General features: G+C 41.4%; 2 protein-coding genes across 3 annotated transcripts; one reads left to right on the top strand and one right to left on the bottom strand.

Annotated features, from left to right (window-relative positions):
• The first annotated feature begins 1588 nt into the window (after positions 1-1588).
• Positions 1589-8550, top strand: serpinf1 (serpin peptidase inhibitor, clade F (alpha-2 antiplasmin, pigment epithelium derived factor), member 1). The gene is made up of 8 exons (XM_004556875.6): positions 1589-1732; positions 3905-3965; positions 4782-4977; positions 5365-5520; positions 6226-6429; positions 6865-7004; positions 7691-7901; positions 8077-8550. Exons 2-8 carry the CDS (start codon positions 3906-3908, stop codon positions 8322-8324), a joined length of 1215 nt encoding a protein of 404 aa, XP_004556932.3. The 5' UTR covers positions 1589-1732; position 3905; the 3' UTR covers positions 8325-8550.
• A 16828-nt stretch (positions 8551-25378) lies between these two features.
• Positions 25379-55953, bottom strand: slco2b1 (solute carrier organic anion transporter family, member 2B1). 2 transcript variants are annotated; one of them, XM_014413193.4, is made up of 15 exons: positions 55800-55953; positions 53341-53445; positions 52178-52315; positions 51739-51901; positions 51108-51332; positions 49099-49197; positions 43615-43745; positions 36918-37014; positions 36529-36693; positions 36239-36428; positions 34406-34550; positions 29994-30154; positions 29575-29639; positions 28903-29023; positions 25379-28503 (listed from the first exon to the last, which is right to left on the bottom strand). In XM_014413193.4, the coding sequence occupies exons 2-15, from the start codon at positions 53404-53406 to the stop codon at positions 28344-28346; spliced, it is 1926 nt and encodes a 641-aa protein (XP_014268679.1). In that variant the 5' UTR covers positions 53407-53445; positions 55800-55953; the 3' UTR covers positions 25379-28343. The 2 variants fall into 2 exon arrangements, with proteins under 2 accessions (XP_014268679.1, XP_014268680.1); XM_014413194.3 differs by having other exon boundaries at positions 55727-55938.
• Between the last annotated feature and the right edge of the window lie 14351 nt (positions 55954-70304).

Below are 70304 nucleotides of genomic sequence, written 5' to 3'. Positions count from 1 at the left end.
AGAAATTTAACTTAATCAACATCCAGTGTGAGTGACAGAACAAAGGAGAAGGAATGTAGCAGGCTCACAGTTTAGCGGAGGCAGTTAGTCACACACTGTACAGTTTTTATAGATCATTAGTTTCCCTATCAATGCTAGCGAGAGCATTCTCATTCTCAATGCGTAACATACCGATGATTTGTCACAGAGGTACCCTTCTGCATCCTTATGAGACGCTCCGGATCCTCTTTTGAATCCAACAGAATGCCGCTCACGGCTCTAACACGCGCTTGAGCAGAGTTTCCAGTCCTCCAATCCAGCCCTAACCATAACCATAACTTTAACTGTATCAGTGTTTTGCAAAGGGATTCGGGATCAGAATGTAAAACACTTTTACATGTATGGATCCATTGGCTCTCATGCCTTTGGACATGTAACATACCTACGATTTGTCACATAGCATCAGTATGTTATATGTTGTGGTGCTAGCAGCCACATTAGCCACACTAACAGGGTTTTCTTATTGCTGTCATTGACTCGCTGCATTGTCAGGTCACAGAAGTGCAAAGTCAAGACTCTGTATAACAAACAGGCCGCAATGATTTGATATCAGATGTTGAAAGAGAGACATTGCATGAAAAATATTATCGACACTAAAAGTTGGGATGGTGGCAAAAAATAAATAAATAAATGAAAGATGCTGGAAAAGAAACAAAAGTAACAAGTAAAGAAATGGATGGATGGGCAGCCAATCAGGTTCATTTTCAGTAGGTCAGTAGACAGTCCATTAATCTACAAAAAACTGCATCTAAACATCTACAAATACAGCTACAGAGTAGTGCTCATCAACGTTAACAGTGAAAACTGAACATCTGATCAGAGTATATTATATCATCGAAAGATTTGAACAATCTGGAGAAATCTCTTTACGCACAGGATGAGGCTGAAAATCACTGGCTGCCCATGACCTTCAGGCGCTCAGCAGCACTGTGCAGAAACAATGAATTTAATAAACCAAAATAAAACAACAGTGGGACATGTAGTAGAATAAAGACAGCCAGATCAGTCACAGGTCAAGAAGGTGCTTTAACCAAAGTTTGAGGGTTTGATCAGGAACAGATGACAGATTTTTATCTGCTAGCAGGACCTCACATCTCCAAATAAAGTTCCCACGTGTGGGATTAATAAAGGTTATCTTATCTTAACTTAAAAACAGTGGTGGAGATATGTCACATCCTGGACGACAGCAGTGTTCAGATAATATAACTGACAGTTTTCATTCTTTTGATTCAAATGCACTCTGGGTAAAAGGGGCGGAGCATGAACACCTCCAGGTTTTTTTTATGTAGATGCAAACTTTGTGTTTGAACAGCACTTGGACCACAAACAGGCACAAGAACGTGCACAGAGACGTGTGGAGGCCAGAAACCATCGGGTGGTGTCACATGATCACATACATCTTTCATCTACAGTCTTTGCTTCGCGTCAGCTGATTTCTCTGAAACACTCCTGAGCTGTTGTTTCTTTGTGTTCTCTCAAAACTTCAGTTATTTTTATATAAGGTGCTTACACTTTTTATTAAATACCAGAATTTTTTAAGCTTCGTTTTTTTCTGGATCTGTGCGCGCTCCCGCTGCCTCTGCTGGCAGCAGCTGGATGCGCGCTGCTGAGGGTGCCGAGACAAGAGGCGTCAGCGGGGTGGAAGACTCACTTTCTGAGCTGGCAGGGACGCTGATCGACGTGGAGCAGAGAGGTGAGTGACTCTCGCTGCACTAGATGCATTTCTGCGCTTTTTACGCACACATTTGAACTTTTTTTTTTTTTTGCATCGTTTTATTTGCGCCAGCTGGAATAAAAAGTGTAAAACTTGGACGTATTCGTAGCAGTGCAGCTCAGACATGAAGCACAGGGAGGTTTTCTGCAGAATTCAAAGCGCTTTGATTCAGACTTTGTGAAAAACTTGCTGTTTCTCAGACACGCTGCGTTTTTCCTCCTGTTCAGCAGCCAGTCTGGGCTTTTCCACTCAGCAGGTTATATAAGAGCAGCAGGTCAGAGTCACTAAAACCAAGTAAACGATCATCAGCTTCGGTCTGTAAGGACATTTTTAATTTTTCTAAATTCTCATTGTTCGGATAAAACGGATGATTTTTAATAAGTTTGCAGGTTTGAAGATATTTGGGGTTGTAAAGAATTTCGTGCCAAGAAAAACATTTCACTGTGGAATATATTCAGGTTAGTGACCTGGACTTTAAAAATCCCTGATGTGATATCAAAGAGTTCACAAACAGCCAATGAAGAAACTTTCCAGTGAGGACCGGAGACAAGTCAGTGCAGGAACGGGAGCGCGCTGAGTCAGCTGGTCTGCAGGGGCGGGGGGATTAGCGCGCGAGCACACACACACACACACACACACACACACACACACACACACACACACACACACACACACACACACACACACACACAGTAGTCCAGGATGAGACGTCAACGACGTCACCTCTCTGCACTCGTTTACACTGACGTGTGTCGTTCTGCAGAAACACTGTTGTGTATCTCGGGGCGCGTGCGCAGGTATTCTTATCCACGCACTAAAGGGACAAATCATTAGGTACAGCTCACCCAGCCCTCAGTGCTGCTGCATTTTGATGCATCTCAATCATCCAGGAAAGTAAATCTCCAAAAGTTGATTCTTCATCTGGACGTAGCGCTTTGTGGGAGATCTTATACACAGGACATTTGCATGATGACTGAAACCAGCCCTGACCTCACAGGTTATGTAACAAACTCTGACCTGACCTCCTTCAGTGGGCTGGTTTCAGTCATCATGCAAATGTCCTGTGTATAAGATCTCCCACAAAGCGCTACGTCCAGATGAAGAATCAACTTTTGGAGATCTCTGCTGCAGTTTTCATTAACCCTGACCTCGGACTCACGGGCTCGAGCTTCCTGTCACTCCCTGTCTCACATCTCCAAGAAACCAGTTTGAGATGATCTGAAAGATTTTTTTATTTCTCTCATAAACGTTTAAACGATCTAACTGACGACATGTTATCTCTGAGTTTATGAAGCTGTAGGAAAGAAAAGATGAGACACACTGCGACGATCAGGAGGTTAAAGAAGAAGAAAGCATCTGGGTTTTCCATCAGGCCTGTGGTTTGTGGGTGTGTGTGTGTGTATGTGTGTGGTTTTAGGTTCAAATGACAGACCTCTGTTTATGTAAAAGCTCGAGCACCAGGTCCAGATGTGTGTGGAACAAAGCAGGCCGTGTGTGTGTGTGTTCCTGTCTAGCTATCTTTGTGAGGACCAAAATCTGCATCCTACTATACTTGTGAGAACCAACAGTCACTTGTGAGGACACGCACACACCGGTCCTCACAAGTTTGAAGCCTTTTTGAGGCTCAAAATGTGGTTTTAGTGTCAGGGTTACAATTAGGTTATGGTCAGGTTTAGGGTCAGGGGCTAGAGAAAGCATTATGTCACTGAAGGTCCTCACTAAGACAGCTGAACGGGGTTGTGTGTGTCAGACTTACTCTTTCATGAACGCTGAGCTCAGACCTGAGATCATGATTTGTGTCCCGATGAGCAGCTCAGAGTTTGTTACATAACCTGCTATAAACTTCACAGAGTTTCCACAGCTCGGAGGTTTTCTGGCTCTGACTCTAATCTTTGTCTTTGAATTGTGTCTTTGTTTTGGATAATTTCGTCTCTGTAGCCTCTGTGGCGGCTGAACTTGTTTTCTGTACTCGTCCTCTGGACTTGGTTTGGCTCAGCCTTTCTTTGCACTTATGGAGAAATTAGGGGCGTTTGGTTTGGCGCAGAGGGTATCCCTGCCTGAGGAACAACAGCTGTGTGATGAAATATGGTTCATTTCCTTCACTGTTTGAGGAAATGTGTGAAAACTTGTTTCCTTTTGTTTGGATTTCAGGATGAAGGGAACGACTTTCCTGCTGCTGTTTGGAGTCGTGCTGAGCTTCTGTGACGCTCAGGTATCAACATCTGCCATCTGCACATATTTTCTATTCTTCTGCTTCCTCAGTTATGTAATTTACATCCCCAGAGCCAAAACGCTGGAGCCACAGACAGTAAAAAAGATGGATGTATCCAACGTCACCCCACCCACTGGTTTGATTTATGAAGCCTCGAGGTGAGCGTCTTCGCTCTCTCCTATTCTCACTGTAAAGCCGCACACTGATTGGCTAACTAATCTAAACCACGAGACAGACTTAAAATGAGCGAACGCGCCCATAAAGTGTCAGACGTCTCTGCAGCGCAGTCCCTCTGCAGACAGTCGCCCCCTGGTGGCCTTTAGAAAGAGCGCAGATTTCAGATACCTTTACTGGAAGCTACATCCATCTTTAATCAGTCTGTGGCTCGGACTTTGAATTTTAAAACATGTTTGAATTTGATGGCAGCAACATGCCTTAAAAAGCTGCGACATCAACAACACGAAGATGAAACATTGGTGGAAAATCTCAGAGCTGATGAGGTAATTTAGTGATGTGACTGTGTGTAAAAATACCACCTCACCATGCCCTCAAGGACGAGCTTTGACGCTTCAGGGTAGATCAATGAAGACGTGGTTTGACAAACATTAGAATGGTTTCTGGGTTTTTCCAGAGGTGGCTGCACAGGCTGAGACCACCCTCAGTTCAAAAAGAGCTTCACGGGTTTATGAGCAACATTTGCTGCCATCCACATGATGTTTGCTTCAGAGGAGCCCTGTCTGTCTGAGAGTTATCGGTGGCACGAAGTTTTAAAAGTTCAGTTAATCATGAAATCTTTCCATCATTGGTCCGTTGCAGTCTGACACCGGCGGCGAGGAGGCAGCCGGAGAGGAGGAACACATGGAGCTCTTCACGACTCCGACTACAAAGATGGGTGCTGCCACCTCCGACTTCGGTTACAACCTTTTCCGCATCCTGGCGAGCCGCGACGCTTCCACCAACGTCTTCCTGTCCCCGCTCAGCGTGTCCGAGGCGCTGACTCAGCTGTCCATGGGTGAAGACACAAACACACAAACTTAGTCCAAACCTGAGCTTCGGCTTTAGTGTTGGTACGAGCTCAGAGGCCAGACTGGCTCAAGGTCATTCTGTTTGCTGCTCCCAAAAACACCGTCAGTGTCACGGGACCAGTTTTGTTTTTTCTACTTCTGTCTGTTTTCGTACTTCCACAATTAGTTTTCCTCTGTTCACTTTCAACTAAGCTAAGATTGTACAACAGCGCCACCGTGTGGAGGAGGTGGACACAAGGGCCTTAGTGGAGAATATTAATTTAAAAACAGAGACATTCTTACAGTAAAAGTGATGCCCACGTCTGCTTCTCTAGTGAATAAAACAGTTGTGTCAGAGGTTTGTGACCTTAACACAAGCCCTCCTGTCCCTCTAGGAGGATCTGAGCATGCTCAGAGGCAGCTGTACAGGGCCCTGAGGTACCACACCCTGCAGGACCCTCAGCTCCACAACACCCTGAAGGACATGCTGGCCTCAGTCAGGACGGCGGGGAAAGGCCTGAGTACCGCTGCACGCCTGTACCTGGCGAGACGTGAGTTCACGTTGGGGTTGAGATGGAGTCTAAACATCAGCTGTGACTTTGCAGCTAAACCAAAACAACAGAACACAAATTCAGCTCATTTCTTTTCTATGTCCTGCGTCAAGTTTTCATTCCTACTCCTCCGAAGGAGCTTAGCATGATTTATAAAAACAAAAGGTCTTATTTATTTGATGTGTTACACAGAAACTTCAAAAAGGCCAATGAAAGGTGCAGTTGTAGTCCTGTACTGCCTCTTTAGGGACCTTATCCATTAAACCCAACATTTCTGGTTGGCTTTCTTCTGGAAGCCCGCTGAGGGGCAGCGTCTGGTGCGTGAGCCGGACCCGATGACCATAGAAAAAAAATGTGTTTGGCTCAGTTGTGTTTCAACCTTCTGGTAGAAATGTGAGGAGAAAAAGTCAACGTGAGCAATAAAACCATCAGAAGCCTAAAAAGGATTTTGGTGTTTAGTTGTTAAGAAGACATTGCAGTTTCATCAGATGCAGCCAAGTGAGCTAAGCACCTTCACCTTATCTTACACCGTAATTTAATGTTTGAAATGTTTGGACTGAAATTTGTGACTGAGACAATAAACTCTTCATGAACTTGTTTACAGAGGTGAGCTGGAGTAAAGGAGCCAGGTGGAACTGGTGGTTGCTCGCTGTCTCTGTGTTTGAGTCTTTACTGTGAGATCCTAATGTTCTCTCATGTTGTCAGGACTTCGTTTGAAGCAGGAGTTCTTTGGTCTTGTGGAGCAGCAGTATGGAGTTCGCCCCAAGGCGCTGCTGGGAGGATCCAAAGATGTGAAAGAAATCAACGATTGGGTGTCTCAGCAGACGGGCGGGAAGGTACAGCGCTTTCTGACCAAGCCCCTCCCTCGTGCCGCCGGCATGAGCATTGTGAGCGCCGCCTACTTTAAAGGTACGTCTTCAGCTCTGCAGACACAGATATCTACGAATTAGTTAGAATTATCATATAAATAAAATCCATACGGTGATTCAGTGATCAATATTACTTATCAGATAACTGTAAGAGTTTTTTCCAAAATGCTCGTGTATGGGTTTATGTGTAGGTGAAGTGATCGGCTCACATGTTCAACGCACCTGAACTTTGGGGCACCTGACTAAAGTTTTTAGGAATGAGACTAACTCAGAGAGCTGACTATAGACCGATCGCTGCTACAAAGTGACCTTTATCTGTTTAGCGAATCTTGGAAAAGATGAAACAAATTCAAAGTGTATGGTTGTGTATCCATGTCCTCTGCCACTGAAACCATGAACAGGTTCTGACAAGTGACTGATCCTCAAAGTAAGTTTCAGCCATGATGAATAATGGGTTAGTTTCCTGTCCTAACAGGGAAGTGGACGACTCGGTTCGCTCAGAGTGGAGGGCTGGAAAACTTTCAGGTGGATGGCGCAGCACCTGTGCGCGTTCCCATGATGCAACAGGATAACTACCCAGTGAAGATGGGGGTTGACTCGGACTTAGGCTGCACGGTGAGCGTGATGAATAGCTTTAAACGGAAGCAGGTTATTATCCAGTTTCATTTAAATGGTAAATGGCCTGTATTTATATAGCGCTTTACATAGCCAGTCATCCACCCAGTCACACACACATTCACACACTGGTGATGGCAGCTACATTGTAGCCACAGCCACCCTGGGGCGCACTGACAGAGGCGAGGCTGCCGGACACTGGCGCCACCGGGCCCTCTGACCACCACCAGTAGGCAACGGGTGAAGTGTCTTGCCCAAGGACATTTATACAAATTTAAATGGACTTTACTGATAATGCAAAAGAATCCCATTTTTTACGAAGGAAAAAATGATACAGGGTTGATATTTATTACTAAAAACAAAGGCAGAGAGGAAAACGCTGCTGAGCTTCCGATGATGGCAGAGCAGATCTAACAGATCCATTCTACTTCCTTTCATTCATCCCATTGTACAAAAATAGTTCTGCAGTTCAGCCGTAGATGCAGTAGGGGGCACTAATGAGCTTATACTTAATGAATAGAAGTGGATAGAGCTAAATGACTAAAATAGTTTTATCAGGTCTTTGACAGACATTTCTTATTAAGTTTAAAAATAAAATCAAACAAGAATTCACGGCAGCTGTCTCCGAACGATGGCTACAGTAGCGTAACTGCAGCACATTTCTTCATGTTTTTCTCCTCGTTCAGATCGCTCAGATCCAGATGCAGGACGATGTCAGCATGTTCATCTTCTTGCCCGAGGATGTGACCTCCAACATGACCCTTGTGGAGGAGAGTCTGACCTCTGAGTTTGTCCAGGACCTCTCCATGACGCTACTTCCTGCCAAAGTGTCCATTACTCTGCCCGTCCTGAAGCTCAGCTACTCCACAGACCTGCTGCCGCTGCTCGGCGACCTTGGTCAGTTTCATCCACCACGTTTTTTACTCGAGGGTTCTAATATAGGAGCATACTAGTATTTATATATCAATGCCGAACTGTCCATTCAGGGAAAAAAACCACTCATGAAGCTGTAGTAGTGTAGGCTTTTTCTGCTGATTGATTAACATGGTCGTCCTCCTCTCCCTCTCGGCAGGTCTCTCTGAATGGCTAGACAACCCGGAGCTGGAGAAAATCTCCACTCAGGCTGCCAAACTTATTTCTGTCAATCACAAGGTCACGATGGAGACGGCGCCGGAGGGGAATCAGTACCCGAGCGACACAACGCCAAGCCACCTGACATACCGAGTGGACCGCCCCTTCCTCTACCTGATCCGGGATGAAACCTCAGGGGCGCTGCTCTTTATCGGCCGGGTGGTCAACCCCAAAAGCCTGTCGATATAAAGTGCACACACACTTTTGCACACCTGTCTTCACGGGGACCGCCATTGGCAGACTGTTTCAGAACTTATGTCCAAAACCTAGACTTAACTCTGAAACAGCCCTTTAAAAGTTTGAAAACGCCCTCACTCTAAAGACCTAAAACTCACATTGGTCCCCACAGAGGCAGCTGTGCGCGCACACACACACACACACACACAGACACAGATATACACACACACAGACGCACACACACAGACGCACACACACACACACAGACGCACACACACACACAGACGCACACACACACACAGACGCGCGCACACACACACAGACGCACACACACACACACAGACACACACACACAGACGCACGCACACACACAGACGCGCACACACACACACACACACAGACATACACACACAGACGCACGCACACACACAGACGCGCACACACACACACACACACACACACACACACACACAGACGCACACACACACACACACAGACGCACGCACACACACACACACACACACACAGACGCACACACACACACACACAGACGCACACACACACACACACACAGACGCGCACACACACACACACACACACACACACACACACACACACACACACAGACGCACACACACACACACACAGACGCACACACACACACACACAGACACAGACGCACACACACACACACACAGACGCACACACACACACACACACACACACACACAGACGCGCACACACACACACACACACAGACGCACACGCACACACAGACGCGCACACACACACACACACACACACACACACACAGACGCGCACACACACACACACAGACGCACACACACACACAGACGCGCACACACACACACACACACACACACACACACACGCACACACACAGACATACACACACAGACGCGCACACACACACAGACGCGCACACACACACACACACGCACACACACACACAGACGCGCACACACACACAGACGCACACACAGACGCGCACACACACACAGACGCGCACACACACACAGACGCGCACAGACATACACACACAGACGCACGCACACACACACACACACACGCACACACACACACGCACAGACGCACGCACACACACACACAGATATACACACACAGACGCACACACACACACACAGACGCACGCACACACAGAGATATACACACACAGACGCACACACACACACACAGACGCACACACACACACGCACAGACGCACGCACACACACACACACAGATATACACACACAGACGCACACACACACACACAGACGCACACACACACACAGACAGACGCACGCACACACACAGATATACACACACAGACGCACACACACACACACACAGACGCACGCACACACACAGATATACACACACAGACGCACACACACACACACACAGACGCACACACACACACACACAGACGCACGCACACACACAGATATACACACACAGACGCACACACACACACACGCACAGACGCACGCACACACACAGACGCACACACACACACACAGACGCACGCACACACAGATATACACACACAGACGCACACACACACACACACACACACACACGCACAGACGCACGCACACACACAGATATACACACACAGACGCACACACACACGCACAGACGCACGCACACACACACAGACGCACGCACACGCACAGACGCACGCACACACACACACACGCACACACACACACGCACAGACGCACGCACACACACAGATATACACACACAGACGCACACACACACACACAGACACACACACACACACACACGCACAGACGCACGCATGCACACACACACACACACACGCACGCACACGCACAGACGCACGCACACACACACACACGCACAGACGCACGCACACACACAGACATACACACACAGACGCACACACACACACACACACACACACACACACACACACACACACACACACACACACACACACACACTCTTAGCAGGTCCTAGGAGGGACTTCAGGTGTTTGGCAGATGTCTGATTCTGATTATTTTTCATGTTGAAACATGATCACGTTGATCTCGGCGGATACACAAACACACCCAAGATATTCAAAAGATTCTTTTTTTATAAAATCAAATATTGTCATTTCTGTTAAAAAGAAGTAAACACGACAATGAACCTGAGCACGTGTGTTTTGTTTGTTTCTCATTTACAACATCTCATTTTGGCTCCAAATGAGATCACGATTCACTGACTAAACTTAGCTGAGATCATGTTTACTGCTATACTAATAAAAGTCTCAAAGGTCGAGCAAGCAGCAGGCTCATTTACTCGCAGACACCAGGACAAGAGGAGACGCCCTCTACTGGCCACATTTTTCAGCACCGACCTCACTTTGCAGACCATGAAGCTCTGGCCTGGTGTTCATAGCACAAGAAAAGTGCTGCAAATAGACAAGACTTTGTTCTGTTTTGTGTCTGTCACCATTCAATATTAGTTTGCTGGTTTTTGCGCTTTTGCATTCAGTCATCAATATAAAGACAGAGACGATGATTTTATCACAGATTTATCATCAGAATCAAAGCTGGAGTCTCTGTAACTCTGAGAGTCTGTGGGCAGTGATGCTGTCAGACTGTCGGTCAGTCTATGAACATTCGCTGCACGTTACTGCACAATCAGCTTAAATCAGCCTGATCAGTGTAAAGCTTTAAACAGAGCATGCCGATCATTCATCAGTCACAGTAATGAAAATTGTGTTTCACAGTTGGCTCTTGGAGATGATGTAAATATCTGAGTGAAGATGAGGCTGAAATCACTCGTAAACTGAACAAAATAATAAATAAATAAATAAATAAATAAATAAATAAATAAAGGTGCCAACTGGAACCAAAAGTGGTTCTTTAGACTGATGCCATAGAACAGGGGTGCCCAATCCCGGTCCTCGAGAGCTACCGTCCTGCAGCTTTTAGATGCATCCTTGTTCCCACACACCTGAATCACATGAATGGCTTGTTATCAGGCCTTTGCCAAACATGATGGCATGCTGTAGAGATCAAACCATTTGATTCAGCTGTGTCGGAGTAGGGATGCATCTAAAAGCTGCAGGATAGTAGCTCTCGAGGACCGGGATTGGGCACCCCTGCCATAGAAGAACCTTTTTTGGTGCCACAAAGAACCTTTCAAACAATGGTTCTTTGAAGAACCATTTCTTTCAGTATTTCATTGAAAAACCATTAAAGGTGCCCCAAAGAACCATCAAGAAATGATTCTTTGGGGCACCTTTAATGGTTTTTCAATGAACCTTTTTTAAAAAACCATTTTAAATCTTTCAAAATAAAATGCATCATAAATTGAATTTTAGTAGGGTAAAATAAATACGAGCACATAGACATATATTAATGGTTTATTGTCATTTTGTAGTTACCAAAAGACAAAAAGGCATTTTAACCCTCAGCACAGCATCACTACTAATACATGTCACATTAGTGTTTTAAACAGTAATACCGTATTTCCCGGACTACAGAGCGCACCTGAATATTAGCCGCACAAGCTAAAATCAGGGGAAAATCCTGTTTTGTACATACATTAGCAGCACCTGACTAAAAGCCGCAGGTGTTTCAATGTTGACTTATCATATGTAAGAGAATGTGCACAAATCGAATTGTCAGGAAAGAGATGGCTGTTTGGAGACACACCCCTTTTATTATTATTTTGAAAAACAAGTTATGGGTACATATTTGCACAACTTTTTAGGTATATGTACAAGTAGTGGTAATTACAAGTACGAAACATGTACTGTGCTTCATAAATGAGTAACAAATGTAGTACATAACAATAACCTACAGCACACCAGAAAAATAGATTCGGACTACCTTTTAGGCTCAGGTGCAGTGACACAGCTTTAACAAGAAGAAAAGTCAGTCATTCACCATCTTTCTCTTCTTCCTGCCACTAAAACCACCAAAGTCCTCTTCTCCAGTGTCGGACACGAACAGGTTCAGGATGGCTTCGTCATCCACTCTCAGCTCCTTTCCTTCGTTGTCACTTTCAAAACCAAAGAAATCCTCGTTGTCAGTGTCAGAGTCGAACACCCTCAGAAGGGCCGTGGCGGTGTCCTCCTCTCCATCATGCAGCAGTCCAGCCCTTCAAAATCCGTTGGTGATCGTGGATGTTTTCACACTTTTCCACGCTGTCAGAATCCACTGGTGGAGTTGAGCATAACTTGCTGAAGGTGTAGCGCTACTTTGAAGTTTGTTTTTCGCGCTACTTGTACGGCACTATGTTGCCTGGCGGATGGACATGTGACCAACATACCACTCTTGAACCCCGATACTGTGTGTCTGATCACATGCCCTTCCGCCAGGCAACGTAGTGCCGTACAACAGCGGAACAAACAAAACAAATCGTCTTACGATATCACAAAAATCACGGACAATCCATAGAAAAGCCGCACCTGACTAAAAGCCGCAGGGTTCAAAGCTTGTGCAAAAAGTAGCGGCTTATAGCCCGACAATTACGGTAATTAAATATATTTGCTATACTATAAATAAATATATATAAATACTATATCTACAGATAACACAGCAATTAATACATGTATTGTTTAATTAATAAAACATCAGAAAGTGATAAAACACATTAGAAATAGCTTCATAACAGACCATTAAATCAACACATTTTCATCAGCAGATGTTTGCATGTTCAGTAAAAATATTTCAACAACAAGTTTATGATTAAAATGATCAATGAACTTCAGCCTTACGCTCTGTAATGTACGTTTCATGTTGGACTCATGGTCCTTTGTTAGTCCAGTTTAGGATAATGTCTCTGACGTATGTATATCAAACATATGTCATATCAAAACAAGCCCACACCTGCAGTTGTTTCAGTTTTTCACAGGTGTTTCCTGTCAGCTGGTCAACCTCACTCAGGCGGACATCCATATCATCCAACCAAACGACAAGTTCCTCCCTTTGTGCTTCAAATCCCTCCCACTCTGAGACAAGGAGCTGAAAGAGAGAGAAAAGAGTCAATTATAAAGAAGAGAGAAAAGTGAAACCCTCCTCAGAAGGTCTGACTCGCATACCTGCAGTTGACCTGTGATGGACTCCAGTTTGGCGTTCACGTCATCCCTCATCGATGCCAACAGCCGAGTCTGCAGGGTGCCCTGGAAGAGCCGAGTTAATGTTCGACTCCTCCTGGTCAGGCTCTCCAGCTGGATGAGCCGAGGTCTCCCCTCTCGCCGCCGCCTCTGAACACAGAAACACAAATTGCATCTGAAGCAGGAGGAGCAGTTTTTTTTTCCTATTCTTTTCTAAATCCATGCTTCATCACGTGGAGGTATTTGGAAAACTTTTTTGGCCAGCGGACGACTGTTGTCTCGCAGAAAGTCAAATCGAATGTATGCGATACACAAGCAATTCACAAGAACACATTATAAAAAACAATGCTATATTGTGCTATATGCCATATTTGCTAATATATATAATAATCTCAAAAGTAATGCCTTGAAGCAGAAAATAGTAATACTTTATTAAAATTTAAAACAGAACAGTGTTTGGATGTGTGCATTGTGTCTACTGTTTGTTAACTCACAACATTCATAAATGTCTTAATAATAAATTCCATATTCTGTCACCACATTATTTGTGATCAGTGGGTTTGCGGGGTTAGGGGTGTTGGGGTTAGGGTCTTTAGGCTTTGGCCCCCACCCCTGCCACCAGTATATTTTTAAGTATTTCTAACTTTTATTTGAATATTCAGTTTCCTACCATCTGCTCTTGAAGGGTAATCACCAGGTAACCCGCCCTCCCCCTTCGCACACACATGCACACAAACAAAACACACAGTATAATTCACAGCCTCATTATAGTGAATAAATATTTATGCCATTTACACCATCAAACTTAGACAGCTAAGGATGAAGAACCTTTTGTTCTTTAAAGAACCATTTGTAATAGCTGAAGAACCATCCACAAAATAAAAAGGTTCTATGACGTATGATGGTTCTTTAAAGAACCATGAAGACATCTGAAGAACCATTTAAGAACCATCGTTTTTCTGAGAGTGGGACCAGAGTCACTAAGAAAACAATTGGTAACACGCTACGCCGTGAAGGACTGAAATCCTGCAGTGCCTGCAAGGTCCATCTGCACATGTACAGGCCTGTCTGAACTCGCCATGTTTGGAGGAGGAATGCTACCTATGACTGCAAGAACACCATCCCCACCGTCAACAAGGAAACATTATGCATTGGGGGTGTTTTTCTGCCAAGGGGACAGGACAGCTGCACTGCATCAAAGAGGAATTGATGGGGGCCATGTATCGTCAAATCGTGGGTGAGAACCTCCTTCCCTCAGTCAGAGCATTGAAAATGGGTCGTGGGTGTGTATTCAAGCACGACAATGATCCAAAACACACGGCCAACACAATAAAGTATTGGCTCAAGAAGAAGCATGTTCATTTATTTATTTTTCTGGCAGACTTACAAAATCATCAGGGGTTCAAATCATGTTTCCCTTACTGTATATTTATTGAAAACAAAACACCCTGACAATGTTTGGGGACCAAGTGGGAAATGTTATATATTTGGATCAGTCAGTGTCAGTCTGAATAGATTTGTACTTTATTCAACAACCAGATTTTCACATGCTCATTTTCAGTTTTTCAGTTTGTTAAGTAATGCAGTCTAAGAAGCCTGCTTCCTCAATCATTCACCAGCACCTGTAGGTGTGATCCTGTGGCTCTGCACTGTGTGAGGTGGCTGATGAGGATACCAACGCTCATGGTAGCTTTAGCAGAATGCGAGTTTATTCATTTAAATTTTTACAGTTACAGAAGCATATTTATGGTTCATTGTATCCCTTTGTTGTTGGACGTAGCGTTTTGCGTTTTGGGATGATTAGGAGTTTCTAGTTTGCATTTTTGATAATCTTGTATTTTGGTCATTTATTCTGTATAGTTATTTCACCTTCTGGTTATGGTGTTATGCTTTCCTGGTGCTTATTATTCAATGTCTTTACTTCCCTGACTGCTTTTGTTAACAGATGGATTAATCCTGTTGTATTTCCATTCCTTTGCTCTGTCTTGTTTACCTTTTTGTCTTCTGTGGCTTGTGTGTCCTGAGCCCAAATCTGCACTGGCTACACTGCCATCACATTTCACATGACCAGCAGATTCCACGCAGCCCGTGCCATGTTATAAAAAGCTCGAGTTAGGAGATGACGCTTATACAGCACATGTCTGGGGACAGTATGGAGAAAGTGAAAGAGCAGATCAAAGACCTACAGAAGGCCAATGAAGGTAGAGTATGATGCCAGGTGAGGGACGTACCAGCAACAGGAAGCCTCCTTCAGGTTAAATTATTTCCAGAACAGAAATGAGAAACGAACACTATTCATGGTGATGTTTTTGTTTGTTTATTTATTTATTGACAATTATTTTTAATATTACTTCTTCTCTATTTAATGTCACTTCTCAGCTATGTTGATGTCAGGCTGATGTTCCAGATGTTCTAACAGCTGATTTTCCATTTAACAAAAACAAATGTCCCACAGGTATTTTTACTGCACCAGTGAGAGGAGCCTACCACTTTGACTGTGTTGTACAAGAGTGGAAAGAAGATTTTCATTGCATATGAACACCTGCGATCTGGGGCTGGAAGTTCCTCTAAGTTTGCCTCACTACTTCTGGAGGTTGGAGATCAGGTGTTTTTGCGTCTCATTGCTGACACAAGAGTGTTATCATATTAAAGAAAGATGCCCAACGGATTTACTTTCCATCATAAAAACCATCAGACTACCTTCAGTGGTCATCTGCTTTTCACCATGTGAGAGGTGTGACAGCTGCAACACGTCCTGTTTAGGTTGTTTGGAGCTTTGCATTTTCTATGAATAAAACAGGAAGTAAATCAGTCTGGGATGTTGGAATGACTTGTTTTATTTGGTCATTTTAATTTTCTACTTCTCCTCTGATAACACTCAGTCAGAGCATAATACCCACACAGGTAATGATCTTTTTATGGATGCTGCACAAACATTTCATTATGTGTAGACTTGTTTTACAAAGTTGAACTGTGGACAGATGCTATCAGGGAAAGTTTGATGAATACAAAGTGGAATTGGTCAGTTTACATTTGTTGTTCAATAAAGCTTTATGAAGCTGAAGTGGCATTTGGTTCACACGAGACAGTCTGAAGAATTAAAAAGTATTATTTCTGTAAAATTGCAGTAGCTGACTGACATACCAACAGCTGTGTGATCAAGACCTGTGGCAGCACATCACTGTGCTAAGGTGAATTTCAGGTTCCTACAAAATGAGCTAGAGCATCATCAAAATCCACATACAGTAAATATAGTGATAACAGAGGCCCCTACGGTGCCAGCAAGAGAGCATCGAGGTCATATTCATCAAACTAACAGTTGGTTTTAAACCGCACGATAAAATTTCATTGTGAATCTGAAGCTCGAGAACAGTTCAATTTAATTCAATTCAATTATATTCATATAGCGCCAAATCACAACAAGAGTCGCCTCAAAGCGCTTCATAGATACAGAGAAAAGCCCAACAATCATATGACCCCCTATGAGCAGCACTTTGGCGACAGTGGGAAGGAAAAACTGATTTGAGCTGATTGTTGGAATTTGGTGCTCTGTAAATAAAACTGAATTGAATTGCATTCATGTTCTGCTGTCAATATGTTGATATTTCTTTTGAATTATGAATTATTCATTGGTGCCTGGCTTCATTTGCATCTGTTCCAGGTTTTCCAGATGACAAACGTTCGGCTTCTTCCAGCTCTCAGACCTCTCTCCAGTTCTTTAGTCTGCATTTCATTGGAACTTCAGCAGAGTGAGAAGAGGGAACCGTGAGACAGAGAGCTCAGTTTGTATTCGCAATGTGTGTGTGTTATGAACACCACTGAACTATAACTTTATTAGTATTGTCATACATGAACAACAGGTGACCCCAGTTTCAGGAAAACACTGGAGATCACATCATAAATTAACAATAAAGCAACAACAACATATAAGCGTGTGGGACAGCAGGAGGCTGAAAAACTCCTAAGTTGACTTCTATAACTAGCCTTGTGAGGGCGCTACTGGCAACATGTTTTAATAGGTTACAGAGATACCTGAAGGTGCTTTTGTCATACGACACACGGCAGCTGCAGTCCTGACCCACTGAAACTAATCAAGTGAATCATTAGAAGTTGACGTAATCACACTTTTCTGAAACATTTAATAGAATGTAAGCAGAGGTGGAAAGCATTCTCAGACGGGCGATTATAATGTTCACAGGGAGGTGTGGGTCACACATCAGTGTGGTGCACACATGTGGTCTCAATTACCCCGTCTGAGATTCCTGAAACACTTCCCAGACGGAGGGAAAAGGACAGAAAGTTTGTGAGCAAAGCTTGAAGAAGTCCTCGTTGTGTGTGATGTCCTTGTTGTTCTGGACTAAAGTTTCTGAGGCTACGTCCACACTAATGCGTTTTCCTTTGAGGTTGCAGGTTGAATCGTCTTGTGTTTCACGCATGCGCAGGACTGGAACGTAAGTGTTTGAATGTGGATGTGCAACTCTGTGAAAACGACTGAAAATGCTAGTGTGGACGTGGAGTTTTCAAATCTATCCGAGCTAGTGTGGACGTAGCCTTAAAGCTGCAGGATGCTGAGGAGAAACACTGACATGACTCCATCAGCTCAGTTCACAACATTTTAAATGCAGTAAGGTAAATGAGTACATTTGTACTTTAATGAAATGCTGATAATTACTCTGCAGTCCAGACTCACCAGCCAACACCTCTGAGTGTCCATCAGAGGGCGACAAACACTCAGTGATATCCGCCAGAGGCAGCAGAGGAACTTCAGCTCACATGTGGTGTAACAGCAAAGCGCACACGATCACTTTAAATGCAGCTGCAGACGGTCTAATTGTAATCTGATTACATATCATGTTGAAATTCAGATTGGTGTCAAACAACATTTTAAATGTTTACATTCTGAGCCTCAATATTTTTCTACTGAAAATCAGCTAAATCAGTCTCAGTGGGTGGACCCAGAACCAGATCCCCTGAAGGAATCCGAGGCTCTGTAACAGGGCAGTTCCCAGATGGATCAAGGATTCACACTGGATCCGGTTTAGCGTGACTCATTTTCCAGATTACCCCGGATAAACCCCCGTATCATAGCTGCTGATTTTGTCCACAGTCTAAAATTAAACTGAAATATCTCAAATCTATCTGTCCAACACACAGACAGCTCTATAGTTCAATGTTTATTTTAACATGTTTGCTTTTACTTAAGTCTTGAAAAAAATTCTGCTTCTTTCTTCCATCAGTGTGAAACGGTCACTATCATTGGCCTGGTGTGTCCGTATCAGTGAAGACTGAGATTAGATTAAAGATGAAATCAGATTTATCTTCTAAATCTTACTAATTGTTTCCATAATGGCAGAAATAACAGAGTGCGATAAAAAAAAGAAGACGACCTTTTTGCAGTTCATCATTTCTCCCCTCCTAGTATCACGAGCATATTCATATTCCTCAATCCAGTGGATTAAAATGGACGTTCTGGCCTTTACTTATCTGTTGCCATGGTGAGTCATGCTCTTCTGATGATGGCTAATTGTCAAACTAACTCTGACCGAACTAAAAACACTGACTTGGCGATCTCGGATATAATAAACTTGAGTTTGTGAACCTGCTTCCTGGAGCAGAGCCCTGATTATTCTGTCAGTTTGCTTCATTTTGAAATGATTGTCTGTCCTTTTGTGTGTATTTAACTCTCAATTGTCATTTTTTCCAAATGTAAAATTAAAAGAATTTAATGTTTCACCTCTCATCCGAGAAGCTTCTTCAGTTCTAAGGTCAAATGGTGGAGAGTCCCAGATATAAACCTAGTGGGAGTATCTTCAAGCAACTTATAGAAGTCCAGACGCTTTTCTTTGTAAGCTCCTTTGACTACGATGACCTGGATGACTGAGAACCTTCACAGACTCTCTCAGAAACAGTTCATAACTTCCCTTCAACTCATTCATGTCACCTAAAAGGTAAACCTGTTTCTCCATCACCTGTTCAGCTCTGATGATCCAGTAAGGACATCTCCTGGTTTCATCTTCATGTTTCCCTCTCACCACATATACAAACCAACATCATGACCAGCAGCTTTACAGCTGTGGCTCCAGCAAACATCAGCTGATACTAGAAATTAATATTAAATAAATTCTAACAACAGCTGATCAAGTTTAAAGGCGCTTCTGCTGTTTAACGCGACCTCCGCTAGTTTCCTCTTTCTGGCGCAAAGCGGTTCATCATTTCTCCCCTCCTAGTATCACGAGCATATTCATATTCCTCAATCCAGTGGATTAAAATGGACGTTCTGGCCTTTACTTATCTGTTGCCATGGTGAGTCATGCTCTTCTGATGATGGCTAATTGTCAAACTAACTCTGACCGAACTAAAAACACTGACTTGGCGATCTCGGATATAATAAACTTGAGTTTGTGAACCTGCTTCCTGGAGCAGAGCCCTGATTATTCTGTCAGTTTGCTTCATTTTGAAATGATTGTCTGTCCTTTTGTGTGTATTTAACTCTCAATTGTCATTTTTTCCAAATGTAAAATTAAAAGAATTTAATGTTTTTCAATGATATTTTCTGTAAATTGAAAGTAAAAATTCAGCACAAGACAGAAGTAACCAGAGTCCTTCATGAGACTGATGAATGAAGCGATTGCTTAAACGAAGGCTGTGACAGAGAACGACGTCGGATTAATGTTACATACTGTTTACTCAGGAAGTCAAAGGGAGCCGACGCGTTACAACATCAGCGTGAGAACAGAACAGGCGCTTTGGCAAAGCACACGGCAGGTGGATGTACCCACAAGCTGATTGCAGGCGAGGGTTCAGGTCTGCTGACACCTGGGATCTAGATAGATATCAGATAATGTGGGAAAAGACGTGGCAGTGAAATTAATTTGTGTTGTTAAAACATGTTGGACACGAAGATCCAACATGTTTTTTTTTTTTGGTAAATCCTGATATCCTGAAAAGTTTTTTTATGATAGAAACCTTGAATTTTGTTGTCCTTTGTTACGGCCCTAACAGGGCCTCTCTCTCCTGAGGGTGCCTGTGTGGGCGTGTCCCACTACCTCCTACCTGAGATGCCACCTTTCCCTCCGGCGCAGCTGACTACCATCAGCAATTAAGGGTATTTAAGCCCAGAGCAGGGTGAGCTCTGGGCCAGAGTGCCATTTGTGTGAGTACAGCTAGTGAGCTGAGTGTCTTGTGGTGTTTCCAGCTAGTGAGCTGCGTTTTCCTTTTGACATTTTGCATTACTGACCAACGCCTGAGTTTTGTTTGTGTTACCTTTATGGTGATAGTGGCTTGTCAGTCTCTTTTAGTTGAATTACTTCAATAAAACTGTTTTATTTAACTGCTTCGCCTCCCTGACTCCTTTTTCTGACCCGGTCACTTTTGTTACTTCCCCCTCCCTGCCTAGACCCCCCCAGGGGAACGTAACACCTTCTCCATCTGACAAACAGTCTTTGGGAGTCTTTGCAGCCTTTGAACCCATCTGTCACTTTCTGTGAATTTAAGCTGTCGCTCGTGTTTTGGTTCAAAGACCTCATGGAAGAATTCAGGAGGAAACGACACCTGACAGGAAATCTGCTGAAGAAGGAGGTTGGAGGTCATGTTTATACTCGAGTGAAAGCTGCCATGCTTTTTTTATTGCTAAGGGACAAAAGTTCAGATGGAGGGGTAGATTGTCTTTTCTACAACCAGGAAGCTGCAGCTGTGACATTCCCGATACTGGCATAAAACTATAATAAGCAGCTGTGCCTCCTGTCTCGACCCCTTCTTCCTTTAAAAGGCTCCGTTTATTCCAAAAAGTGGGAATGCTCAACTATAAGTTAAGTATATAAATAAATAATCAGAAAAAAGTCAAAACAACTGGAGAAAAGCAAAGGTACTCATGGTGAAGGTAGCAGAGCATCCCAGGATTAGAAGAACCCAAAGATCCGACAGAGACAGAGAAATACTGAACCCAAAAGTAAAACAAACAGTATTAAAATGCTACAAAGTCCCCGATCAGTGAAAATGAAAATAAAAGCCTTTAAAATAGTTTCATTTAAAAACAAAAAAGTTAGATTTCACATGAACAAACTGAAAATGAAAAAGGTATTAAGATTTTAAATTCAAATTTAATTTGACCCCAAAACAAAAGAAAAAAAATCAACTGCCGAATAAATTCTTTACAAATCCTACCATGTGGATTCATGGATTTTTTTTTCACATTCTGTCTCTCACAGTTGAAGTGTACCTCTGGTGCAAATTACTGACCTCTGTCATCATTTTAAGTGGGGGAACTTGCACAATCGGTGGCTGACTAAATACTTTTTTGCCCCACTGTAACAACCTGTTGTGTAAAGAATATAAGGAGGTTCACATAACACAAATCAAAAATGCTGATCCAGCAGTTTGAAATCATCACTGTTCAAAAAGTTTGTATTTCTTTTTTTAGCGTGTGGTGAGCACGTTCTGCTGAGCCTTCATGAATGTCTACGATATGAACCGTGGTTCAAATTACAATTTGCTTTCTCAAAATCTACAAAAGCAACAGAGCCCAGATGAAGATGGAGTTTTTTGGAGCTGTCGGTGCAGTTTTGTGGTGGTGCTTTGGCTCTGACAGCACAATGTCTGTAGGAGAAAGCTCACTTCCTCCTCTGTGTCACAACATCATGATGAAACAGACCTTTAGCCTGAAAAACTGTTTCCTTTTTGTACAGCGCTACAATGTAAGAGGATGAAAGCATGCTGCATCAGTTTAAAAGACAAAAGAGTCACTCTTTAGGTTTGGCATCGTGGCTCTGTTCTGGGACCCGTCTGTGCTCTAACTCGTCATTAGGAGTGAGAACGTGTTGGTCTGTGCTTCACATCTAAGCCTAGAGCAATAAGACGAGCAGCGAGACCCCCCACAGGCCAGGCCCACCACATTTCTACTTTACTGATGATATTCATGGAGATTAAGCAGGAGAGATGTTCTCCTCTTGTTTTTCATACTTCCCACACAGAACTGGGGCCCACAGACTGACTTTGAGTTTTTACATTTGAAAGAGTTGAGATGTTACCAGTTAGTCGGCGCTATAAAAAAAACCATATATTTTGCTATTGATGTAAAGGATGTCTCATCAGATCTGTGATGGCTCTGCAACTTCATTAGCATTAGAAAAATACTACCTACTAACAAAACTAGCTAATAATGATGACGTGTGTTTAGTTCAGTGACAGCATGGAAGGAGGAGCTAGGGTAGAGGGGGGTTGCAAAGGGGCTTGCAGATGTAAAAAAGCTGAAGAAGTTTAAATATGGAGGAGATTTTATACTGCTGCTGAGGTCTATCAGCTGAAACACTACAGAAGACTGTTAACATATGAATACAGCCTGGACTTCACTGTTGGGCTTTTTCTCCTTCTTTGGTTTCTTTTCTTGAGCTCACTGTTGGTCACACAGATGAAACTTGGATGGATTTTTTCAACATGCTTTTTTCTGGTGCTGAACCAAGTTTGCCTTTGAAAGTATGAATCACATTGCACTTCCTGGAGAGCCCTACATTGAAATGGGAGCTATCACAGAGCTTTGATTGTTCCTGTTTCCAGGAGTATGTCTGTGTAGGTTCTCAGGTATCCAGGTCATAGTAACCTAAGGAACTTGGAAAGGAAAGCGACTGAAACTTAATTTTCTTGAAGACGTTTCATCTGAGAAGCGTCTTCAGTTCTAAGATGAAATGGTGGAGAGTCCCAGATATTAAAGCCTGGTGGGAGTTGCCACTTAAAATGGTTGTTGATCCACCATTGATCATAGAATAGAATAGGATAGAATAGCCCTTTATTGTTAATGTACATGTACAACACAATTATGCGTGCCCCAGGCAAACTCTGCAGGAGTAAAAAGCAGAATATAAATAATAAAGACATCAGGAATAAATTGCAAAAAGAAGAGAGATGTACAGTCAAGACGAATACATACAAAACAAGAGAAAGGCACACAATGGAGAACAAAGTGTTTGGAAGCAGTGCAAAAAGACCTGAGTTCAGAGTCAGTGTGTGGTGGCCTGAGTGACAAGGGTTACTCAGACCATGGCTCAGATAGTGTGGGACCTGATTGATCTGCGGTGCTGTCCAGAGGGCAGCGGCTCAAACGAGTGGCGGCCGAGGTGCGAGGGGTCACCTGCGATGGCCCTGGTTTACCTGAGACAGGAGGATCTGGCGATGGCCTTCAGGGGTGGCAGAGGGCAGCCATTGAATTTTTAGGTGGTGTTAATGACCCTCTGCCCGGCCTTACTGTTCTCAGTCATGGCCCCTGAGTACCAAAACCCATGCAGGAGGAGCACGCTCTTCACTGAGGAGCTGTAGAAGGCCAGCAGCAGTTCCTGGTCCAGGTTCTTCTTCCTCAGAGGTCTGGGCATTCCTCGCTGCACTGTACAGCAGACACCACATTGTTAAGTTTGTGTTTAGGAGTTTTGTCTTTGGGATGAACCAGTTTTTGTCTGAGTGTGTGGCTGGATCTAAAGTACACTGTGATGTTGTGCTTGGAGAAGACTCTCCTGGGTTTGTCTGACAAACTTGCTGCATAAGGGATAACAGTGTTGTTCACTTTGTCCTTCTTTTTTGCTGCTCTTTGTCTCGTTGTGTTTTTGTGGTTTTCTTGCTTATTCATGTTTCTTTTCTTATTTTTCTCTTATGGGATATTTTCGCCCGTTTAGCCATTTTCGATCTCCTTTTGTTGAATTTGTATCGTGTTGTTCTGGCTTTGCATCTCTTTCTTAATGTTTTTTTTTCAGGTTTATATGTTTTTCTGTGGTCGGGTGACTCACCAGCTATGTTCAGGCCAAACTGTTGCAGGCATTTTAGATAAACTTAGAAACATGCCGCAGAGTCTGCATTTCTTCTCTGTTGTTTTTGGACTTTTTGTATATTTTTAGTATCTTTTCTTGGTTTTCTTCATGAATTTCTTCACAGCTGTTTTTAGTCATTTCTCACGTCTCAGTTAGTGTTCATGTTTCTTTGAGTTTATTGACATTTCGATGTGAAATATTTACCCTGTATTGTGAATTGCTGCACTGAAGTGTGATACCGCATGCTACGCCTTTGCACATACCTGTTGTGTGTTGAAGTAGGAGCAGCACACATGTTTGAGCCTGCAGCAGATACACCATCAGTGCTCCAACTGTCACAGACTTTCAGCCAATGACATCTTAAAGCTTCTGCCTGAACTTGCCTGTTTGTGCAGGTGGTCCGACCTCAAAGCTGGAATGTTTTATGAAAACTTGATGAGGAGCTCGATAAATCTGTCAGTTGGAAAGAATGCCTGTTTAGGCTTCAGGAAATTTGGTCACAGTTTGACAGATCTGCTAATGTGTGTGTGCGCGCGAGCGACATTTTTGTTTTAATCTGAATTTCAGATCACCTCCTGTGTTTAATGGTGGCATCTGTGGTGCAGTGATCTGGATCCAAACACTGAAAATGCTGAAAGCATTAATGTGAAATGTTTTAACCGAGTTTTCATATATACATTACATATAGATACCACATTTAGTTTGATTTTCTTTTCTCTATAACACTGTCTTCATGTCTTCAACATATTTTTTTTAATATGGAAGAAGCTGAGTGCGGGTATTTTACTTCTTTTCTATGAATCTAAAAAAATAAAAGGTGGCACTAATATTAAGATCTTCTGTTTAATTTACTGAAATTATGCTGTTACTCCCAATGCTGTCACATATAAAATATAATGAAAACTACAGTTATTCACAAATATTTCTAACAAACGAGCTACATAAAAAATCCCCAAGGTGTTAGGACATTAAAAACAAAAAAATCAATAAATTTTGAAACTTTAAAGTGGATTTAAAAATGGAAGAAACAAAAACAAATCAAAAGTAAATGCTCAGAAAAACCGAGTTGCTTTTTATTTGCCAATTTATCTTTTACACAAAAAGCAGTAAACAATGTACACATGTGCACAAATCACATGTGGAAAAATAAACACAATAAACACACTTCAACATTAAATGTGTCAATTAGTTTTATTTAAAAACATACAAAAAAAATTATGAATTTTGATGATATTTTATGATATGTTGTCCATCACATTTCGATTAGTGCTTTAGTGATACTGCTCCACTTTATTCTAAAATGTTATATATTTCATATATTTTTTATAAAGCTGGTGTCCTTTATTCACTGTTCAATTGGATATAAATATTTACAGAACAGCGTTTCGAGTATGAAAGGTTATCATACAAACACTTAAACATTCAGCACAATATAATTTTATCAAACTTGTAGAAAACAGTTTATAAAAAAGTGACAAAACACTGAAGACATCTCGCTGGATTAAATTCATCCAAACTCGGAAAATGTCCACGGGATCTGTTTGTGCCGGAAGAATTAAGTTCATGAATTCACATTTTCATATAAAAAGAGTGTTGTGGTGCCTTTTTGTACTTTCTGTTTGTTTGCCATCCTTCTCTCTTTTTTAGTTTCCCTTCTTTAATCTCTTTGAAGTCTTTTCGTGACTCCAGAATCCTGTCACAGTGTTCTGGTAAAGTTGTAGTTCCCCCATATAGAAAACCTTTTCTGCTCAATATAGCTCCATATTTTTTTTCTTGAGCTCCACTAGAGTAGCATTGCATGGTTCATAGTTGGCAATAATTGTTATCTACCTCATCCTGGGCTCTGGTTCAGCCCTCAGTCCACCCTCTGTCTGAAACAAGCTGGCCTAGCTGCTTTCTCTCTTCAAGATCACAGCATAAATACATTCACTGTACACAGGGATGTTTCTCTTTTATTTCATTTCCAGTGAAAATGATGGTACACTAAAAATATTCAGTGATGAAAGCTGTTGGCTTCCTCATTAGTGTGATGTTGAAATAAGAATTCTTTTGACACATTTAAATGTGAAAGTAAAAGTGAACATGAGATTTAAAGGAATCTGTGCTGGATGTAATTTAACTGATGTACAGGAAATGATATAATGACCACATTTTTCACACCTGAAACTTGTTCCTATAGTGATGCTTTTGCAGATGTATTATCTTTAAGACCACAATCACATTGATCTGTCAGAGGTAACAACTGTATTCCAATTGTGTGCACGATTCACAGTTCAAAATAAACTTTCGTTGTCTCATACTCGGTTGTCGTGCAGCCACCTTACTGAGCTGTTTTAGCTCCTCCCCCTTTAAGACAGCTTCAACTGCTCCTTGTAAACAGAAAGTTTGACTAGCAGGTAGGCGGAGCTTAAGTGCCTGAGATGACCATGTTAGGGATATCGCCTAATGGCGATGTCACACAGATCCAAGAGTAGAAAAAACTGTAATAAAGTGAGTATTTAGAGCAGTGTACAGCCTGAGCATTAGAGTCACAGGGATCACTGTGAGTACACTGATCTCATTATTAGAGCGTTTACAGGTACAGGTACTTTTGATAATTGCATCTAAAAAATGTAACTAAGCCTTCCACCACCAGAGGCACCATTTTACCAGTGGGTCTATAACATGTCTTTGGAAGTCTGCTGTGCTTTTAATGTTTAATTTTCCTTGTTATGCCTTTGCTTTTTGTAAGCCACTATTTTAACCAAGGCTGTGTTCTTAATGGTTAAATAAAGCATGTGTTTGCGAGACAGTTTTTTGTATATCAGGCAGGTGCACATATACTGCAAAGGTCTACTTTTACAATGTGAGTATTTTTAAGCAGCACCTGAGGGTGTCAGTAACTTACTTCACCCCAGCCCCACAGGCCTAAAGACTGCTTGGCAACTGCCTGGCAACCACCGTTTGGCTGTGATTCATTGCTGGAGTTTGCTAGCAGTCAGTGAAATTTTTCACAAACAGGTGTAGTGTGCTGTAGTAAAACGTTCGTTGCAGTAGCAAGGGTTGTATGAAATTTCTATGAAAGGTGCCGACTTGTTTGCAAACACTCTGCAGCTACTCACTAAGTGTTTGTTAAGCAGTGACATGTGTGAAGAAACTGGAAACTGATGTTCACGTTAATGTGAACATTAACGTGAACATTCTCTTTCTCTTAGTGAAAGGACGCTGACTAAATCCAGATGATCTTCATTCCGCACTGCAGTCTTGCTATATCTAAAACTACAAATTATGAGCTTCCTGTCTGACCTTATGCTAACATGGAAAATTTCTGCTTGGAACTAACAGTTCTTTGACATATTGGTAAAGATTTATGGGTTTGATTAGATAAGTCATCTCAAAACAGGAAATATTATACATGCAGAAGGAGTGGAATTTGGTACAGTGGTGTCCCACAGTGTAGTGCTAAACATATTGTTACATGTTGCCAATGGCAACTCATGTGTCTCCCTATAACGTGATATTTTTTCCTTATTTTCATGCCAGGCAAGTGTTACTTTAATTAAATTTCTATAGCAAGAAAACATTATATTTTGATCATTTACCTATATATATGGATGTGCTTAAGTATATGATTGCATATATATGTGCATCCTCACTTCTGGCTACAAAAACCCAACAAGGGGGAGGCCAAAACACTAAAGTTGGATAGTCAAAATGTCAGGGGTGACGTCACAGTAGTTAGGGCGACCTTTTTATGTAGTTTATGACTTCATCAAAGACAAATAAAAAAAATCTTGAAAAACAGAGTCCCGTGTTACTCAGGTTATTAGTTTTGGCACGCAGTTTGGGACTGATATACTGCTCAATGGCCAAAAACTAAACATCGTAAGTGAAACTTTACATAAGTATACACTGTCAGTCACATTAAGAAGTTCTATCTAAAAACAAGAAAACCATTCTGAAATGTTAGCCATGATGTATAAACAAAACAGTGATAAAAAAATTATTTTTGCCTTATAATGCAAGCACATTGCTCCGTTATAAGTGAAGCATCCACCACACCGAGTAATTCACTGCTTAGTGGCAGTGTCCTTTCAACCAGCATAGAAAAAAGCTACCTATGCAGTCTCAGTGAAAAGTGTTTTCTCAGAATCCACTTCATGTTATCAGTTCTTTTTCTTTGCCATTCTCTGATATTTTCTGATTCACCATCTGGTAATCACTTTCCTGATACCTGTCTCTTTTCCGCAGGACGACGATTGTCAGCAGGTAGCAGAGCAACCCTCCACACACAAAGACCACCTGCAGCCCTAGAAACCTGAATACACAAACAGGTGGTTATGGTTTTTTTATGGTTGTTTTTATGGTTGGGGGCTAGTCCGGGATGCAATCAGATGACAGAACGCTTTACAAAGCAAGAAATCTCTACTGAGAATGAGAAAAGTGTGATTCTGTGCTGGCAGTGAAATTTTTAGCCTTTATAACTGCAGAAAATGTGTTCATTTCAGTTGTTGTTTTTATAAGGATTATGAAATTGTTTTACTCTTTTAAAAAGAATTTACAGCCTGTCTCACAAAATGCATCACAATATTTATATAAATGACAATTTAATCTTTCCTACTATGAGAAGGAATGATTGCTGCATTCATTTCAATAGTCAAATAAACTTAATGACCACTTTTTGTATTTTGTTAGTATCTTTAAATGTTCCTTTTACCTGCTTCTGAAGCGCTCTAAGTTGTAGTATTGACAGGACGTCTGCTTGCCACATTTCTTGCCCCATAAGATGCAGGTGGTGTCGATGACACTGCCGTACAACACTGGACCGGGCATGAATGCTGTAAATAGACCAAGATGAATACTCAGTTAAAATCATAATTTTGGCCCCAAATTATTATTATTTTTTAAATAATTCATTCATTTGGATTTATTTATGTCAAAAAGTAAACAGTGCAGCCTCTATGACTGGTGGATGGTGACACAGGTGGCTGTAGCTGTTAGCTGTCTGCTTGGCTTCACTTTGGCTAACTGGAGTCCGTGACCATGTTTGTGCTGTTGGAGCCGTTTTTAATTTATCTGACCAGTAAAATGGCCACTGTGGTAATTGTACGAAGAGCTTGTCCAGTAGGTCTCAGCACTAGTTTTGGTGGCTGAAGTTTGAGGATTTTTATCTGAATGTTTCTTTGCACTGCTGTCTTGTGCAAATATAATCATATCTGGCTCCAAAAAATAAAAAATAAATAAGATGGTAAAACTGATTCTTAACATTGCCAGAAACCAGTGTATGAAACTGCATCTAAGCATATAAGCATCAAAGAAAATGCCTTCAGCAGGTCTTTGAGTTTAAACACAGACCTCGTGTCACTGGAGAACGTATGTGATGACTTACCGAGGACTCTGAACAGCATGTACTGAACTCCCACTGCGAAAGACTTATCCTCTGGAGGTACCTCCCTGCAGCAGAGACATCACATTCATGATAACGAAAAACAGGCTTCCAGTAGCTGTTATTTAATGGAGTAGGCAATCTGCAGAGAAATCTCTAGATTCTTCACATGTTTAGAAAAGAAAGTAGTACCTGACTGGAATGTGAAAATATTTGTCTAAAGGCTAAAGATTGTGTTAAAACAACAACAATTTGTCATGTGACTCTGTAGGGAATGAAAGGCAGCTTTACAAGTTTTTCTTTTTTTTTCATAAAACTTTTGTTTTGGTGTCCTTCCTTTAAATTACTTAAAACTGTTGCTAATGAAAAGACTCCGACTTAAGCATTCCCCATTATTTGACATTATATTATCTTTTCCATACCTGAGTATCATCATGCATGATGGTGTCTGGGAAAAGGCGGCGATGAAGGCAGTGAGACCCAGCAGAATCACGAAGGGTAGGAGGAGATGCTCACACCCACTGCCACAGCTCCGAGGTAAGGCGAAGCTGAGACCACCGACACACCGGCACTCAGTGTATTTCTACAGAAACGCACATGCAAATAGATCTGTTATTTGTACAGCTTTTTTTTTAAGTAAACCTGTTTGCATTTTATTTCCTCTCTTGTACAAAGTAATTCTTAAATAATGAAGTCGGTCTATTGCCGGTGCCAGTTTCATCATAAAGTCAGAAACGGTGCTTGGAGTGGTGCCAAACTTCTGTTTCTCTCGGCGATCGTTGGAACCTGTCTGTGCCTGGCTGGTACCTGTCATCGGCCTAGATGGGATGTCCCGAAAACCCTGCTCTCCTCGCCCCCGCCGACGTGGTGTGAATCTGCGGAACCTGCGGCCTCTGTGTTGGGCTTCTAGGACGGCTAGCGACGGGGATCCGCTGCTTACCGCCAGGATTGGCCTGGTAAATGCTAGGTCCCTAGCGAACAAAACGTTTATCCTGAAGGATTTTTTCACATCCCGAGGACTGGATTTTCTTTGTGTGTGCGAGACATGGCTGAGCGCCGGTGAGTGCAGCATCTTCTCGGATCTTCTACCCGGCGATTGCTGCTATTTTAATTCCCCACGTATGTTGGGCCGAGGAGGAGGAATAGCTACGATCTTTAAAAGTCATTTTAAATGTAAGCAGCTATCAACCCCGTCATTCACCAGCTTTGAACTGTCTGTGTTTGAGCTGGGCTGCTCTCACACAGTGTTGTGTGCGGTGGTTTACCGGCCTCCAAAATACAATAAGGACTTTGTGAGTGACTTTGCTGACTTCTTGGCTGAATTCATGCCAAAATATGATCGTGTTCTTATTGCTGGGGATTTTAATATTCACGTGTGTTGTCCTGACATGCCCATGGCGAAGGGCTTTTTAAACCTTATTGATTCGTTTAATCTGGTGCAATGTGTGACAGGTCCCACACATGAACGTGGACACACGCTTGATCTTGTTTTATCTCATGGTTTTTCTGTTTTTAACATAGAGATTTGTCATGCTGTGTTTTCTGACCACAGTCCTGTGTTGTTTGAAGTTCCTCTTGCCTGTGCCTCAGTTAAAACTCGCGCTGCTGCTCAGCGCTGTTGTGTTTTTAACTCCTCCACTGCTGAACACTTTTCAACAGTCTTTGACCAGATCTGTAAGATCCCGGATTTTTTATGCAGCCAGACTGAGGAACTGAGCTCATGGTTTTATTCTACCTGTCGGACTGCTTTGGACACTGTGGCTCCATTAAAATCCAGACTGCCTAAAACTAAATCTGAGCCCTGGCTGAACGACTTGACCCGAGCTGTCAGACGCGACTGCCGTCGAGCTGAGCGCAAGTGGAAAAAGGACAAACTACAAGTGTCATTCCAGATGCTGAAGGACTGTTGGCGTCGATATCAAAGAACTGTAAAAGATGCCAAAAGAAAACACTTATCTGACATTATTTTGTCAAACTGCCACAACCCACGTGTTTTATTTAATACTATTAACTCTGTTCTTAATGCACCATATACTGACTGTATCGAGCCCTCATCAGAAGCCTGTGAAAATTTTTTACACTTTTTATCGAGGTCTCCTCCACAAGGGCTCAAATCTCTCCTCATGCTCACGACCTCTCAGTCTCTGTTTCCTGCTCTGCTGTCTTTGACAGGTTTGAGCCTGTGACTCTATCCTTTTTAAAGGAGACTGTTGGTCATCTTAAGCCTGCAGGGTCTCCAAATGATGCTGTCCCTCCTCGACTTTTAAAAGAGGTGTTACCTACAGTTGGTCCTTTGGTGCTTGAGCTGGTAAACCATAGTCTGATGTCAGGTGTTGTCCCTAAAGATTTTAAACATGCAGTAGTCAAACCCCTGATTAAAAAACCTGCTCTTGATCCTATGGTTCTTGCAAATTACAGGCCTATCTCCAAACTACCTTTTCTTTCCAAAATTCTTGAAAAGGTAGTTTACAGCCAAATAATGGCCTTCCTGGAAAAGCAAAATGTTTTAGAGGTTTTCCAATCTGGTTTTAAACCCTTTCATAGCACTGAATCAGCCCTTTTAAAAGTTTTTAATGACATATTTTTAGCGACTGATGCTGGGGACTGTGTTGTTCTTGTGCTTTTAGATTTGACAGCTGCGTTTGATACCGTGGATCATGCCATTTTATTCTCTCGTTTGGAGCACTGGGTGGGCATTAGGGGCACAGCACTGGAGTGGTTCAGGTCCTACTTGACGGGGCGAACTTTTTGTGTCAGCCTTGGTGACTATGCGTCGTCCTCCGCTCCCCTCTTGTGTGGTGTCCCACAGGGCTCAGTTCTAGGCCCCCTCCTCTTCTCTTTATATCTACTTCCTCTTGGTTCTGTACTGAGAAAGCACGGCATTGCTTTCCACTTTTATGCTGATGACTGTCAGATCTATGTCCCTCTAAAGAAAAAAGGCAGATACCTTACACAGCCATTACTTCAGTGTCTCGATGACATTAAGGCTTGGATGTCTGTTAACTTTTTAAAATTCAATGATAAAAAGACCGAGGTGATGGTTTTTGGCAGCCCCACTGAGACCCCCAATGTGTATGTAGATTCCCTGGCACAGTATGTTAAGCCAACTGTCACAAACCTGGGGGTCAAAGCGGACTGTGAACTGAAGCTTGACAGTCAAATTAAGGCCGTGGTAAAATCTAGCTTCTTTCACCTCAGGCAGCTGGCAAAAATAAAGCCAATTCTTTCACGGCAGCACTTTGAGACAGTGATCCACGCCTTTGTTAGCACTCGGCTGGATTACTGTAATGCACTTTATATAGGGGTCAGTGCATTATATATTAGTCATCTACAGAGGGTGCAAAATGCCGCAGCTCGTCTTTTAACTGGCACTCGAAAGTTTGAGCACATTTCCCCTGTTTTAGCTTCACTTCACTGGCTGCCCATTTCTTTTAGGATTCATTTTAAAATTCTTTTATTTACTTTTAAAGCTCTCCATGACCTAGCTCCATCTTATCTCTCTGAGCTGCTACAGCCTTATACACCCACCCGCTCTCTCAGGTCAGCTGATCAGCTGCTCCTGAAGATACCCAGGACTGGGCGTAAACTTAGAGGAGATCGTGCTTTTGCTGTAGCAGCTCCCAAACGGTGGAACGAGCTTCCTTTAGAGATTAGACAGGCCACTTCTTTATCTGTTTTTAAGTCACTCTTGAAAACCCACCTCTTTACCTTGGCCTTTGACACCACGTGAGATGTTGGTTTTTTATTTTTATTTTAGTTGTTTTTAGGTGATTCGATGCTGTTTTATCTTGTTTTTGCTTTAACATAGGGCTGTTTTAATTTTATGTCTTATGTGTTTTATTTATTTAATTTGCTGTTTTTTGTTATTCTATTGTTTTAACTTATTTTCTGTACAGCACTTTGTTCCTGTGCTGGGTATTTTAAAGTGCTTTATAAATAAAATTGGATTGGATTGGATTGGATTAGAAATTGATTCATTCTGTCAGTGAATAACTGAGTTCACAAAATCATGGGAAGTCAACGGTTGTTAGACCATTAGGGTCCGTCAAACCTACAAAAAAATGTTCCTACAGTGGGAGAGGTTTGGGAGAGTTCTGCAACATCTGGATGTAGAATTTCTTGCACATCTGGCCAATTACTCAAGGTCCCAATTTAGATTCTTTAAAACCAGTATTTTTACTTTCACTTTCATAGGTAAATCCACAGACAGACTGGTAAAATGAAAAGTGGGACACTCATACCATCGCAGTGACACAAACACATGACACTCCTAAAGATACCACCCCGAGTGAGCCCTTAATCCTTTCTGGCAGCACACACTGAATTTAAGCTTAACATCTGTAATAGTGAGACCACCTTGGAACAGCTGTAAGCTATTAAAACTCAAGGATACAAATGAAATAATAATAATGATAAACTGGCAGCTAAATTTGCTTCTCAGTGCAGTTTATTGTGGTCTGTTTTCTTTCAGGGCCTTTTCCACAGAATGTTCAGGCTACACAAATATCAACAAGATGATGGTGTGTGTGTAAGAGTCTGAAATAAAGCCAGCGTATATCTAAGACTGAAAGAGAAAACGAAATGTTTCTGCCGCCTCCACGTCTCAATGCCTCATATTCTCAAGGAATGTGATGTCACTGATTTCCTAAGAGCACAAACAAATGAAATGGGAACTGGCAGCAAACCACCACAGAAAGCATGCCAGTTCCTTGTGACTACACACCACTTGAATTTAAATTTGAATAGCAAACAGAGCTGAGCCTTAGTCACAATGTGAGATAACAGATCGGTTCACAGGAAAAAATTTCTGGAAAGATGATTAACTGAGTCTTACCACGACTTTGCTGAAGTTGTCTGTTTCTACAGATTGACAGCCAGCATGGCAAGGAGACCTGAACTCCATGCCGTCTGAACCACAGACCGGGTTAAACGCCTCCTCAGAACAGTGACAGTTAGAACTGCACTGCAACAAATCATAGCTGAAAATACGAACACACATTTTTATTAACATTTTAAAGGTGAATAAAGAAGCTGTAGATGCCTACAATAAGTATTATTAACATATATTCTGAATCATTTTATCAAGTTCATCTGGATTTTTATCAAAATGAGATGTCAAAGGCTTTACTAAGTATCAGTTACACAAAGGTCTCATCACCAACAAAAGAAAGGAACCTGTAAGTCATGCCTTTTGCACTGTAGCAGTTACAGCAGTGAAGTAAACTGGTGCCAAAGGTAAAATTGGTTGCCACCAGTGGTCAAATGAACCATTTAACCGATGGTTGATCAGTGGTATCCTTTCCCTGAAACTATATAAATAAGCGTATGGGGTTTCTGCTCTTGCTCTTGACGAAGGCGGTCGCACTTTTCTCCTCTCCCTTATCTTCCCTGCTTAGCTTCTTATGTCCTTGTCTTGTCTTGTGTTTTTACTTTTCTCTGGAACACTCTCTCACAGTCTGCTCTCTAAAACCTAAAAGAGGAATTATGGATTTGATCAACTGGTCTCTGAATGCAATTGACACCCCCTTGTCAACGAGAAGTCTGGGCTTAGGTGAGCCTGAGTGCTGAAGATATCTACCTATTCGGAACCATGATAACAGGGTTCTGGCTGATCGGAGCTGGCTTGGCCCTGACTTATCGAAGAATTAAGGAAGCGGAACCGGCTGTTCAAACCCCCACAAGGCTGCCCGCTGGGATTGAAACGATGGGATGAGGCGTGAGTTTCTCAAAATGGGCTCATTGAGTCAGCACGGAGAAGATCTTGGAGAGGCTACGGCTGCCGTGAACACTCAGAACAAGACCACTGAGTGAAAAACTGGATTACATCTGGAGGGGCTCGCTCGAACAACACCTTTGAGCGCAAATTCGATCACATCTTGGGGGAGTGCACTGCGGTCGTGAGTTCTCAGAACCTGCTCTTTGAGCAAAAAGAATGACAACATCACGGAGCGTAAGTTTGATAACATCATGGCGAAGCTCGCGGCTCTCCAACGGGAGATTGAGAGACCAGTGTTGGACTGTAGAACTGCTTTGAAATTCATATGAGTTGTTCGCACTAAAGTAAAAAGCACCATCACTTCATGCGGATACCCTCTCGGCGCCAGCTGCGGTCTCAAGGCTGGAGCTGAACAACAACACCCTGATAACGACTGTGTTTAGACTGTTCTTCCCATTCCATGCAAGGCCACCTGGGTTGGCTGGAAGACTGTTTACTTAGCCTGGCAGGGTGAAGGACACTGTCTCAGCTGAACTCTGGACACACACACATACATATACACTGATATGCACACACTCATCCCCCCTCCCTTTCCAAACGCCTTCGACGCTTATTCCCTTCCAATGCTGACGGTGGATCAAGGAGACCAGCGCACAGGCTGCAGGCCCGGATGTGCTGTCTACACTGGCTGTCTCTCACCCTTTACCCCCCCTGTTGCTTGTCATGTGTTTCTTTGGTGTATTAAGAGTTTTTGGGCAACTTAGTTGTTTTATTTAATCAGTAATTTTGTTTTATTAGTTCGAGTTTTCACGAGTTTGTGATATTATAATAAACAAGTGAGAACATTTGTTTGCCATCTATGGTACACTTAGTCCCCTGTTAAGGTGAATTTGTTCTGAATATACAATAAAAAATATAAATCATGGATTTACATGGTAACGGGACAAGTACCTGTTGTTAGAGACCCCAGCAATGTTCTGTGTGGGACAGCCGAGGAACAGCATTGGTAGGGCAGTCAGAATGCAGAGAAGGATGGCTATTGTGCACAATTTGCTGGCGCCATTGACTGAAAGATTGAACCGTCGCATCAGAGCTCCACCCAGGACGGTCCCCAGTACCGCCATTGGGATCCCGACTCCTCCTGCGAAAAATCAATAATTCAGAAAACAGAAGCTTCATTTTTATGTCCACAGCTTGATTCCGCTGTAACGACTTTCATGGCACTATTCAGGTCCTCTCACCTATCATCATGGTGGAGAAAGAGGCACTCTGGCTGAACTGTTTCTCAATGAACTTGGCCATAAAGGTGGCGAGGCCGGACAGCAGAGCTGACAAGTTCACCAGAGCCAGAACCACCAGCAGGTAGATGGGATTTCGCAGCGTTCGCAGAGCGATTTTAGGAAAACCTGAGGGAGGTGTACAGTATGACTGAGGATTAATATGCATTACTAAGTTTCTAATGGACAAAAATAGCATTTAGACTAATAGGTACATAGACTAAAGAGCATAAAATGCTGGATGATGCAGCTGGATGAAGTAGCCCTTGCTGCTGTTGACCTCTTTTAAATTGGTTGACACCCTTCAGTCACCTCAGCTGGACAGGAAACAGAAGTGGAAAAAGGACTCTTACTTTTGAGGAACTGAATGAGGGTAGGTTCCTGTCGTGTGTCTGTCTGCTGCTGCTGCTCCTTACTTTCTGGTTCGGGGTCAATGTCTTCTGGATCTTCCTGCACAAATATGGAAAGAATATCACATGGCAGCCTTGTTTTTCCACTGTGAGATGTGAAACCAGTAAATGGAAGTTTACATTCATGAATCTGTCTGAGGCTTTGGATAAATGTTTCCTGGCTGGTTCCTTGGAAATGCGAGTTACTCGCAGGCATGAATTATTTAATCTAAAATCTTGACAAATGCCAAGATTATTTGAAGAACGGTTTTTGGAATGGAGACTATTTTACCCTGTGGCAGATAAAGAAGGCGTTTGAACCTTGAGATAAATCTACATTCCCACTGTAACCACAGGCCAGGACTGGATAGTGGAGCAACAGTAGGGTGATGTGTACTTTGAAAATGTACCATTACTGCCTAACCAGCTGTGACTGATACTATTTATTGACCCTGTGGTGGTCATTTTACAATGTGACGGACCCTAAACCTGGACCAGTGTGATTTAGTAGTTAGTTGTTCCCTCCAGTCTGTTAGACTGCAGACGGTTTTGTGTCAGAGAGCACAATGACTCATGGGTGTGTTAATGTTCAAGTTGTCAGATTAGCAGCAGTATTATCATTGCATGTGTTTATTCCTGCACAGTGCTGAGCATAGCACACTGTTCAAAAACAAGAAGTGAAAGTGCAGCTGTGCAAGGCAAGGCAAGGCAAGTTTATTTGTATAGCACAATTCAACAACAAGGTGATTCAAAGTGCTTTACAGAGACATTAGAAACAAGAACAAATAAAAAGCATGATTTAAAATTGATTAAAACAAGCAAATAACCTAACTAACTAACTAACTAACTAACAAACAAACAAACAAAACAGTATATAAAATCAAAACAGATAAAATCAGAACAGTAGATAAAATCAGTAGTTAAATGTAAGTTTTGAAATTTAAGCTTAAAGTGTGGATTTGGTGCTTTATTCAAATGCAGCTGAGAACAGGTGAGTCTGTGATACACATGCTGCACAGGTAAGAAAGAAAAACTGTTGCGAGTCTTTTTGCCACACAAATTTGCTACAAAATGTTTTATTCACCAAGAACCTTGTTTGGATAAAATCGGAAAGCTTAAATACTCTTCTCAACTTCACAAATGTCTTTGTGTGGGCGGGAAGGATCCAAACTGGATACTGTCCAAAATATCTGGGTCAGGGTTGAGCTTCCAGCTCCCTCCAGCTAAGTAATGAGGTGAAGATAGTAGGCCATAACACACACACAATATATATACAGTATATATATACATATATACATACATGTGATACATGTGAGTAATTATTGGCCAGTTTAGTCAGTAATTCTTCACCAAACTCAGCAGAGAAACCTGGTTCAGTTCATGGAGTCGTCACAAAAGCCTTTCACTGCTGCAGCTTTTCAAACAAATGACCGAGTCTGTTCCAGACTGTTGCTCAACAGTGATTTATCTCACAGAGCTCACGGATGTCCACTAAGTGCAAAGGTTTTATTTAAGCACGGAAATACTTTCAGTTTAAAATCTAGTCAGAGTTGTGCTACAGAGAGTTACGTTTCATTAACAATAACATAATTAAACAATGAAATATGTGAGAAAGACTCCATCACAAAACTGAAATAAGTTTCATCATTTAACCCTTTAAAGATTAAAAAATGCTTTCTTATGTGGGGACAAGATTAGGATGCAGCAGTGCGCAGTGTGACGTCTAAAAATGAAAATTTACTTAAAGCAGCTGTGAAGATAGAAAAGTTTCCTGCTGTATAGTCAAAACTATTCTGATTGGTCTGTTCTGGCTGGTTTATGGTTCTTACCTTGGATCTGATGGACAGATCCCTGCTTTAATCTATAGACAGTAATCTGTATCTTAGGTTTGACAGATTGGTTACCAGCTGTTAGTTTGTGGATATTACCCTCATTCCTGCAGCATGTGGACTTTGTTAGTTCGTCTTTAGTGGCTACTTATGCAACTGTTCTAAGGAAGGTCCAGGAGGTCTTTTTAAATATTATGTGATGCAAGTCTAACAGTGGAAAACTTCCAAGGCATCAACTTGAAGTTTTCATAAAACACCCTGCTGACATTAACACAGTTATTACATCTTCAGTTTTAGAGTGATCTGATTTGCTATCTCAGAAGAGTCTCTTGCCTGACCACTTCTATGTAAGGTTTAGGTAGCATGAGCAGCAGGAAATGTACGGTACTGTTGGGTGTATTTTTCTAATGGACTGAAATTTAATGTCTCTATATATAAAACATACAGATTTTGTTTCAATTTGTTAGATATTTTGCTTTGTTCTGCATTCTTGGACAGTCCAGGTCATCTCAAACCAGCTTGATCTGTTTGATTTTCCTGCAGTTGGATGAACTCCTGACCTATCAGTCCAACTGCCTTTGCCTTTCTACAGACAGGCAGTTTGTCAGTAGATCAACTTTCAACAGCTAAGAAAATTTTTTTAATTCAATAATTGAAATAATTAAAATCTCAGAATTTAGCCCAAAAAGTTATTTTTAATTCATCATTTATCTTTCTACCAAAACATCCTGGACTGGAAATGTCCAGATCCCTTCTTTTCCCAGACTGACTAGCAGTGTTGGTCAAGTTACTTGAAAAAAGTAATCAGTAACTAATTACTGATTACTTCCACAAAAAAGTAATCCCGTTACTTTACTGATTACTTATTTTCAAAAGTAATTAATTACTTAGTTACTTAGTTACTTAGTTACTTTTTAAAAACACGATTTACAACCTGAAGAGGTGATAAAGTGATAGATCTTTCAGCCCAATTCTACTTTTTCTACATAATCCATCATACAAAATGTAATCAAATGGAAAAGTCTCTTTTTTTAACTTGTTTTATTAGTTTTAATCTTTTAACTTTATGCATCAAGCAAACATTTAATTATATGCAACATTCTCTGAGTTGAATAAATGAGTTTAACATTTAAACCTATTTTCTGCACATTCCAGCACATAAAATAATTTTTTTTTTTTTTGTCTTTCAAATAGATGCAAGTAAAACACAGAATAAATAACCCTAACCCTAATAATAATAAATAACACACACATGAATAAAGTCAAAGACTAACGGTCCTGTTGCTCTATTTTCACCTGTAAAGCAGGACTGCGGTAGGCGGAGGTTTACCCTGGTGCAGGTGTGCAGCGGTCAGTGGAAGGATACGGCAGTGTCTCTGTGAGTTTCCCATTACGTCGTTGCGCACTCGGTGCTTGCTCGGAAGTTTAGGGGTTTTTTTCGCTGTAAAAAGAAGTTTTCTTCCCACGCACAGCGGACACTAATGTTTTTGTCACTTTTTATGGAATCAAACTCAAAGTAAGGTCAGTACTTCCACGCTTTAAACACTGCACGCTCATACTCTCTCCCGCACTCGATATGTGATCCATTGTTGATCTGCACACAGCTGTTGTCACTAACGGCGCACTCGCTTACGTCACTGTCGTGAGACATTCTTGCAAAAAAATCACGGTTTTAGTAACGCAGTAACGCAGCGTTCCTACGGGAAAGTAACGGTAATCTAATTAGTTACAAGTAACGCGTTGCTGCCCATCTCTGCTGACTAGTCTGCTTTCCTTTTTTCCTTTTTTCTCACAGCTCTGAGAGTACAGCATTAGCACTGTGTGTAGCAATAACAATGAATCAATCATTTTTTTCACCAGCTTCATACAGACAGAGTTCGTCAGTCATCAGCAAAACCTGGTTGGATCAATCTTCAAGGCTTGATTTTGTTTCTGTTTCTTATGAAATTCACATGATTTCTTGTTGACTGCATTTTCCCCTCTTTACCTTATTTGTGAAATGAGTTCACTCTAACTAAATTGCTCAAATTTCAAAAGACCAGTCTTTTAGCTTCGGATAAACCACAGATCCCCTCTGAGTCTAAACTGCCAAATGGAAAAAAGTCCTTTTCCCCATCAACAAAAACAAAGCAAAACAAAAGAAACCATCCAACATTAGATAACTTACGGTTTGAAATCCATTCACATCAACGTAGCCAGATTTCAAATGACATGGCTCTATTTTTGTCCGCTCAGAAACTCACTTTTAATGAGTCCAACCCTGAACGGTTAGAGCTAACATTTCAGATGGTAGATCTCAGCAAATACCTCTGACCTGATGGAATGAAAACAGGCTAAAAAATGTGACTGGGAGGCTTTCAGGCAAACATTTGGTCGAGCACTGATGTTTGGCAGCATGCTCAGGGAGTCTTATTCCAAGAAACTCTGTTGGGCAATTGGATAGTTTGTCTCATTTAATTGATAAAACATGTGCAGAAGCTGAACTTTCTCTTTTGTGTTGGGACTGAGCCAAAACACACAAAAGCAGTTTCACGTTTGCACTGGTTGAAGTGAAATAAGTTCAGCTTCACCAACAAAGCCTCATCTTATCCTGTCATTTTGTGTTCCTGTGGTTTAGAAGCAGAAAGTTTCTCTATCATAAAACATAATAACAGCATTGTGAGCTTTTTGCTTTCTTTAGTTAGTGACAGCTGTATTTTGCTGCATTGCAATTACAGATATTTTTAACTAAACGACTCATTTACCTCATGCAGTTTCTGACAAACAAACAAAGTACCCCCCCCCCCCCCCACACACACACACATACATACTTACTCCCTATAATGACGACCATTAAAACCTCTTTGGATTGCAGGTCGGCTTCAGTTGATCATTATCGCATCGAGATAATTAAGATAATCACTTGATTTTGGCTGCTGCCATTAAGATGTTTGAGCGAAGAAACCACAAAGGGCTTCTTGAACTGATGAAAAGTACTGTGATATATTGGCTACAAGCCATTTCATTTCCTAGTTTTGATTATCAACCTTCACTCCTTCCTTCAGTGGTGCTTGTGTTTGTTGTGAGGAGAGAAGACAGATCTCCTCCTCTATCCCTGTGTAGAAAACTTCATCCCACATCTGTGCAGATTATTTAAACTAAAATTCATATTCATCATTTAGATAACAATAGCAGCTCTCGGGTGGTCTGATAAACTATCGTAAAATAAAAGTTTTACAACTTTCCCACTGGAAAAAAAGCAATTATAAAAGGTCTTTAAAGATCCATTCATTGTCTTCTTGTTAAAAGTCAGTCACAGCTAAGCAGTGATTCCAAATGTTCGGCCGATCGTGGCTCAAGAGTTGGGAGTTCGCCTTGTAATCGGAAGGTTGCCGGTTTGAGCCCCGGCTTGGGGCTCTCGGTCGTTGTGTCCTTGGGCAAGACACTTCACCCGTTTCCTACTGGTGGTGGTCAGAGGGCCCGGTGGCGCCAGTGTCCGGCAGCCTCGCCTCTGTCAGTGCGCCCCAGGGTGGCTGTGGCTACAATGTAGCTGCCATCACCAGTGTGTGAATGTGTGTGTGAATGTGTGGATGACTGGATGTGTAAAGCGCTTTGGGGTCCTTAGGGACTAGTAAAGCGCTATATAAATACAGGCCATTTACCATCTTCGAACTCCTCACCAAGCTTTGAAGCTAAGCCCAGCCCACCTGAGAAAGAAACCTATTTTGGTTGGTTTTATTCACTACATTGGTCTTTCAGTCATGACTCGAGGTGAGGGCCGGAAGCCAGTCTGGCTATTTAAATCTGTGACCTGGTACCACATGTCAGGCTGCCAAACATAGCTTTGCCACACCTAGAAGCTGAATACCACTCATCATGAAACATAATTCAAAAAAATTCAAGTATATAGAGAGGAGCTGGCAAAATAACCAAAATAGAAGATAAAGAACAATGCATTTAAGTACCAATAGAAAGATTAGCTACTGGTGTATAGCTGGCGAAAGATGGAAAGCCACAGACAACTGGGGCGACCGTGGTTCAGGGGGTTGGGAAGCTCATCTGTAACCAGAAGGTTGCCGGTTTGATCCCCCAGCTCTCTCTGTCCTGGTCGTTTTGTCCTTGGGCAAGACACTCCATCTACCGCCTACTGGTGTTGGCCAGAGGGGCCGATGGTGCGATATGACAGCCTCGCTTCTGTCAGTCACAGGGCAGCTGTGGCTACAACTGTGGTTTGCTTGCACTAGTGTGTGAATGAATAGTAGAATTGTAAAGCGCTTTGGGTGCCTAGAAAAGCTCTGTATAAATGCAATCCGATATTAACTACAGATAAAACATTATGAAATATTTAATAAAATGTTCACTTGAAAAGCCACTCTCCAGCAGAAAAGTTCTATGAAAGACCTGTCAGGTGTATTAATGATTAATCAGATTGATATCTATTTTGTTGGTGGAACAAATGTACAAGTTTTACAGTTTTGCTATTTACGCTCTACTCAACTGTTTTTCTTCCCTAGAATAGAGTTCATCAACCTGTCAGAGAACATGAGTCACTGTGAGCCCCCTGTAATTATCTTCAGTTACACCTGCTACACATGCGCATATCTTGGATCTGTCTGGATTAATCACTAAGCTAGGGCGAGGCAATTATAGGTGTGTAAAGAAAAACAAAGTCAATGCATCTGATGTGCTTCAAGCATTAGCCCTTGAGTGGTGCTGGATTAAATGTTACAAATAACGTGATCTGGGATATTAAGGCCCATAACGGATGCTGACTATGCCCATGAACATTTTCTCTACATGTAAGTTCAATTACACCAACAACAACTCTTCTGTATTAGATAGGACTGACTCACCTCTTTGGGCATGTTTCTGGGGAAGAAGAGGTAAGGTAGTGCAGTGAGAAAGAGGAGGCACGAGGCTACCAGGAAGCCAAGCCACCATGCTCCCACCCAGCGCAGGTCTTTAGTGTCCAACTCAATCTCCTCTGGAAACAGAAGAGAACACAAATCATGAAATCCATGCAAAGAATCCATCCATCCATTGTCTTCCACTTATCAGGGTCAGGGGGGCCAAGAGGCGAGGTAAAGCCTGGACAGGTCGCCAGTCTGTCGCAGGGCTAACACAGAGAGACAGATAACCATTCGCACTAACATTCATGCCTATGGGCAATTTAGAATAATCAATTAACCTAACCCCACTACATGCATGTCTTTGGACTGTGGGAGGAAGCGGGAGTACCCGGAGAGAACCCACGCAAACTTAACACAGAGAGGCCAGATGGTGAGTCAAACTTGCTGTTAGGCAACAGAACTAACCACTGCACCACTGTGTTGCCACATGCGAAGACTACGACTCTTTTTTTTTCATTTTATTTGCAGCTGTTTATTGCCTTATATCAGCCAATAAATTATCAATACATGTAACATAGGGTTAATTCACTGCCAGCCCATAAGCCTATCATTCATCCAAGTACATATCCAAAAATTCTTATATAGGGTGTAATATTTACGCTGCTTTAACCTTTAAACTCCAAACCAATTTGCAACCCACCTCCACTGCAGCTCCCCCTTTTCATTATACCTCCAAAGTAATCATGTGATATTAGTTCTCAGTGATGCCTGCTCTGTTGTGAAATACAACCAGGTGGAAGTAATCTTTTGACTCCAGTAGTTCTGCCTAAAGTAATAATATACAAAGACTGAATTTGCTTAAATTCATGAATCTTCTGATAGAAATACGTCTGCAAGTTTGACTTATAACTTGTCCTTCACATTTGTAATATACAGTCGATAATTTAAACGCATACTTGGACCTAAATGGTGAAACAACTGCCCCCCAAATGACTTACTGAGCCAGTTAAGGGAAAAACCTACTGTACGCGCTTTATGGCATAACAACAAGTCATCATACCTCCTTTGTTTGAAAGATGTGTCATTTACACAAAAAACAGAAGTCAGATGAAGCCTACGCTGGTGGAGTTCCATGTTTGGACAGCCATTGCTGTTATTTATAGTTAGGGTTGGTCATGGAGTCATTCCTAACAAAGAACTAAAACTGAATGCTTTTACAGTACAAGCTGAAATCTTCTTCCCTGTCAGAGGTTGTTCTGGATGAAACACAAATGACTTTCTTTTGCTTGGTAAAAGTGAGCTTCCCATAACTCGATCTTGCAAGAACCTACAGGTCCCTGGTTCTAGTGTTTTCACCGTGTGTAACTTGACATTCAGTACTGTGTGAACGTTCTAAGCAAAATCTGATGAAAATTTAGATGCTAGCTGCCTGGTCAGCTTCACCTCAGCTAATTGGATTCCTTCACGTCAACCTCTGGCTCATGTTTGTGCTTTTGGACCCTTTTGGAGCATTTTTAATTATCTGAGCTATAATATGGCTGCTCTGCATTTAAGTGTACTAACACTTAAATGCTGATAAACACGCACACACACACATACACTAACATTATCACTCAGCTTAACTCAAATACCTCAAAACATTGAGACTGGACTGACTAACCAACACAAGCGCAAACACACTGACCTACACCACCAAACCATCACACACACCAACCTGTAAATGCTCTTTTGCACAATATTATTACTAGATATATTATATATTATTTTTTTTTTTTGCACTAACTTGTCTTGTAGCACCTTGGTTCCTGGAGGAACGTTGTTTCGCCTCACTGTGTATTTTTAAACTGTATATGGTTGAAGTGACAATAAAGTTGAACTTGAACTTGAACTTGAGACCATCCCAGAAGTCTCAGCACCAGTTTTAGAACTTAGTATTTTTTTTCTTTGTTACTAGAGGGGATCTGTGCATTTGTGCAGTCTGCAGGTGCAAGAAGAACTTAGCAGTCCTAGAAATAAACTTTTTATCCAAATATAAACCAGCAGCCAACATAACATCAGCCAAATGTATAATTGGAGGTTTCAAAATGCACACTAAAGAAAAAAAATGGATGCTGTAATTGTGTCTACATCCTAAAATTTATAGATATCAAGACACAACCTGTAGTTTGTAAACACAACTTTCCACTAATTTAACTGTACACCAATGACATGCTGCCAATCTGAAACAAACGTCACTGCCCATCTAAAAATGTTCACTTGTTTTCCTTGATTTATTAAACCAGTTATGGCTTTGCTTATCGAGGGACACCAATGAAAATGGTTCTACCTATCTGTTTGTGGCTGCACCCATGACGATGAAGAACCTCTGCAGATTTTAGTGACATTCATGTTTGAATCGCCAAACAATGAAGGCTAATCCCAGTGGAACCTGATCATTGAAAAACTCCGTGGGAACTTTGCAAGGCTGTAATTACTGAAGATCAGGAATGAGTAACTCTCTTGGTCCTGCTCTGACAACAACAACATTCCAAAAATCTTGCAATGGACACCTTAACCTGCTTTACCTGTTTACTATATTAACCTCATTACACTGCTCAGTGTGCAGTTATTGTCATGTTAAGACTGCTCTGCTTTTATCTATTATCTGACATTAGCACTGGTTCCAGTGGTGAAGGTTTCAAATAAGGTGAGTGTGACAGCTCTTATGCAACAGCAACCAAGAGAAGAATTCCAAAATAAAATCCATTAATTGTAGAAAAACAAAGACAAATGTTTTTGTTTCCAAAACAAAAACAATGCTTTACAAATTTTAATCTATTGTCCAATTACTGTCCTCACTGTCAATCCAGCTGTTATTATTGGAAAACCTTCCCAGATATTTCACAGCGTAGCTGACTCTTTGTAAAACTAAAGAAGAAAGGATGGATAAACATTAAAAGTTAAAATACTTTAGTTATCAGAAAAATCTGTTGGTTCCTTAATTTCATATCTATTTATTACATCTCGTGTGATCCTAAATGAGTGAAAGAAAAAGGAGGAATGTATCATCAAAACTGCCTAAACGCATTTAAAGTTGAGCTTTTAAGCTGATAAAAATACTTATTGCTAATGAAGCACATGACTGCTGGTTAAAATCTATAATTGGTGATTTTGGTGTTTTATTGACAAAACTTTATAGAAAAACAGGGACAATTTGTAGTGTGTGCAGTAAATGTTTTTTTTAAATATTGTTTCATTGAACATATTTGTCCTTAAATTCTCCTCTGAACATATTTAGTGCTTACTCAGCGCTAAGTTGCCTGAAGGCTCAGTGTAAGCCAATAAACCTACATGCCAACTGTGTTACAAATCAAACCACATCAAAAAAAGCTTTTCATTTACTAGCCCACCAACCACCACCAGTGACACCTTTAAGTGTGTCAATCCCTAATACAGGGAATACAGATCCCTAATACAGATTACGAGGTGACAGCTTCAACTTGCGTGTGTGCTGTTTTATTTTTTTTCAAGGAAATTAAACTTAAACATAACTCTCCAACCTTAGCACCACAAATTAAACCTCAAACATACATTCATGAAGCAAAAGAAAAGCGCCCTCAATTTTCCACGTCCCATCCTGTCCCTGGTCCCCACAAAATAAAATAAGATATACACACTCGCACACATTCTCCTCTGTATGTTTTTACTTACAAACACAGAATTGATGCAACATTTTACATTTTTTCTAAACATGCAAATTGTTAAACATGTTGTGTGACGGCACATTCACTTTCACAATCTGTTGGCCCATGTACGCATTCCACTGGGAATGTTGAAACAAGCAAGTTATTGTTTCAACAAGTCTGTAACATCATTAATCATGTAGACGTCAAACGACTGCAATGCCTGATTGAATGTCACGAAACTCTCACTCAACTTAGATCAGAAACGAAACCTGAAATATGAGCAGATGTAGCAGAACTATTGATCCCAGAAATGGTGGGAGTTAGCCTGTTAGCATCCAGCACATTACCAGCTAGCCACTTAAGGTTAGGGTCACACATTAAAGCAAGAAGCTTAGAAATGCAATGTCACAAACATAAAGTAATCCTGTTTCTTTTCTCATTACTAGTTTTCAAAAGTAATTAGTTGCTTTGTTACTTAGTTACTTTTTAAAAACATGGGTTAGGGTTAGGATATGTGAACCCTGAATATGTATTAAAGCGATAGACCTTCCAGCCCAATTTTATTGTTTCTGCATAATCCATCATATAACATTGAATCAAATGAAAATGTTTGTTTTTAAAACTTGTTTTATGAGTTTTAATCTTTTAACTTTATGCATCAAGCAAAAATTAAATCATATATAACAATCTTTGACTTGAAGAAATGTTTTTAACGTTTAAAACTATTTTCTGCATATTCTAGCAGATAAAATAAAATAATGTTTCGTGTTTACACTCTTTCAAACAGATGCAAGTAAAACACAATTGGTTAGCAGGAGTGGGGCCGGTGACTGATAATTAGTATGACTAGTTCAAAGAGCTGACTGTGGAGTATTTAATGAAATAAATATAATAGTTTCACTGAAAACACCTCAGATCCTTGTCTGAACATATTTCTAATCTGGATATCTGCCCTAAGCCTGAAACTTTCAACAGCAAATAATCTACTACTTCAGCTACAAAATACCAGCTTACACCTCCAATTACGTCTGGCTGAGTGTGAAGAAAGAAGAGGCAGCAGGAAATCCGCCAAAACATGAGAAATGCTCATTCACGAAAGGCTTCACAGCTTGATCATGTCAGAGGTTTGAGTTCAGTTCATTTCTATTATTTGCACCAAATATCGACAGTAATGACGATGCTTCGTTATATAAGTTAAAAACATAACAATGTATTGTTCCAAGAGACCAATGCCTCCAGCAGAGTCGGGTTCAGTATCTCCACAGCAGTAACTGCATAAAGTGTGCAAACACTGACAATCTCCCGGTGTGCTGAACCCAAATATTAATCTTTAGATATCATTCTTTGTTTCAGCATTGCTTTCTCATGAGTAAAACAGGATAAACTAGAACACTTGTTTTTAAACCGCCACCCTTTTGTAGAAATGTTGGCACGGCATAAACAGCCCGAGGACTGAGCGCTGCTGCAGCGTTTCCAGTTAGCAAATACACAAAAACAGGTCATTAGGGTGTGTATCTGTTACAAAACCTGTCTGCGGCCTGATGGTCACGAGAACATGGCTGTCTTAAAGAACTTCACACCACCAGTGAAGACCTCAGCCACTGTTTGCCAAACTGCATCATTTAAATATGATTTATTTTATGGGTTTTTATCTTTTGTAGAAGATTTTAGAGGAAATGACCCACATTAGTCAGCTTTACACTGTTTTTATTAACACCATGTTGAGTGCTCACATGCAGGAAGTGCTCCTTTCCTTTTAAAAATGAGTAAGATAAACTTTCTTTAAACAGCTGTATAGCATTAGCACAGTGTGCCTCCTCACCTTTGGGTACCTTGTCAAAGTCAACATAGAAGCGTAGCATGAGGGCCCCAGTGATGAATCCGAAGGCCGGGCCAATTGAGGTCATAGCAAGGAGGATGCCTGGAAGACACGATAAAAAACCCCCTGAGAAGATGAAAGAGACGCCTGCTGGCCAACGGGTTGACCCTGACCTTTCACCTCAAACATCACTTTGGAATACTTTACCTGCTTTTTTCAGGCGCCTCCATCAAACACAAAAAAGATTCTGCTAACCAAACATTTCCTACCTCCTCACCATCACATAGACAGATTCATTATGAGGTTACAACAGTAAACATTATACATATGGAACAAGAAGCAGCGGCGAGGTCTGTGAGGTGTTACAAAGAGCTGCATGTGGCTGCTGTGTCGCTGTCCTGCAGTTCTTCTTACACTCAGAGGCCTCAACAAACTTGAAAATGAGATAAAACAGCAAATTTGTTTATGAAGCAATCTCACATTTAAAGAAAAGGTTTTAACATCTGAGCATGCCCAGCTTTCCTTACACCAGCGTGACAGAAAACAAAAGCAAAAGGAGAAGAAATCACACCGTGTCTACAAAATATGCAGCAAGGGCAGCATTTGTGCTGAAATTAGGACAACAATGGAGCTATAGTGAAGAAATTTCACATCATTATTAAAGACTTCCTGCCTGCAGGTCCCAGGATCCTAATTAAAACAGGTTTGTTGTATAAGCAGAGACGCCGCAGGCTAATGTAACTACAATGCAGCACTACAATCACGTCTGTTGTCACAGTGACTGTTCTGTAACAGGTCAGGTGAGCTTCTTGGACTTTGATGACCTCGGTCTCTGCTGTTATCGCCTTCTCATATTTTTATAACGCCCAGTTAAAGTTCTGTAATGTGAGTTGACCTGAGCAGAAAATCTTTCATGGCCTCAAGTGATCTGCTTTCAGTCTGTTAAATACAACTCTTGCCAATGTTTGCCTGATAGTTATGAGGAACAAAGGTATTTGTTACACAGCTATGATATAACAGTGGGTGGTAAAAGAAATGCAGTCATGCTGAAGAGCAATAACTGTTGTGTCTCTTTGGGTCATTCTGGCTTTGTCTTTGAATTAGAGGAAACTTCCCTATTTTTCATTTTCTTTCTTCAAAAAAAAAGTCCACCACAGAGACCAGAAATCTGTTTCAGCGATTGGGGAAAGTCTTCTGATTCTTTTCGTGTCCTGTCTCCGCCTCAAACATTCAACCCAACAATGGTTTGAAGCTGGAAGTGCGTTTGGACCCTTTTTCTTTGGATCAAAGACTCAACACTCCAGCCAATTAGAGAGTTTAAATATTTTCCTCCTGATCTGCATCACAGTTGGCAGTTCAGCGGGAATTACGTTTATCAGAGTGTTCATCCAGACCAGCCAATCAAGATCTTCTGTGAGATCAAATTTCAGCAATCAGTTATGACCAGTGTTGGTATATGAGCTGTGTCTTAGATTGCAGTCATCCGTACTTCAACAACAGTTTCAAGTTTGTCAGCTATGAATTCTTTGAAAGTAAAAAGTTTTTGAACACTTCAGAAAGTATAAGCTCACAGATGGAGGATACTCCTTAGTGGAAAATACCTGGTACAGATGTTAAGTCATAGAAAATGTTATTTTCTGTGCTCAGAGGCTCAAAACGTGAGAAACATTCATAAAATGCAGTACTCAATGTGTATAATGTTCTTCTCTCCCCTTTTGCACAATCGGGGAGTGTGTCAGGATACATTTCACTGCATGTTGTACTTGTATAAGTATGTATGTGACAAATAAAGAATCTTCAAACTAATCAGCAACAGTTGGTTAAATGCAGTGCACTAACACTGATGAGACACTGAGACACTGATGGACTTGGGACTTCACTTTGAGGAAACCCCCTCAAGAGACTTCTTGACGTCTTCATCTCAGGTGTATTGAACCTCTAAACTACTTAATCTCCCAGAACGTGACATCGGGACCAAATTGCGAGTTAAAATATCATTCTCTGCTTCCTACCGAGGTAGAGCGGGGAATTCCTTTTGCTTGCGTAGTCGTCGATGTAGGAGATGCCAAAGGGCTGGATGGGGACAGCTCCGACGCCCAACAGCAGCTGACCCAGGAGCAGCATGGGGTAGATCCCCTGCTGGGCAGGGGTCTCCTGTTTCAGGCAGGTCTGATTGTAGGATGAGGTGGTGACTGAGCTTTCTGATTGGCAGAGGTTGGCACTTTTTTCATTGGAGGCTGTTTGGAAAACAGGGACACTTTTAAGATTGTCTGAATTCAACACACAGATTTCGTTCTCTGCAAATAAAATTGAAAGGGAGAAGATTCAGTCTGAACTCAATCTATTTCTAATTTACTGGCACATCAGCTAATTAACGTCCCTTAACTGGACCTGTGAACTGTGTTTGTGCTGTTGGAGCATTAATAATCTGACCAATAATATAACTGCTGTAAGGTTACTGTGGTAACAGAGCGTCAGAGAAGGCTGAGCTCCAGTTAACCAGGAAGTATGTAAACCAGGGACAGTTGATAACTTACTCCACAAAATAAAGAACATTCAAAAAACTCAGGAGGTTCGATGTGTGCGTGTGTTTGTGTGCGTGTGTTTGTGTGCGTGTGTTTGTGTGTGTGTGTGTGTTCTCACCGATGATGCTCTTTGTGTAGTGGTACGGTTCACTCATGAAGTGCGTTACCCCCATCAGCAGAGAGGCCAGGCAAGCGAGCAGAGCTCCAGCGCCGATGTACCGTGGCCGATGGACTCGACTCCCAAAGAAGCTCACAAAGATGATGAGGATGGTGTTTCCCACCTGTACTCAGACACACAACATCCGTAATGTAAGACTAACATCAAAGATTTCCAATCCTGTCACCTTCAGGTTCATATTGAGGTTTTTGTTTGTTTTCATCAAAAGGACAACTAAAACATCTCAAACATAAAGCTTAGACCTCGTTCCGATTATCATTCATTTATCGCCATCTTGTATCGTATACTGGACTGTATTCTCAAACCAAAAACAAACTTGTGACTTTCTGAAGAGCCATGAATTCATTAAGCAGGAGTTCAGAGTCCTAGCTGAACTGACCTCATTGAAGGAGGCCAGGAGCCCAGACTTCTGGCTGGATAGGCCATAGCGCCTCTCGATGGTGGAGATGGAGCTCTTCATGTAGCCCGACACCAAAAGCTGGGCCAGCTGCAGCAAACTGTGGCAAAACACAAAGAACTGCAAACAGAAGAAGAAGAAGACAGAAAGTCAGAAAACGCATTTTAACACAAGCTGCAGTTCCCCTTACATCCACACGAGGCAACAAACTGGCAAACAGACTGACAGGCTGTGTTAAAACCTCCGAAGTCCAACTTTGCCGACTTAAATTCTGACATTTTATTTGGCTTTACTTCACACTAGTTTCCACACCTGCTAACATTAGCATTTGAGAATCTATAGGTGGTAACTTGTAGCTCCACCCACAGTGCGGAAGTAACCTGAGGGTGGTTACATCCATCGTGCATACTGAACAGTCTGTTTCTGGCTCAATTTCAGCACAACGTGAAAGGTACAGACAAGAAACAGTATTTTTCTTTGCCCTGAGCTCGTCCTGGGATCATGTGACTGGAGAACAATTCCAGGATGAAGCTCAGGATGTGAAGTTTCAGTCCCACAGGTTCCAGTGTTTAGACAGGCGAGCGTCTGAGGCCAGCTTTTAAATCTCTCCGCTGCCTGAAGGGATCTGACCTCTGACCTTGCCCACTTCTGATTTTACTGTCACAGGCATTGCTACAGCGCCATGTGATCCTGTGATCAAGTCATTGTGTTTCATTTGTTTTTCCAGACACTCTGGGAGAGCAGACTAACGAACGCAGCTGAGCGTTCTTCTTCATCACTTTAACCCTGGAGAAACCAGGTCAAATTTGACCCCATGGGTTCTCCAGGGTTAAACACTGAAATCAGATCTTTGTGGGACGAGCTGTTAGAGACAAGCCTTAACCACTGGAACATCTGTCTGACACAACATCGGCCTTTAACTGTTTACAGTCCACCATTTTTACCCAGCAGGCCTCATACGAGCCCGGACAGGCCCGAGCACCACTCCCACTTTTTCAGCTCTAAGTTTGAAATAAACAATAAATGTTACAAATTTCCTTCAACTCATCTTTTCTTTCTTTCCTTTGTTGTATTCCCTTCCTTTCTCCCTCAGTCCCTTCCTTCTTTCCTTCCATCCTATCTTTGCTGTGGCGCTGCAGACAAACCTTGATGCTGTTGAAGAGACTCCTGGATCGAGCAGGAACTCGTAGGCTTCTGGGGTCAGAGGTCATGTTGAGGCTGTTGACTCACACGGAGACTGAAGAGTGACCCTGTGAACCACAAACATGGGTGAACCTGCCATTCATCGCTTTTATTCAGCAGAAAGTCCAGCACAAACAGCCCGACACACTCATGCTGAGCAAACACTACCTTCTAGAAGTACTGAGTGCACACACACACAAAAACACACCTACACACACACACACACACACACAACCCTGTTCAGCTATCTTAGTGAGGACCTTCATTGACCTAATGCTTTCCCTAGCCCCTGACCCTAAACCTAATCATAACCTAATTGTAACCCTGACACTAAAACCACAAATTTGAAGGCATTTAAAGGCTTCAAATTTGTGAGGACTGGGTTGTGTGTCCTCATAAGTGACTGTTGGTTCTCACAAGTATAGCAGAATGCAGATTTTGGTCCTCACATACACACACAGGGCGTGTGAGTGTTTGGATATAGAGCTGCTGAGTAAAACGTTGATCGTTCTGAGGGTGATTTGACACGGCGTCACAGAGCAGCCAGGTCAGCACCTCTGCGACGGACAGGTGGATGGTGACACAGGTTGCTGTAGCTGCTAGCTTCACCTGCACTGGACCTCTGGATGTGTTTGCGCTGTTTGAACCTTCTGCAGCATTTTTAAAGAAGAATGATAAAAGCTTTGGTCGGAGTGTTTTCACTATCATCAGCACTGAATGCTTATTGGCTCAGTTAGTAGCCAGAGTGCATACTTTGGATATTTCTTCATGTTGACAAATATGAATTTGCAAAATTAACTTCATTTTTTATTAAAAATGACCTGAAAAGGCTGTTTTCCCATTGGCTTCTGTCCAACTAGCTCTTAAACTGTCAGTGTTTCGTAGGATGCTTCAAGCAGAGGAACTGCATTCACCAGTTGACGGCACATTAGCATTCACCCTCTGGGCACCATGAATGTCTGTGAAGAAGTCATCACTTCATCCTGGACCAGTACGGTGGACTGACTGATGTTGGCACAGCCATCATGGCGAAGAGGAGTCTGGTTGGAGGCTTTTATTGCGAAGGGCAAAGGACCAGAAGACAAATGTTGATGTTTACCAAGAAGGTCAAAGCTTTTTTTTTCTTTGAAAGAGTTTTTTTCCCCTAAAACAGAACTGAATGTGAACAAAATTCACAAGAATGTGTTTGATTTGATTTGTGCCGTGTGACGTATTTCCATAATCAGGCTGAAATACAAAGACAACAACAACAGGAAACAGAGAAATTGTGGTAGAAGGAGGTGGAGAAGACAGGAAGTAGCTTCTTATCTTAGACGTCAACCGATTCTGTGACAGATTTTATCTGTCAGAGCCACAAACAGACGACCTTCATGTTTGAAGATAAAACCGATGACCACCACCTCCACCCTCTGCCTCCACACAGACTTCACGGAGTGAGGTGAGATTCCTGATGGTTGGAATAATCTGAATGTTTGTAATGAAGGAAACATTTTCCTTTGGCCAGTTTTTCAGGTCTTCCATGTTGCCAGTTTTCCTCATCACTGTTCGTGAACATGCTCGATCTGAAGATTGCTGATGGTTTACCCGGTGCCTCTCCAACCAAAGCCTGCTAAAATGGGATTGGTTGGTTTTTGTTGGACTACTGAAAGAAGAAAAATCCTTGAAGGTGTCAGGAAACGATTTCCAGCAGATGTCCTACAAGTCGGGTCAAAGACAAGTTCTTTTTTTCAGTAGATTAAATGTTTGACAGCAAGCACAGTGTTTGGAAACAAGCAGCATGGGATAATGAGTAACCAGGATACTGATAGCTTATCACACAATCAGGCCCACTCATGGCTCTGTGTACAGGCTCCTCACATCGTCACCACGTCCCTGAAGAACGAGCAAACTAAACCTGGGAATAACTAATGCCATGCAGGTCATGACATCATTGTTAACTTTATAATCAAGATTTAAATTAATATTTAAACACATTTTATGATTTCTGTTAATATAATATTAGTGCTATTGGAACTCTGTGAAACCTCTGACTGAGCCTGGCTGCGGAGCTCATTACGCTGGTCTCTGACCATGTTTAGCTCCTCGTGATCGCCATGACTGTAAAGGCCGTGTCACACACCAAACAGCTTAAAAATCCAGCTCCAAGCTCGAATTTCTTTATTCCAACTAACAGCACAAAGAGTCAAGTTACACTCCTGCAACGCGACGGCTGAGCTGTCTCACACACACACACACACACACACACACACACACACACACACACACACACACGCGCACACACGCACACACACACACACGCGCACACACACGCACACACACACACACACACACACACACTCGCGTACTCACAGCTTTAGTGAAAAGTCCCAGCTGTCCCACTAAAAGCCTGAAACCTCCCACAGAGAAAAACACTCAGACTCACTGTGTAGCTCGTCTCTCTGCTGCTCTCACTTTGCTGCAGCTCCGACTTTCTGTTCCACTCAAGCTGCCAACACACCTCCAACTCACTGAGAATAGGAGGAGACAACAGGAGCGAGGAGAGTGGTAGAGTTTGAACCCTCCTTCTGTGTTAAGACAGTCTGTGAAAAAAGCCATGTGTGTTAGTGTGTATGTGTGTGTGTGTGGGGGGGGGGGGGGGATTTCTTCTCTTCAGGACTAAAAATCTAAATAAAAAAATGACACAAAAGGTGCAGTTCCTCCAAAGTCCAGCAGAGGCAGCAGAGACTCCCACAAATGTTTACATTGCTCTAAAATTTAAAGTCTGCATTATTAGGGGCGTGGCCTCTGGTATTGACAGGTAAGTGGCGACACAAGCGGCTGTAGCTGATAGCTGTCTGCTAGCTAACTGGAGTCCCTGGACTGGACTTCTGGACCACGTTTATGCTGTTGGAATTGAAGTATTTTGATGACATCTTCTGACCAATCACATGGCAGAGGGTGTGACAGAGTAGTTTGATGCTCCAATGCAGTGCATGAATGCAGCTGGAATCAGCTGATAACTCTGCCCTCCACCCTCTCCGCCCATTATTCCTTCTTCTGGTTCCAAACAGATCAAGACAAAAGGACCATAAAATGTCCCACCTTGCCCTAAAAGCACTCTTAGAGAGTAAGGACAGGATACGCGGGGGTTTACTTGAAGTCTGAAAGTATGAAGCATGAAATCTCAGTAAGACCTTTAAATTTCTACCCTCAGACCTGCAGTCCAGCAGTCACATGACTGATTAAAATTAAGGAAATTGAACACATATAGAAAGTTTAACTTAAATATATTTCAGCAGTTTCACTGAAAGTCCACACGGATGGCACGGAAGTCAGAAATAGAGTCAGAAATAACATGTATGTTGAATGAAGAACACTTACCTCTTCATGTTCCCCGCAGAGAGAAGAAGGAATAATTAAAAAATGAAAAGTACAAGTACAAGTACTGACAGGAAGTCTCTGGATTAACTGAGAAAGTCGCCAGATTAAAAAAAAAAGTTTTTCCTCAAACAACATGTGACTTTCTCAGATATGCCATTTCAAATGTTCTGTTTAGTTTGGCATCAGCGGTGCTTTGAAGGCAGTGAATCTAATTTCTTTCTTTGCTTCATTTCTAGATCACATGTGGAGCTGTTGGATTTGCTGCTGAATGTGGTTTTCTTCTGGTTGTGTTTGGCAGGTTGGACGATTCTTGAGCTGTCTGTTACCTGTTTTTGATCACCTCTGACTGCACACTGTTAAGCTGTAATTTTAGGTTTCTGGTTCTTGCTAACATCTGTATCCTCAGACTGACAGGAGCCGGGACTCCTCCACTTATCTGTCGTCATCTGTCACACTCCAACCTTAACTGCTAGGGACGTCTGAACCTGCAGACTCTTTATCTAAAATCTATTAAGGTAAATATTTAAGAAGGGATTTATAAACAGTGATAAAACGTCATGCAGGAATATTTATTACTGATTGAACAAAAAAATGTAAGTTTTATGAACATAAATGGAACCTGGGGCATCCTGAGAGGATGTTTGGACCTGATATGATCTCACACATACTGCTTTCACCAGCACACTGACTGTATACAAAGATGGACATACCCACTGTAACATCACTGATTGACTTGTGGAGTCCTATTTATGAGACCTCAAAATGTCTTCATCACCGCCATATTAACTTTTCTCTTATTCTCTAGCAACTTTTCATTGACAGCTCATGGCCCACTGAGCGTGCTCTGATTGCCCCATTAGAGTCAATAAGAGCCATAAACAAGTCACTGGAACCGTTAACTCCTCAGGAAAGTCTTTACTAAGCCCTTTTTTCCAAGACTTCTATACAATTTAACTTCTTTCCTGAAAACATTAACAACTGACCTGACTGACCTGTCTGACAGATCAACACTGAAAATATGCCAGTGAGCGGTTTCTGCTCACATATAAAACCCAATGACTAGTTTTACAAATGAATTTTGCTCTAATGAGCTTAAATTCAGGAGTTGTAGTTTTAGAGTAGTTCCTTGTTTTCACCTAAAGCTGTTAAGTATTTGGAGGTCTAAATGCTCCTTCAGTTACTGAAAGCAAAAAAACACTCAGGCACCGCTGAGAGTTAAAAATGGTCCAGATAGGATCTTCACATCAGCAAGGAAAGAATGTTGAGGGTCCCCAGTGGGAAGAGATAAATTCCTTTGGTTCATTTCCAGCTTCTTCTTCCTGCAATTCAAACTTTAGCTGAGATAACTGTAATGATCAGAGGTGGCACTATCTGTGTGGACACTAAGATGTGAGCTACGTGATGACGTGACGAATCCTACTTCCGGGCCTAAAGTAGTCTGCGTTTAATATGGCTTTTGTGTTGTTAACATGTTTAATGTTTTGTATTTTCTTCTATTTAATCTCAAAAAGCTCCTAAAACAGTCAGTGATCACTGTTGACCTCCCTCGGCTTTTATTACCGCTAATCATTTATTTAAGCTCAGTTTTTAAAACCTTAGGATGTAACTACAGCCCAGCCCATGCAGCAGTATATGAATGACTAACCTCGTATTGTGGATGGATTATCTCAGTTGTTCTCCTGGCTGAAGTTTGGTCCTTTTACAGCATCCTGCCATGCGATTACATTTGTTCCTGACCACCGAGAACACTCACGGTAAATTTTATCGAGTGGAAAAAAAGTTAGCTTGTTTATATTATGCTAACATAGCTGTGTCGCTAGCGGTCATGTAGCACATCATTATATACCAGCTAGCCCAACTTCAGTAACCCTACAAACGTCACTGCTGTTTAGTTTTCTGTCTTCATTTATGCTGGAAGTGATAACAGAGCTGTACGTTTGAATTTGTTTCCAAAACCCCGCAGTCAGGACATGCTATATTGTATTTAGATAGAAGCTAGCGAGCTAACTTCCTGCTAACTTCTAACTCCGTTAAATGTCATAAATTCCGTTTTCATGGATGCCTGGATGTTAAACTCAGTTGTTACACCTGGTAGAGCAGAACGCTGATCATTTTATTAAAGATGAAAGACTTTAGACAGTTTTTCAACTCTCAGTAATGACATAGTGATCGTTTGATATATGGACCTGCAGCGGAGTTTAGGCCCAGACACGGCTAGTGACGTCAGACTTAAAGACTGGATAGGGCTTTAGAGTTGACGTAACGCCTCAATGCATTGTGGGAGCGCCACGAATCAAGACAAACATAGATGTCAGCACAAGAACCCTTCTTGGTTTTGCTGGCGTGCAGAGAGTCACATCTTTGGTGATCTCCAAAAGTTGATTCTGTTCATCTGGACGTAGGGTTTTGTGGGAGAAATGTTTTGTCACTCATCCAAGTGACTTCTTCAGTCTCAGCTGACTGCAGGTTTCCCCAAATCTTATAAACAGTACATTTGCATAATGACTGAAACCAGCCCAGTGAAGGAACAATGGGCTGGGAGGTCAGTTCCTTAATCTTAATTATGCAAATTCTCATGACCATTGATCAACAACCACCGACCAAAATCCACTGATCAAAGACCACTGATCAATGGCCATGAGTACCATTCACAGAGAGTTGGGGAATGGCTGCAATCACAGCATTGTAAGATGGCCAAAGATGTACCCTTAGGCCTCCTCCTCGATTCAGAGATGGTCTTTCAGGAAGAAGGTGATAGACTGATTTAAGCAGTTAGAACAAGACAAGGCTATTGACTGGACCTCATAGCACAGCGAAGCGCAGAAGTGTGTGATAGCTTGGGTATGCATGGCTGCCAGTGGCACTGGAACACTAGTATTTATTGATGATGTGACAGGACAGAAGCAGCAAAATGAACTCTGAGGTGTCAGGGACATACTGTCTACTCATTTTCAGCTACACGCCGTCAAACTGATTTCATAATACAGATGGACAATGACCCAAAACATACAGCCAAAGCAACCCAGGAGTTTATTAAAGCAAAGAAGTGGAATATTCTTGAATGGCCAAGCCAGTCAGCTGATCTTAACCTATCTGAGTATTTCACTTATTGAAGACTAAACTTCGGACAGAAAGCCCCACAAACAAAAAGCAACTTAAAGCTGCTGCAGTAAAAGTCTGCAGAGCATTAAAAAGGACGAAAACAGCAGTCATGACCAATGTTCCCTCTAAGCTGCGCGCGTGCGCAATTGCGCACTGCTGGCACGTCTCTGCGCACAGAAAATCTGCGTTGCGCACAAAAAAAAAAAAAAAAAAGTAACCTGAATTGAAATTAAAATAAATACGTTAACAATTCTGTTTTGCAGTGTTAGTCAGTGACTGGCTGCTCCCATATGGGATTAGAACGATGCCACCTTATCCCATGGTCCAGCCAATGATGCGATTCACATTCGTATATACGCAGCTAATCAACGTGGTTGACAGGCTATGACAGCGTCCTTATGTGCCGACGCCGGTGTTTTAGCCAGCAAAGCGGCTGATGCGGAGTGAAGCCACGTTAATGACAACGTGTACAACCATTGGAGACGTGAGCAGGACAGACAGAACAACTGATGGAAAAAGTGTTATGATAGCAGTTCTCTGTCTGATCAGGCACATTTAGCAGGGTTGTGAAATCACTGTTAAAGCTAGAAATGTGTTTTGGAGTTTGTACGTGCTTTGTCTCTTGGGGCCAAATAAAACCACTTTTTTTTACATTAGTAATTCCTTTTGTGCATAATTTTATATTATTGTTAATAATAAATTAATTAAAGGAACAAAACAACCTGAAGAGCCGGTTCTCTAAAAAGAGCCGGAAATCCCATCACTAGTGACTGCTGAGTGTCACAGGTGTTACAGCAGTGATACATCTGCTGTTGTCAGGCCTGCAGGTATCAGGCTGTTGTTCTCCTTCATCTCATAGTGGACAGAAATTATTAAATGGAGTGGCACAAATAATCTGTGTGGCATCAGATTTGATGCAGAACAGCTGATTGTTCTGTAAATAGTTTGAAATGTTTATTTAAAAAAACGTCTTGGCTGCATTTTTAGGTAAACAGCTGCAAAAAACTTTGTTGTTTGCATAACTCAGTTACTCTTTTAAATACGAAACAATGGATTGGATTTTATATAGCGCTTTTCAGGACCCCTCAAAGCGCTTTACAATGCCACTATTCATTCACACACTGGTGGAGGCAGCTACAGTTGTAGCCACAGCTGCCCTGGGACTGACTGACAGAAGCGAGGCCATATCGCGCTATCGGCCCCTCTGGCCAACACCAGTAGGCGGTAGGGTAAAGTGTCTATCAAGGACACAACGACCAGGACAGAGAGTTACAAACTCTCTCCCAGACCACAGACTCATAATACCAATCAGAGCTTTATTTGAAAAAAAAAGAAAGTTGTGTTTTCAAAATTGGAGTTTAAGTTATTTTTACTTCCAATAGTGTTAACATGCTACACAGGTCATGAACAAGATTTTTTTACATTTTCATTGTAAGTGGGCTAAAGCAGTTAATTAAAAGTAGTCTAACATAAATGCTGTAATTTGATTATTTTAATAAACCGTGTAAATTGGATGGATTGGATGCTGGCGTGACCACAGTGCACACCTCTGCTGTCGCTCACAGTGGTCCAAGGGTGTGTTTGCTCAGACTCATGAAACATTAGAGGGAACGTTGCTCATGTTCATGAGTTGAAGACTTTAGGCTGTCATTGCCAGCAAAGGGTTCACAACCAAGTATTAGAAATGTACATTTTATTTTTAGTTATTTCATTTGTCCATTTACACCATGGACCTAACTGTATGTATCTGTTCTTATGTAGTGCTGGCATTGCAGCACAGCCTGTGTATTCACTGCTTCTCTGCATTTCTTTACACTTCAGCTGATTTAACTGAAAGAAAGGGAACAAACTGGACACATCACAAAGCCACCTCTGATATCCACTGAGCGCCAGTGATTTCACAACCCTGCTAAATGTGCCTGATCAGACAGAGAACTGCTGACGTCAATAAATACATTACTTGGAATATAACTAAGATCAGAAATAATAAATATCTATCATAAGATTTTTAAATGCTGCCTGTAAATGTGATGGAAAAGCCTTTCTTCTTTTCTGTGGAAGGCACTTTGCTGTCAGACTTCCTCAAAATATACCCCCAAAAAAATAAAAAGAGCTTCAATGAGTACTTTGTTTTTTGCTGCAATCATTTCTTGACAGTTTCCCAGCAACAAGAGAAAACTTTCACAATCAATTCAGCCTCCAAAACAAACGGAAAACACCCCAAAGCAGGAATTAGAGAATGTTACTGTCATTTTGCAATAAATACATAAATCTATAGCAGCACTGCACACAGCAGAAAACACTGTACATGGGATTATAAGTCTTGGGTATGCAAACACAAGGTGAACAAAACATCGCATCTACTATCTTCAAAACCTGGATTTTAAGCCAACAAAAGCAGAAGTTCTCACAAACGCTCACAAACCTGAATAATGTTTGTTTGAACCAATTAAATATTAAAAAAGCTAAAATAGGTGTGGTGGTAATTTAAAAAACAGCATTCAAACAAACAGTTCATTAATATTCAGTAATGTTTTCTATGATGAAGCAATGATCTTACCAGCAGCATGAGACAAAGTCCAGTCAAATGTTCTTTGACCTGATGGACTTTTTATCATTCAAAAAATCACATGGCTCCAACTGAGTCCCAGGACCAGTGAAAAATTACATGATCACTTGGCTATCATGCATTGATGCATTGATTGAGCTCATTTTTGCACAGGACTCCAGAAAGAGTCAGAGCACAATAATATCATTGTGTTTCTAAAAGAAATGACATTATAAGTGAAAAACGTTAAATGTGATACCGGTGATCCTTGAGCTTTTCATGTTGTGACCTTTGGTCTTAAATTTCGAATGTCACATACATGAAAAGGCAAATATGACTGTACAGATCCTCCCTTTTTATTTAGAAGGACAAGAACTGACGTCAGGCTGTAAGCAGAAAAATGCTCAGCAGAGCAGAAATAAAACCAAACAGGAGCTTGAAGCAGAGCACTTCCACATGGCCATGTAAGGGAGGCTCCAACGTGTCCAGCTGGGTACAAAACACTTTTGATTTAAAGCCAAATATCTAACAGCACATGAAGAATCTGTTTCAGTTCAAGTCTGAGACAAAGAAGCTTTTATCTGATATTCCATAATCCTGCAAAAAGAAATACAAAGAGTGGAATATCTTTCTGGAGGAGTCATCGCTAGGTTTGTGTGTTAGTGTGTCACTCTATTTGCTTCCAGCCAAACACCAACAATGTTCAACATGAAGCCCTCAAAGACACCAGGCAGTTTTGTGGGAGTTCAGTAAAACAAAATCCCTCTGGTTGTGGTTCTTCTGTTTGGAACATCATCCAAAACCTCCAAGACTTCCCCGGCAGGAAGATTAAACTGGAGGTTTTTACTGCTGAGCATGTGGTGCCACATCTGCTGAGCAACTACCAAAAGTCCCACAAATGTTGTGCCGTCATTGGGTGACTCCACCTGGTTGTTTAACCATTTACAGTTTTGAAGATGAGGAGCTTGTGTGGTTTTTCCTTCTGGATTTTTGTACATGTGTCAGTTTATGGTGTAGATTCTCCTCGTATTGTCCGATTGGTGCTGGAACATTTTGAATCTGGTCAATTTTTAACATTTACCTGTGTTTTTCTCATTGTGGATGAAGCCTCACCTTGTTCCACAGTCTGTTCAGTAATCTTGTACAGTAAAAGTTGTCGTGAACCAGAAACAGAGACTGTTGCCTTCGAACTTCTGAAATGTGTTGGCTGAGGCACAAAAATCTAAGCAGAGCAATAACAATCGAATAACAAAGAAGAAAATGATTCTTCGTGCACTGAATTGTGTTGCAAGAGCTGCAGTGCAAACCCAGCAGAAGCTTCCATGTGTGTAGAAACACACATTTCACCATTCATTAACCCCACAGAGAAGGCATCGTTTAAATGCGTTAAAAATTTCTTTAAACAAACAGTTTAAAGAACATTTATTCAGTCATTAAAGTTCTTCATGACTGGGCCAAGTGTCCTCTTTTTTGGAAGCCAAAATATGGTCACCCTATCTCACAGAAAGATGTTTTATAACCAGAGAAACCAAAACTTTGTACTTTTGGCTCTGAACAGCACAACAGTGGATTGTAAATCAAACAATCAACATGTGATTGCAGACTTTCAGCTTTAATTCAATGACTCAAATCATTTTTGCATTAACTTTATAAGAATTAAACAGTTCAGGCAAAACCCAAAAACTGCTTTTAGTCCCATTATCAGAGGTTTAACCCTCCTGTTATGTTGCGGGTCAGACTGACCCAGAACAGAAGAGATGTCACATGTCATCTGCATCACTACAGAAAACGAAGAAAATCAAAATTATAAAAGAAAATTGTAAAATAATCAATACCAGTGTTTCTGACCTGGGTCAAATTAACCGAGGAGCATAATTGATGCTCCTGGAAACCAACTAACAGGAGGGTTCAAATGATTGGAACACACAATTATTCATTTAAAACTTTGCAGCCGGTCTGGCCGACGTCAGGTTTGTTTCCTCTGTTAGACTGTAGACCAGGGCTGTCGAACTCCAGGCCCTGAGGGCCGGTGTCCTGCAGGTTTTAGATGTGTCCTTGATCCAACACAGCTGATTTAAATGGCTAAATGACCTCATCAACATGTCTTGACGTTCTCCAGAGGCCTATCAATGAACTAATCATGTGATTCAGGAGGGGTTGCCCCAGGGTGAGATCTAAAACCTGCAGGACACCGGCCCTCGAGGCCTGGAGTTCGACACCCCTGCTATAGACTGTTACTGTAGCTATTTTAAGTGGGTACTTCCAAAAGTACTCTACTTTTCCACAGTACTTACTAGAACTTACTTTCGACACGTTCTATCAAAAACATGATGAGAGCATTCAGAAGAAAAATGTTTATCACATGAAATTTATATTTCTAAAGCTTCATAAAGTCACAGTTATTCATTTTCCTAAACGGCCACATGAGAAACTTGAACTAAGTTCTACTCAATATTAATTTGGACTCTTCGTAAGCTTATTTCTTGCACCCCTGCTCTAGTCAGTTTCCCCTGTGGAAATGTAAGTTCGGTTAGAAAAGATCTGATTCTGAACAGAAACCAAGGATGACAGAAACTGAAAAGGGCAGCTAGACTCCAGCAGAATATTTGTTTTTCATATTTTAAAAATAAAGAATTAAGACTTCTTACTCTTTGAATAATTGAAGGTGTAAAAATCGTATGACTGGATGTGGATTTAAATGAAGTTTTTCAAACAGAGGAAAAGGTTAACTGTACCAGAAAACTGATATTTCTCTTTTTATCAGAAAAGGCCATTACACATGTTACTTAATAATTGATTTTAGTGCACTCATGTTCTTATTGTTCTCAAATCTCAAAGATTGCATTTGTCATCGTTTTTCATGCATTTTAACTTATTCATGTCTGAACACACAGTAAAATAACTTTTATTTTACTGTATAGTTCCTCCCACATGTGGAAACTGTGTGACTTCTTCATTAGAAAGGACAGATCTGCAGGGAGGTCCACTCAAAGTCAAACATTTTCCTTCTTTGGGGTCAAAGGAGTTTGCAAAGAAAAGCGTCTGGACTTCTTTAAGTTGCTTGAAGACGTTTCACCTCTCATCCGAGAAGCTTCTTCAGTTCTAAGGTCAAATGGTGGAGAGTCCCAGATATAAACCTAGTGGGAGTTTCCCCCCAGACGCCTTAACGCCCACTCACATCCTGGGCCATCTGACCTCAGGAATTCGCATGATAAGGTGGGGCCAGGTTTCACAATGAACACACCCGAAACTCTGGCTGATTGGGACCCACGCCCAGTTTCCCACCTTGGCTCAGGCGATTAGAGGATCATCAGGGGGTCCTTTCGTCCCTCTGTGGGGGGAAACTCCCACTAGGTTTATATCTGGGACTCACCACCATTTGACCTTAGAACTGAAGAAGCTTCTCGGATGAGAGGTGAAACGTCTTCAAGCAACTTAAAGAAGTCCAGACGCTTTTCTTTGCAAGCTCCTTTGACTACGATGACCTGGATGACTGAGAACCTTCACAGACATTTTCCTTCTTTGTATTTTTAGGACCACTGGGAGCCTATGCTGCCCCCTGGTGGTTCCCGTGTTTCATCATAGTATTTGCTGCTAAGGTAATGAGCATCAGTGTTTTTGAGAGAAAGGTGGTCAGTAATGAGCTCCTCTGTGAGCTGGATCTTAACAAAACACTTATTAACAATTTCTGATTGTAATTAGTCCTCTGAGAGACAGACAGGCTAATGGGGCTCAGAGGACAACACTGATTATAACAGGTGGTAATGAAAGCTCTACAGGGGCTAATAATCACCTTCTGCCTGCTGAGTTTCAAGTGTACTCTGGGAAACTGACATTTAAAAAAAGAAATACCAAAAAGGCAGTGAAACACACTAAAAAGTGCAAATGAATGTAAACATATGTAGAAATAACTGACAAACAATTTCGGGAATGGGACAAAATAATCTCTAGGTTTATATGGCAGGGGAAAAAACCACGGATTAAGTACCAAACTATTCAGTTGGCTAAAGACAAAGGAGGGTTGGGGTTCCCATGTTTGAAAGACTATTATATTTCTGCTCAATTGAGGACATTAGTGTGTTGGTGTAATGTAGATTATCAAGCGAGATGGAAAGAACTAGAAACAGTGACCTTAAAAGATTCTCCAATTCAGGCAATTCTAGGGGATGTGACACTTATTAAAAAACAAATTCATCAAGGAAACCAATGGATTAACCTACCTTTAAAACTCTGGTTACAATTTCTTAATAAGAATGATTGGATTGAAGAGGTTAGGATTTTAAGATGGTGCGCTTTTGACAGTGATTTTTTACCTAATGAATTAGACGTAAGATATAAAAAATGGTCTGGACAAGGTTTAACGGCATATTGTATGTTTTACGATAAGGGAATTCTTAGGGACTTCCAATCAATAAAAGATCAATACCAGTTAAGTAAAACGGACTTTTTTAGGTTCTTACAAATTAGGCATCATCTATATAATTTTATACCTAAGAGAACAGATCTTTTTTCTTTACCTGTTCTGAGTATATTTGTCAAGGCTTATCAGGCTGACACAGGCCTTAAGGTGATTTCAAGATTGTACAAGGGTATACAAGAGGTTAAGAAGTGGAATACTACCTACATCAAAAAAAAAATGGGAAAGCGAAACAAATATAGCAATATCAGATAACATTTGGTATGAGCAGTGCGCTTTTCAGTGGAGAATTTCTAGTTCTAATACATGGAGATGTTACGGTTGGAAGAGTATCTGTAGGTTTTTTATTACCCCTGCACAAAGTAAACATTATTTTAATCACTCTAATTGCTGGAGAAATTGTGGGGCCCAAGGAGTAAAACATTTTCATCTGTTCTGGTCTTGCCCAAGGATCAACATTTTTTGGGTATTGATCCACTCTGAGTTGCAGATTATTTTTGGTATGCAGCTTCCCTTTAATTGGGACGAACTTTTGTTTGGATATTTATACTCAGTAAATGTAGATAAAATGTCTAAGCAGTTGTATGGTATCCTGAGTTTGGCTGCCCGTAAAATTATTACCAAGAAATGGCTTAGTGTGAAAATTCCATCACTGGGTGATTGGCATGAGACTGTACATGGGATGTTTAAAATGGAAAGAATTACCTTCATTAAAAGACTCCAGTTTGATATATTTAGTGAAATTTGGGGTAAATGGAAACACTACATCCGGTTAAGGAGACCCGATCTTGTTTGAATCTCTGTAACTATATATGCCACATTTTTGAATCGTTATGTGTTTATATGTATATGTTAGTATGTATGAGACTACAAGTGAACACATATGTAAGTAGGTATGTGTATGTATGCTTAAGAATATGGGTGTGTGAGTGAATATGTGTGTGCGAGTACATACACACTAGAGGGTACACCCGTCTGTTTTTCTTATTTTTATTTATTTATTTATTTTTATTATTTACGTCTATTCTTGATTATATGTTTATTTTGGATTATTTGTGTTTATATAGGTTGTTTAATAAAAAGAGAATAACAAAAAAAAGAATGTAAACATATGAGAAGTTTGGGAGAACTCACTTCAGTTTCAGTTTGATCACAATCAGAAATAAGTCTTGTCATTCGGTGTAATCTCATTTACAGAAATGTAATAATGGCATGTTTGAATAAGGTCTATTTAACTGGAGAATTTATTAATCTTGAATTAAAAAACGAAAAAAGAACCAGTGGAGCCGTGGGTGGTAAAGACTCAGAGAATATCTGTACTGTAATGTGTGAGATGTATTTGACCATAACCTTTATCACAAGGTATCTATGGGTTCTGTTGATCTACTGGGTCTACTAACACCTCATTCACATTGCACTGAAAGGAGGCCAGGTGAGACACTAACAGACAAAGGCAGCTGCAACTGTAAATGACCCAGGTTGACCCAGGTTTACCTGCAAAAAGACTTCTCACATTTCTTTTGTTTGCATATAATCATTTGAAAAATAATTTTTTCTTAGTCCACACAACTAGAGCTTTCTTAAGCAGTAATAGCTGGAAATTTTGGTTTTCTTCATCAGTCTCTCATATTGTTGTGGAAGAGTTATGCTCCACTCTTCATTTCACTGAGGCTTGCAGCATTGATTCGTGCACAGCTCTCTGAGCTCTGGACTCTGACTGGACAGATGGCCTCACAGAGGAGTCCACGTCCACTCAGATCGTCACCCCTCCACCACAGCTGAGGTGCTTGTGCTGATGTGCACAAGTGAATTTTAAAGAAGTGAAACTTGGAGCCATTATCATTAAAAAGATAAGATTCAAAGTATCTGAAGTAATCAGTAATGCACAGATGCACATGATCAGATCCCAAGAAAGTGAATATGAAAAGAAAAGGCCAGTCTGCCAGTTCCCCAGATTTCTCAAGAGAGAAACTGTTACTGCAACCTTTAATTCAATTAACCTGCTGGTCACTGAGACTCCTGGGAACTATAAGGCCTCCAGAACACTCATTATAGCCGGAAGATGGCACGAAGATGAGAGCACACACTCAGGCCGACTGCAGGAACAAGCCAGATTAAAGTTCAAATACTAAGATAACAAAGGTCAAATGGTCTATTGTGTGACCACTATTTTTTATTTTTCTGAACCACAGTTTGTTGCACGTTTTCAACCTTAAAAAACAGATTTTTACAAACACTTCTTGTCCTTTATTCTGAAAAACCCTCATTCTGATGGGGCAGTTAACAAGAAGGATTAGAAGCTTGTTTTTTTAATGTTTGAGTAAAAGACTTGAACTACAAACTGCAACTATGCTTAATTTTTAAACTGCTGTTTTTCTTTCAAGTTATCCCAGGTGTTACTTTAAGCGAAAGCTAATGTATGGTTGGTCAGTATGCCTCAGTGCACCAGATGTGATCAAATTCACATTTTAGTCACCTACAATTTCCACGTTAAGAGGCTGGAGAAGTCTGCAGTCTGTATTTCATTTGGACTTTTCTATTATGCACTTTGCATCCCGATCAGGATGCATAGCAGAAACTCAGTTTTCTTTATCACAAATTTAGTTGTCTTGTCCTTCCATATGATGCCACATAATCTATCCTTGCAGATCTGTTGGTTAAACTATTTGGGTTTAATTCTGACTTACTGAATTTGGACTAAAGTGGAGAGAAAAAAACCCCACACATACAAAAAACAAGAAATACAGTAATATACTGTTTCAACAAGTTTTATGCCATTTTCACTCATGAGCACAATGAAGTCCAAAAATAAACATCTGGAGATGTTAATGTTTGGGTTTGAGGTCAGGGTGGGGTGGGGCAGGGTAGCACGGCGACACAGTTTTTGGTCTTAAAATGTCTTTTAATTTAGACTCATGACATCTTATTCCTGAACAATTCATCTGATTGTTTCAGCTGAACATCCAGTACTACAGGCAGGAAACTCAAAATTAAAACTCATGTCAAACTTACTTTTAGAAATGAAAGGACCAGTTAACTGAAGTGAGCTGTTAACCGACCGTGGCTCAGGGGGTTGGGAAGTGCATCTGTAACCGGTTCGATCCCCGGCTCTCTGTCCTGGTCGTTGTGTCCTTGGGCAAGACACTTTACCCTACCGCCTACTGGTGTTGGCCAGAGGGGCCGATGGCGCAATATGGCAGCCTCGCTTCTGTCAGTCTGCCCCAGGGCAGCTGTGGCTACAACTGTAGCTGCCTCCACCAGTGTGTGAATGTGAGAGTGACTGAATAGTGGCATTGTAAAGTGCTTTGGGTGCCTTGAAAAGCGCTATATAAATCCAATCCATTATTATTATTATTATTATTATTATTATTATTATTATTATTATTATTATTATTATTATTATTATTATTGTTGTTGTTGTTAAAGAGTCATAATGCAAGAAAAATGGGTTTTTAGATTTGTTTATTTGTCTAAAAGTTTCGAGTGTGAGCAAATCTCTG

Source organism: Maylandia zebra, linkage group LG10 (genome assembly GCF_041146795.1).
Source record: "Maylandia zebra isolate NMK-2024a linkage group LG10, Mzebra_GT3a, whole genome shotgun sequence".
Taxonomy (NCBI): domain Eukaryota; kingdom Metazoa; phylum Chordata; class Actinopteri; order Cichliformes; family Cichlidae; genus Maylandia; species Maylandia zebra.
Note: the sequence above shows the minus strand (reverse complement) of the source record. Positions and strands in the feature narration are given on the sequence as shown.

Excerpts from the sequence above, each read along its gene's own strand:
- serpinf1 (XM_004556875.6), top strand. The coding sequence starts at position 3,906 with ATGAAGGGAACGACTTTCCTGCTGCTGTTTGGAGTCGTGCTGAGCTTC. Across the intron at positions 5,521-6,225 it reads ACGCCTGTACCTGGCGAGAC|GACTTCGTTTGAAGCAGGAG; the intron begins GTGAGTTCACGT and ends TCATGTTGTCAG. Across the intron at positions 7,902-8,076 it reads GCCGCTGCTCGGCGACCTTG|GTCTCTCTGAATGGCTAGAC; the intron begins GTCAGTTTCATC and ends CCCTCTCGGCAG.
- slco2b1 (XM_014413193.4), bottom strand. The coding sequence starts at position 53,406 with ATGACCTCTGACCCCAGAAGCCTACGAGTTCCTGCTCGATCCAGGAGT. Across the intron at positions 49,198-51,107 it reads GAATTCCCCGCTCTACCTCG|GCATCCTCCTTGCTATGACC; the intron begins GTAGGAAGCAGA and ends CGTGTCTTCCAG. Across the intron at positions 36,429-36,528 it reads TTTCTCCACCATGATGATAG|GAGGAGTCGGGATCCCAATG; the intron begins GTGAGAGGACCT and ends GATTTTTCGCAG.